Raw genomic sequence first — 67,952 nt, forward strand, 5'->3', positions numbered from 1 at the left:
CGAGCATCCGATCCGATGCTAGACGTACGGCGCTTTGAATGGCGAGTGAATGTACACACACGATTAGTATCGTCAATAGTCATGGCAATTAACGTTTAACGGCACCTGTAAAAATTAAACAGTTTGATTAGGGCCATCAAAAGAATCGCGGCCTTTACGACTGGTAAGGGGGGCCTATATTTTACAAACGCCGACATGTTGACGTGTCCTATCATTTTCGGGGCAGCTTTTGTGTGCCGTTTTCTTTTTGGCGCATGTATGCCCGCCACCGTCCGGACTGAGTTGGGGGTATTTTAAATTTTTGCACTTCTTCATTTCTTGTCCACGCACGGCCGGTGCGCTGAAAATGGGAATGCTTATTATCGACATTGATAGCTGATCGAACCCGGACACGGTAGATTTAATCGCAGCGGAATGTTAGGGCGAGGCACACCCCGTGTCCGTTTTTGTCGGATTTTCAATCGCTTAAACCAAGATAGTCTAGTTGAGATTAATGAACAATATACTTTTTATGTTCCTAGATTTGAGATACTAAAATTCATTGCCTGCTATTGAAGAAAAGTAAACAATATTAGCAGCCAATATGGATCTTCATAACTTTCTCTTCAATTGTTGGAAATGTGCAATAGTGAGATGTGCTGATTTACAGACAGCAATGCTAGTTAATAGAATTAAATTAATTACGAAGAAATGAAAAGAATCTAGACAAAAGATACAGCAAGTCAAAATTATATTCAGCTGTTACGAAGCCTCTCTTGAAAGATGCATTTTTCGTCAAACCTCAAATCAGATCAAACTAAGATTAATGTTATACTAAACTAAATCTTTACTTATGATTATCTGGCAGAGCAATAAAGAAAAAATAACCAACGTAACGGTAAAACGGTACAAAATTCAATTTCAAGGATTTAAGAATCCAGCATACGGAGGTAATCTCAGGGCATAACCTATTTTTTTTGTTGGCTCCTCCCGGTGGAATATTATGCTACCCTGCATCATCGTTCGCCTGCGCGTCGCGTCCACCGGTAAAAAGGGAGTTTTATTTTCATTTTTCAGCCAAAAATACGCTTTATTGCCACCCCCGATGGCAACCGAGAGTTCAAAGCGGGCGGGTCGGCTAGGGCCCGGGTGGCTAAAGGTGCTGCCGAAGGGTAGACGAAGTTTGGGTACCGTCCCCATCAAGGACATCCAACACTAATCGGGCCCTAAGAGGGTACTTGCGAGGACGGCACGGTATGTGCCCTAAATGTGCCCGGCGATGGCGTTGGCGATGCGCCGTGGGTGATGTATGGAGTAATAAGGCTGTGATTCATGGTGTCGTAATTTCCAGCGCTAAGGGAGCGAAGGAATTTGATTACGATAGCTCCCTCTAGAACGGGCTGAGGAATGTGAGTTTTTCTTTCCATAAAAAATCACAGTACGGTATATTAAAGTAAGAGCTCAAACAATCAGTTTTTAAAGACTCTCAACCGACTCTTATTGACTATTTTATTCTTTTTTTTCAAGTGTTTGGAACAAACTTTAAACATATAAAAAACTAAAAGTAAATAAATCAAATCATCACTTTTCATTTTACATTTACATACATTATTAAACAGTTGAATTGCTGAACATTATTAAACATTGCGGAACAGTATTTGTTTCATATAAAAACTGTTTTCTTTATGGGTTTTAATGACTTTGGAATTATTCCTTTCGATTAGCGATCCGTGCTGTAGTCAAACCGTGGCAAGTGTCATAAAATGAAAGTTGTCTCATTTGTAACATTTCTATCATATCAGTTTTCAAAGTCTTGCGAAGTTGAGCATAATAACTGGAATGAAAGTGAAATGCGAATTACGCTTTTTGAGCTAATCCAAACCTTGCTTATTTGTCGAAAAATATCCTTTGGACGATAACGTATAAAATAATACGATGGACTTAAGCGAATATGAAAACAACTTCAAAATTACATTGCAATCATCGATTCAACCAGTAAAAATTATATTTAAAAATAACCCTTTGTTTAATTAGCTTAGTCTCACCGACAGGTTTTAATTGTTTTTCAGTTTCCTTCGTATGCAGTATGCTTTAAATGTGCTGCATTCAAAAAGCTGCCAAGCAAACAAAACATTGCTTTCAAAATTTTAATGAGCAGTGTAATTCCCCTTATACACCTTCAGCCATCCACTTATTTTTTTATTCTGTTCAATAATCAATCATACTATAAAAAGGGTGGTGAAATAACAAAAAGCGAACCTAAGTTGATCTCTTAAACAACTATAACTTTGCTTGAAACCTTTACATACCTTTAGCAGTGTTCATTTAAAAAAGCTGGCATTGCATAATATTCACAAAAAAGTACTCATTTACAGCAATGAGTACTTCTCGTTATAATACATGGAAAAAGACAGAGAAATCGATTACCTTTTCAGTTCTTTATTAAGTCCCACGAGGCTCCAATGGCGTTGGGAACCATGCCTCCAGCTCGCTGTCAGTTCCCGTAGCCCTGCAACGCCGCTGCTCGGTTTCAGTGATGGTTCATTAGCGAAAATGGGAGTCGCCCGAAACCCGGTTGCCGTAAAACAGTCCACCGAACGTCACCGTGCGTCCTGGGGCTGTGTGTGCGCCTGCGTGTGTATTTGACCTGTGGCTGTGTGTCGGGGTGGTGTGTTTGCATGGCGAGCCGCAGTGTGCTATATTTCCTATTCCCCTCGATGCGGATAAATACCCGGTTATTGCGGGTGGTATTAATCAAACATCATTATCATTGCAGAGACATTGGGCAGGTTCGTACGCTCGTACCGTTCTGTTCTTTCCTTCGACATAGCAAGGATGATGTTTCGTGGGGGAAACGTCAGTTCGGCTCGGTTTTCCTCTAAGGTCGCTATCGCCCACTCACCCATTGTTTTCGTCAAAATGGGCTTGGATTGTTTTTTGGTTTGAGCTTCTTTTTTCGTGACCGAAGGCTGGGACTATGGGCTGTCTAGCTCGTCTGGTTGTGTTTGTGACTGTTTATCTGTGAGGTTGTATGAAAACGTATTGTTGAAAAGAACTCTCTTTCGAAATACCCCCCCTATCGATTGCGTTGACGGTTTTTAATTGAAGTGTTCATTAAAGCGATATCTAATGCAAGTTTTCTGATTGTTGTTGATCCGTTTCACTATTTTCCAGGCGCGTTTGCGCGTTTGTCAGTTTTTACCGTCTCGCGGAACCATCAAAAACGGATGTCGCTACTCCACCCACTATGTTTTTCGAAACCATCCGATTCGTCAGAGAGCCTCGCTCCGGTAGCGGAAAGAGCAGCATGCGCCATTACACTCCGCTGTGAGAAAGAGAACTGCCTTGAAGAAGTTCCTTGAAAAACGCTTAGCTCCGCCCTCCGCCAGGTAGGCAAGAGAGAAGGCTCGATCGGGGCAAAACGAGACAGAAAACGATGTGCTATGAGCGTGTGTGTGTGTGTGAAAGGGAGCGGAAGGCACAAACACTAGTAACGGGTTGTAAGGGGTAGACTACCCTCTCGGCACTACCCGTCGGAGGGTTGCAAGTGCGTACTTCTTCTCCGGTACGTTCAGTTGAAGAGTTCGTCGGTGCCAAGTGACATCGTCGGTACCCTTCCGTCGGACCAAGAGTTTCACCCTCCTTACGACCCTCCGCGAACACTGACAGGCCCCGCAGGATACGACGACGAAGACGTCAGCCAGGATACAACCGAAAAGAGTCCAGTCAGTCGAGCTGCGAGCGCTGACGGTGGAGGTTGTCGTTTGTTTTTGCAGTGTTTGTCCGTTACGTAAAAAAAGCGACAAAAACAACAACGTGATTGTTTTCCGAACCTACTATTTGCGCACACACAACACGAGTGTGTCATGGCCGCGTCGAGTGGTTCCCCGATTTAGCGACGGTGTGTTCCAAGCGGAGAATATTGGTTCGTTTATTTTGCGGTGCAGCTGCAAGCCATTGATAACATTCGGATTTGGAAATTATAAACAGTGAACAGTGAAGTTTGGTGAAGTTTGTGGCAAAAAAGAAAAACAATGGCGCCCAAGTATCGGTTAACGGTGTTACTGTAATCGAAACTCAGGTTTTCAGTGGCGGTTGAGGGAGCAGTTAGTGCGTGAAGAGTATAGAAGAATAAATAAATTGTGAAAAACGAATTGTACTAGGAAAAATATAAACATCGATTACACCAATCAGTTAAAGCAAAAGTGATCGTCGTAGAAGTGTTGTGGAAGAAGTTTCAGCTAAAAAAACAGAGAACCTCCTTTCGAAGGAGCGTCGGTAAAGTCGGACCGGTAAAGCGGTCGGGAACTCGAAGGTGTAAACAAGCAAATACGACAAAATGGTGTCCTACTATAACCACTTCGCGATGTACCCGAAGAACCACAGCGGCAACCTGCCGTACTCGGCCACTTCCGGCTGGTACCCGGGCAACTACCAGCACCAGCCGCCGCACCCGCAGTTCATCGGCGACGGCGAGTCGTCCCCGCAGCCCACCATGTACTACCCGCACCCGCACGTGTTCCACCCGCAGTCCAGCCCGGACTGGAGCGCCCACGAGAACTTTTCCACTCCGCCGCAGACGACGCTCCTGCCGCACGGTCCGAGTCCCGGTATCGGTTCCGGGGGTGGAGGCGGTGGCGGTGGAGGAGCTGGCGGGGCCGGTGAGGGTGGCGGAGGCGGTGGAGGCGGCGGAGGATTGGGAGGGCTGGGTGGGCTCCACCTGGGCCCGGGCGGGCCGAACCACCACCATCATCACCATCATCACCATCACAGCAACAACAGTGCCGGCAACAATAACAACAGCGCGCACGATCATCTGACCGATGGCCTGCACAGCATACCGTCGCCGCCGATCACCGTTTCCGGCAGCGACATGTCCAGCCCGGGCGCCCCGACGGGTTCGGCCTCGCCGCAGATCACGCCCCGCCCGACGCCCGTCAAGAGTCCGTACGAGTGGATGAAGAAGCAGTCGTACCAGAGTCAGCCCAATCCAGGTTAGTAGCGGAAGCTCGTGTCCTTCTTCTTGAGTATCTATAGTTTCTTGCATGATCGGTTGCGCGTGCAGTTTTCTTCTATGCGTGTGCTGTTGTACATTTTCTTCGTTTAATTCAATGCTAGTTATTTCAAGTAATAATTTCTGTTTATTATGGAATCATTTACGATTGGGTTCATTATTTTGCTTTACACTTTGATGAGAATCAGTTCTGCATGTGTTTCTGCAAATAAGTAAAAAAGAACTTGGTATCAAATTCCATTTTATTTCTCGGAAATTGATGATGGTTCCCTGCAATTACTTACTCGCTTTGATGTTCGTTATTTCAACAGAATGTCATGCTTTATTTTGGAATGGTAGAACATCAGACAGATCGACTGATCGTCGGCTTCTGAGCCCTCATTACCTTTCTGTTGCATGTAAAACATGCATGTACCGGTTGTTTAAATCTACAACTGAAACATGTCTTTCAAAAAAACCCCTCTATTTGCTAAATGACTGACCAAACTTTCAGCCCACATCTGATTCGTTCGATCTCAAGCGCTCTTGTACGATTCGGCACGCAGCTTTACTACCCAAAACATTCCATAAACCATACCACACGGTCGCCATGGTAGCCACATGGCACCTCGGAGGAACGAAAAGGAGGAACCATTAAAAATCTAGAACGAATAAGGGACGTCGTAGTTGAAGAATGGCGCGGGCCGCCCGGGACGACGCATAGAATGGATTGATTTATGTCGCGGTGCATGATCTTCGGCGTGGAAAAAGGTGCTGGATGGTTATGAAATGTTGCATACTACTTCCCGCAAGCACAACGTTCTCCAGTTGAAGATATTTATGTAGATTGTGGTGTGGTGTGGTTTGGTTTTGATGTGCCTTTTGCTACGCTAGGCTTCTCCCCACTTTCGACGGAGCCGTGACTTTTTTATGCTTCCAAACTTTTTTGGGCGAACATAAACCAACGGTTAACGATCGGGGATGGAAGGATATTCTGCGGCCGGGTGGCGAGGATAAACGGCGTGTGTTTGTGAGGCTCGGGTGTTTTCCCTGCTCTCGCTCTGTTGTGGTTCTCTGTTTTATCGATGAAGTGATTTATTCGTGACGACGTTGCTGCACATTAGAATCCTCATTCCAAAGGCCCTCTAGGAAGCCCGAGCTCGAGTGTTTCTGTGTTTGTATGTGTCGATGCCACCATAACAAAATGGGCGAAGGATATCGGGAAGAAGGAAACAAACGCTGCAGGGATGAATTTTATTTCCTTTATTCCGTTCTCCTGTGTTTCTCAAGAAAATGGGACGGTTTTACTTCTCCCTTTCATCACCCCCCGTTTCCATGGCGATCGTCACCATCGCTAGGGATCCTGTTTTATCCTCTTCTTCCACATGGCACTCCGGTTTCATCCAGCGTTGTGTCGCTAGGATACCCTCTGTTCGAACCAACGTCACTTAGGGCCGTTCCACAAAGAGAACCGGCCGCCGTGATGCGCGGCTTGCAATTTCCATTAGCACCACGAAAATGGGTCCATTTCGGGTCCACCGGTTGGGGCAAAGGTTTCCATTACGCACAGCCATACACACACTTCGGCGATCACGTTCGACAGTAGCCATGTTGCCTCTTCCGATTAGCGTCCAATTTCGGTTACCACTTACCCAAAAAGAGCCGCCGACGAACAGAATCAGACGTTCCGTGCACGTTCTGCTGTGTTGTTCTGGTTTAGTTCCCTCAGCCTGTTTGCTGTCTAGTGTTATTCTATTATATTACCTTCCGCTGGTTGGAGCATGTTTCTTCAAGATTATCTCTAGTATTTGTTTAAAAATTAATTTTTGTTCTATTTGTTTAGTCAAACCCTTTACCCTTCTCAATGGTACCCCCTTGCGCTTGTAGTTATATCTTTTGTGACCGTTTGTTTTCCCCACTCATTGAATATTACCATATTATCCACGTTGATGGGTGACACGTACTGCAAGCTTTAATCACACGCTGTCCATTATTCTTTTCCTTTTCCATCACACCCGAACAAACAAAAAAAAAATACCTTCACGTCCACTCGCTCGACACAAACCTGTCGATTGATGATTTGTGGAACGAATAAATGAAAAAAAAAACCAAACCAAACCAGGAGGCCTTATCAACATCTGCTCGGCACCATCGCTGCAAGACTTCGCCCCTGTGGAATCCGGTGGTATGGATGAACAACTTACCTTTATTCGTTATAAAAATGTGTACTGCTTGCGATACTTTTGTATTTTGTTTTTGATAAAGTCTGACAATCGACTCTTTCGGTTCTGTTGTCCCTTGGTTGTTGGAATACAACACTTTTACTTTGTTAGACTTTTTCTGACCATCTTAAAAGTTTTATGTTTTGCATGCTTCAAGATACTCCTTTAGGTCAGTTTAAAAATGAATAATACTCACACCTCTTCCTTTTCGTGACAAAGAAGAGTTGATTTCATAGATTTTTAGTTCATTTTATAGAAACGCCTACGATAGGTAAACTTTCCTGTCTTCTTTGTGGCTCTTTGTTACCTTCCGCTTTCTTCTTTTCGCCACTCCTGTATTCCATACAAAGAAAACCCACCGCCCCTCTTTCGTTTCGCGCTCCATTTTGTAACCGGCTGCCACCGGGTTCCGCTATGATTGCATTCGGTTTCGGTTCGGGCCCAAAATGGAAGCCAACCAACCCATTCGACGCGCGCAGGGGAACACAAAAGGAACCCGTGCTGGGGCTACGGGGTATCCCCAACACAGTGGAATCAATTTAAGTCTGGTTGATGTATTGCACTGCTGATTCCGCACCACATTTTCCCCCCCTTTGGGTAACGTTGTTCGAATGCTAGCCCGAGCCTAAAAAGCAGTGAGTTTTAATATTCATTTCGAACCCATTCTCGCAGCACACGCTGCGAACCGTGGTCCATGAGACTGCATGACTTTGTAACGCTGTTCGCTAGGATTAGTCTACCGTTGGACAACCGGTGGAGGACAGGGAGGGAGGGCTAGGAATGGGGAAGGCAAGGGAATCACAAAACCCGTCCATTTGCCACCAACTCTCTAGCCACCAAAGTCGAAGCGCGTAACGCTATTAATTTATTCGCTTTATGTATATTTTTATAGCGTTTAATATTTATGGCACGCCAAGTTGAGCTCAAGTTGAGCCGGGAGGGAGAAGTTGCCTCTAAAAAAGCACAATGCTTGTGGCGGTGTGTGTGTGCCAAGGGGAAGGGTGAAATCGGCTCAAAGACGATATAGAGGGAAAACAACAGACGAACAACTCGAGCGAAGCCGAAAAGGGAAGCACAACCAAATCAAATCCAAGGAGGACATTAAAAAGCGCACAACATTCGTCGTGGTTGCTAGCAACAACGGTTGTGGTCGCTGCTTGTGTGTGTGTCGTCTTCGACTTGTGTTTTCCTACACTGTGTGGGTGTGCGTGAGCCCGGAAGTTTGAAAACCCCGTGGGGCGCAACAATCGACAGTAGGAAGATTTATCAGGGCGCACCTTTTCCTACTCCAGCAAAACATGGAAGACGGCCCAGAATGATCCAACCTTCGGAAAGATTAATTTGTACGCGCCACCTTGATGAATCCCAACAGAATCTCTTTTGATTGCTTCTTGGACAGGTCGAGCACAAGGTGTCCGAAGAGCAGCTTACTTCGTTTCATACAGCATTATCCTTCTGTTTGTTTGATCGAATTTGTTTCACTTGATTCTATGTTCGGTTTGCTTCTTCAATTTAATCCTTTTTGTTTTGAGGTTAGTTTTTGTAACATATAATTTGTGTTCATCTTAAAAATTACTTTTCCATGAAATAACATTAGAAAAACGATGTTCAAAGAAATTTTCCTAACCAAAATCGTTTGAGCGTGTATAAAGCTGAAAGCCTTTCCGTATACTGTACAAAAGATTTCCCTGGCACCGTTTGATTTGACCCCTACCTCCATCACAGTCAGTTTGTTTTTCTGCAATATAAACCGAGCACTTTCCCATGCTTTTCCGCGTGCTCCGTGATACCTTAAATAAAACTCTCTAACCGATAAGCAATGCTCACCAAAAATCATTCAAACGCAAACAAAAGGCTAATGATGTTTTTTTCTCGACCCCGTTTTACATTTTTGCAGGAAAATGTAAGTATCGGTCAGACCGCCGGACCCCGCGGTTCCCAAACAAGCACACAAACACACCGCTTTGCGTTCTTGCTTTACCCCTAGCCTTGTTCCCAACTCCAGCGTTTTGATACCGAGTTTTCCACAGGTAACGCTCAGAAAATGTTCTTCTTTTTTAATTTATTTCCTTTCGGTTTTCCCTCGCTAAAGTTTACGCCACATTTTCGATTTGTTTGTGTTTTCACGAGTTTACAGTGAGTTGATTTGAATGTGTTCGATTTCTGTAACAGTTAAATTAAACGACGGCAGTCGGGACCGTTCGAATGATTACTTTACGACCTTTTCAAGCAGTTTGTGCTATTTATTCTTTTGAACAAATATATTTGCTCATAATGAATTATAGGAATTTTCTTTGAAAACTTCCAATCCGTACGAATTATTTCCTAATCACAAGCACAACTATTTTATTTTTTAATTCCAAGTTTTAAGTTTCATTCTGTTATCAACTTACTAGGCTTATATTTATCCAACACAATGTATGCACCAATAGTGGAACTGGACAAACAAAATCTAAAGAATATTTATTAAATACCGTTGCGTTTCTCAGCAGTCGCTCCAAATGAGGTTGCTTTTCAAAACTCACCCCATTCAAGTTACGCAACAATCGATGGAAACAAACCGAATCCGTGCCTCGCTTCCTTGGATTCGATTCTTTTCTTTCCACTCTTGCTTCCAATGCTCGAGTGTTTCTAATCATGGAACTGTTCCACCTCCTTGCCTTTCCACGAGCGACTCCTGCTGCGCAATAATCGATCAAACACAACCGCATAACACGGGCGCCATTTTGTACGGGCTCGGCGGCCATGCCACCGGTATGGAGTGCTGGAATTCAGCGATTAATCGTTGGAAATAAGAAAGGAGAGAAGAAAAAAAGCTGGACGATTAGAAAACCGCAATCGAGAAGCGATATTGTTTTCCCCTCCAACGATTTCCTTCTCGCTCGTAGTTGTTGTTTGTGGTTGTTTTATCATTTTTCTTCCCGCATCGAGCAGACATTTGTCCCCCGGGTGGAGCAGAGTCTGTGCGGGGTACTATTTTTTTTGGGGGGGTTGTGTGTATTTTTTGCTCTCCTTCCTCTATCAACATTTCATTTCAACAACCTTATCGAACCGTTTCGCGGATGGTGGCCGTCATCGATCGCTCCGCGTTTGTCGTCATTAGCTTTTTTTCGAAACGCCTTCAAACCGAACACCGTTGATAGAGATCGGCCAAACGCGGACGGACGGCGACGGTGGTGGCGGCCACGTTATCACGATTTGACAGTGTGGTTTGATTAATCGATTTTCCCAATCCCCAACGTTTCAACATTTCGGTGCCTAGCGTGCTTCCACCCTGCAGGCCGACGTGGCCTTTAGCCTGACAGGATCTCGCTTGTCTGCGGCCGAAAACCGGCCATCAATCATAGCGGGTTTGATCCGGTCGAAAAAGTCAATGACGACGATGGAAATTAAATCCACAAAGGAAAGTGCTGAGCTGACCGGTACTTGCTATCGATCCGAACGGTCCGTTTCGTTGAAATAAACTTGTTCTTTCCTTCGTTCGTTTCTTGCAAACAAACCGAACGCGAATGTTCAAACAAATGTCCGCCGAATTCCGTTAACACTCAACGGCAAAAATAAAAAAGAAGAGACCCGAAACTGTTGCTATTTTCTTTAAAGCATTTGCATTCGGGATGAAATAACACCATCCAAGCAACACGATCCTTCGCCGTGATGTGCTTTGTTTTTTAAGTTTTCCCTGTTTTTTGCCCGACGAGCCCAAAATAAACACCATCTTCACGCTCCGGCCAGGCCAAACGTTTGGCCAACACTGGCGATCATGAGAATGGGGAATTGAAGGAAAAGCGAACTCTCCGAAACTTTCCGGGCATCCAGGATGAAGGATGAATTTTACAACTTAATTGGACCGATGCCGTTCCGTCGATGCCCCGGTCGCTTCCGGTGCGGAATGCGAAAGGACGATGTTTTGCTTGCCGCGTCCATCTTTCGTTGCCTTTTCGGGTATTTCCCAGCCAGCGTTGTTGGCAAACAAGTGAGGAAGGAACGGCCTCGGGGTTGCGGGTAATGTGATGGTACTGCTAATGGCAGGCTGGAACGCAAAACAAGCTCGCCCGAAACCGAGTGGCCAAATATGTAAATTGGCTTTGGCGGGGAAACCGAGCGAAACGTGCGCGTTCCCTCGGTGTAGGAATCTTGAACCATGCTTCCAATTTTCCTCGAAACAGCGTGTCGCTTGCGAGTAGGTTTCGGTGAAAAATTGCAACATTCATCTATCATCCGCTGGGTGCACCGGCGCTGAAAAACATCATCATCAGAATGTTTCCACGCCGCAGACGCAACGGTTCGGAAAAACTGGTCCCGTGGGTGAAATTGAGAAAATTAACTAAACCCTACGAACGCGCAAGGACGTGCGTTACGCTAACGAATTGAGGAGGGGGTTGTCGGTGGCGTTACGGAAGGTGTCGAAGTGAAAATGGAACGGAATTAAATCGTAACGAACATCGTTGTTCGGAAGAGATTCACGACCGAGACGAGACTACACAAGAAGTCGAGATACATAAAATTGTTAAAATATGAAAATTGTAATTGCCATTTGTGAAACTGTCCTCAGTTCATCCTCACTCTACAATTAGACAACTGTCATCACAACGTTTGGTGAGAGTTTCCCTCTCGAATTCAAGAAAGCAAAAACACACAAAAAAACAGACACGTCCTACAGCATGCCAACCGATGGATGATCTCCCTCGCGCCCATATAACAGTGATAATAGATTTGTCGACAGCAGCCAACGCTGGACGGATGAAAACGACGTTTTCACTCGGAACTGGATCCGAAAGCTGGTCCAGATTTTCCCCCGGAGCTCACCCGCAGACTGGCCCCGTAGTATTTTATTCGTTTACAGCACACCCTACGACCATCGGGTCGTAAACATTAGGACAGCATAAATAGTTGGTCCTTAAACGTCTGTAAAGGGACACAGACACACACACACGGTGTGGTGGCAAAGCCTGAAAATGGAACCGTTCCGATCGGCCAAAACCGGCAGACGACGTTGGCTCAAATGTGTCTGCCCACTTTTCTATGTGTGTGTGTGAATGTGTGAGCCTTTATCCACTCCCTTTAACTATCTTCGATAAACACTGTCTTCCCATAAACGGAGCGATATTTTAGTCGACTCCTTTGATGCCAAAGTGCTCCACGGTTGCTATGGTGCCCGAACGGAACCCATCTTGCGATTGGCGCTTTCGAGGCAACGGATATTGTACGTCTAGAGCCCAAAACGTCACCGTTCGTTCGGCCGTACTCTGGCGTCCGCTTTACGATTGTTTCGTGAGTTAGATTCCTTCGTTCTAGCGCTCTAGCGTTAAGGGTTATGGTTGGAGTTTTTCGGTTTTTACGGCAATAGTTTCTCCCGGTTCACCATAGTGTACCGGTGGCTTGGACTACTTAAGCCGACGCTGAAGGTAGTTGAGTTGAGTGTGTATATATTTATTTATATACACGTGCGCCACGGCTTCCCCCAAACGGTCATATTCTGGCAGTTTATTTTACCACTATTTTATTGTTTGTTTTTATTATTCATAAAATTGGGGACCTCACTGATGCTGATGGTGGAAACCACTTGCCATCGAGGGAAAAAGGGCCCAAAAAAAGGAAAAAAAGTCTCAGAGCGAATAAATTTAACCACGATTAGGAGTCGTATCGGCTCACGTTTATCGGTTGTGGCAGACGTTCGCAATCAATAGGTCGCATTTTCTTCACTAAATGATATTTATGCTGGCTGTTTATCGTTTTTACTATCTTCTGTAGGGTTTTGGCAACAATTTGAGACTGCTTTACTTTGCCAGTTATTTTTTCTAAATCACCAGTTTTATTCAAAAACAAAGTATCTTGATTAAGGATGAAAATATATGTGACATCATTTGGTTTATAAATCTCTTATTGAACACTATTGAATTAGAACGTTTCACATGTTGATATTTGCAATTTTGTCCCCCGTTGTGTTTTTTTTTTCTAATTACTAAACACAAACACAAACATGCATTTTTGTCAATTTTTGGCCAAAAAGTTGATAAAGTTGGCAAACGACGGCATTATAGTTATAATTTTGTGGTTTAAACTTTTTTTTTACTCTATTTTGCATCACCGGAGGAATATAATACGACTCATTCAATTACTTTTAGCTTCTTTTTGTCCTTGCTCCTCACAAATTAACCTGTCTTTCAAAAAAAAACCTTCACTTGTTTAACACTCTCGTATGGCTTTTGTTTGAATTCTATTTTGAAAAAAGACCTCCAAGGTTGACTACTGAAACATGTCTTCCGTAACAAAACGTTTATTTGTTATCTTTTTAACCGTTCACTTTATTCCTTTTGCGGTTCTTCTGCAACCAAAAGAAATCCGATTCTATTTGATTTTTTCCTACAGAAACAAACTGTTAAAACCTTCCTCAACGCAGCACGTGTTCATTGTGAATGGATTTACCTTACCTACGGCGTGATTTGCGGTGTCGGTTATTTATTTCAAGTAACGCTTCATTGGGGTCCCGATAACGGCCACACAAGTGTCCTACCGTAACGTGTTACGCAACAACAAACCGTATGGAAACGTAAATAAATAGAAACATTCCGGCCAGGGTCATCCCCGCGGGTCGTCCTTTCCATCCACAGACCACAGCCGAGGATTCGGTGTGTCCGTTTTTCGTCCTTCAGCATTATCCCAGACGAACCCTTGGACCTCCTCGGTGGATGGTGTTGTTGATGTGGCCTTCCGGTGCGATTCGATGGGCAACACGTAACCCACGTCGCCACGCTACTGGCCCATTTCGCTTCGACCGAAAACCCAACGCTACCATTTGGCAAACCATTATCATCCCGACCCCCCGGGGACAGGGGGTAAAGAGGAATTTGTCGGAAGCCGAAGGAAAGCCGCAACAACGGCAATCACGGTTCCGTTGCGCTGGTGAAGGGAAATCCTACCACGCCGATGATAAACGCACCCCCAGGGAGTGCGTAACGAATGAAGTGTGAGACACCGTCTCCCTTTCCCTCCATCCCGCCGGGATCTGTTGCTTTTTCTTCTACTTGTGTGGGTTTGTACTTTTTGCCTCCCACCCTCCCAAAACGAGGGTGATGATTTGCGAGAATCATGGCCAAATTGTCACCGTCATGGGGTTGGGCTTTTGAAAAGACAAACACGAAAAAAACAACGGGGAGGATGTTGACGTGTAAATGGGACACTTATGTCCTTGCCAGGCCCTCAAGATGTCTCAATTTGTTTGAAAAGAAAGCCGAACCTTTCCTTTTCTTCAATCTCTCTTCCACATGTGTACCATGAACGTATCTGTCCGCCCAGAACGACCGTAATCGATTTGTCAATTGCTGGTCGGAAGGAAGCGGCCAAACCAAGTGTCGCGCGAGAAAAACACCCACCTCGCAGGCGTGAGTCAAGGAAGTGCAGGCTGTGCTTGCTCTCCCGTGCAGACACCGGTTATATATGGCCGAAATAAAAATTGATATCCATTATTATATTGATATTTATCATAAAAGTATTAATACTTTTATTGCCATTAGATTACGGAGTAATTATTTACGATGCGCTGAGATTCTCCGGGCCACGAGGGAATCCATAGCGAGGAGGGGGGTTTTGGGAGTCTCTCGCGCACACAAACACGATCGCAAACACCCATACGAGGGCCCTTGGAAGTCGGCCACTTACGTACCGCGCGTCTGGACGTAAGAAATCTTCCCCAAAAGAGCACCCTAATCCCCCTAGCGGCGTGGGGTTGTGATAAAGCGAGTGAAAAACGGGTAGGGGTAGGGGAGGGGGGGGGGGGGGGATAAGAAAGACGACACCTCGTGTGTCCACCGATAGTTGTTTCGGTCCTCTGCTGCTTCGGTTGCTTGATAAGAAACTCGTTGAGCGGATTCTGAGGTTCCGCGTTGGCACAAACCGTGGGTCACGAAACGTCAGACATTGTGACGTTTCAGCAACAATAAAAAAAACATCTTGCTACATAGGGAAGGGGGGGAGAAGGTAGGGGTCGGCTCGAGACAGATAGGAAGGAAGGTATGCGAAGATTTGGGAAGTCAGTTTCCTTTGATGTTTTGCTTTCTGAATCCAACAGGATCCAAACATCAAACGGTTCCCAAGGCGACGAGGGTGAACCTGACTTCCGCTGGGAGAAAAGGGTTGGCGGTGGCGAGGGGGTGGTCCGGGACCCCAAACACCGGGTGGATTAGGGAGGGGTTTCTTTTGTCGGTTCGGTTGCATTTACCTAGAGCCCTGGGTCGGCGGGTCGGGTAGGGTAATCGGCGGTAATCCATTTGTCAATCGATATTATCAATCATCCTCCAATATGGGGCTTTCCCGAGCGGCTCGTTTCACTGGCGGCACGCTTTGATTTCCATACTACGTTTAACGGTGCGTTTTTTTCTTCTCCCTCTCTCTCTCTCTCACTCCTTGTTGTTTGTTTTATTTGAATTCGTATCCCCGAAGCCGAACTGGGTCTAGCTTTGCGTCAGTGCCGCCAATTGGTCCGGCGCGTAAGGGGCAGGAATTTCCCGCAACCTCGTACGCAACTGTTTTTGCCAACAAATCTCCTTTTGAAGTCGGGCCCGAGATCTTCTGGGCTTTCAGGTGGGACGAATCGGATTAAATGGGTCAATATTTGCGGGAGTCTTTGGGAACTGTACTTCTTTCTGATTTTTTGAAACCGTGCGACCTCCAGGTGAACGGAGTGAGTGTCCAAAACATCGGATACAACGAGCTTAAATGAGAAAGTCAAGCCATGCCTGAATGGAGTTGACGATTGCAGGCCTCACATTGATGCACGGCCGGTACATCTTCTCAGGTGTAATTGTTGTCTTGGTTTTTGAACCTCCAGTTTTCTGGTTTTACAACACCAGATTGCAGCAATCGGCCGCGTTACGAAGGCCGCCACCAATTGGACCAATTGGCCCGGTCCAATGGTTGGTTTCGGTTTTCCCTCGGTCCATTGAACCGCGAGACCCGATTTCTCCACCTTCACGAACCGACCGTCCTCTTTGCCAACTTTCCACGCCACTCCAACGGGACGGAACCAATAAAGAACCAATTAGGCGCGGGTCGAGAGGAAAAAGGCGTCAGAAAGTTGCGTGTCGCTTTGTTTTTCTTTCTTTTATTTTTTTTTGTTTGGTTTTTCACTCGATGGAGGAAACCGTAATTGCACACTTACGGCATGGATTCATCTCCGCCGGCAACTGTTTGCCGAGGCAGCACAAGCAACGGACCCGAGCTTTGAAGGATTATGGTGGTGGATTATGATGGTGGACAAGGCAACGTTTCACCCGTAGCTGGTAGCTCCGTCATTTTCCGTTCGGGTTTGGAGCGAATGGGAATATTTTAATATCAATGGACGCTCGGCCCGTTCCCGGCCCTTTCTTGCCATGGCCGCGCGACCACGGGGCTCCGGCGAAAGGGTTTCCCGCTTTGAGCCCACCGACGAAAGGGTAATACTCCGTTATCGCGGATTAGGCACGCGGTGCGCTTTGAAGTGCGCTTTGAAGCTGCCATGTGCTTCGGGGCTTGGCGCTCGCGGACGGCTAAAACTGAATTCTAGGCAAGTGATTCTCAAGCGGAGTGCCCTTGAGTGTCACCAAAATAAATTGGGCGGTTAGTATTGGTTTCAGAAATAATTCAGAAATATCAATACCATTACTATTTTTAAACGAAATGATGATACATTTTTCAAACAACGGGTGGTTCAAATTTTACCTCTCCATTTGATTTGATTTAACACGTTAACTGCGACGTCACCTGTTTTGCGGGTGACAGCAGCAAAAATATCGTAGTAGGCTAAAATTATGTCAAAACGGTATTCTTGGGGAAGTCTACTTTTTGCTTGTTTTTCAAATAATGATGTTTTCATAAATGTTGTAACCAAATTTAAACTACAATCCTGTTGAATCGACATCCTTCAGATAATGCTTCACAGCTGTTAACATTTTCGATAAAATGGCTCTTTGTTTTTTAAACGTTTTAAATTAAACTGAAAGATTCCTTTTTTGTAATCGTGTTAATGTTTACTTCTACCAAAGCCAAGATTCTCTGGTTTATGCCACCGGGGAGAACAGAGGTGTTTGAATCATTCTACTGGAATTTATATTCCGATCAACCAACAGCGTACTGAATCATGTCACACACCACATTTGCAATATCCGGCCTGAATTCCGAAGGTTTGCGCCGTGTAAAACTGCATACCCATCCCAACCTAGACCTAAAACTGACGGATGCGTTCTTTGCAGCCGTTCACTACCTTCTTCTACCTTCTGTCTGCTTCTCGTAGCCTCGCTGTCGTTGGCTTTCCCCAAAGTTTCACCCAATTGCGACAAAAACCGGCTAAAGATAGGACTAGGCGACGAACAGGGTAATTAAAATCGAGCATAGGCCACCATCGGTTATCTTTAGTGCCCCCGCGCCGGGCACTAAAACCCAAACGGCGATAATGAAGATACGGATACCGGACTTATCTGTCTGTTCCTTGGGTTCTGCGAGGGTCCCCTCGTCTTCCTACACTTCCACGCTTCTTCATTCTGGCCGAGAGGTTTCGGTTTCGTTTCGTGTCACCTGTTATCGTTGCGAGCATGTCAATCCAATGCAGTGCGCAATCCGACAACAATGGGTGCGTAGGTGACGTGCCCAATTTCCCAATTGATATGAATCAATCGCCGGTTTCGGTTGGTGCATTCAACACGGATAATTGAAACTGACGGAATTCATACTGTCGTTAGACGTCTGCGCTAAAAGCCCAACGATCACGTGGGTAAAACCAAAGCGTGACGACGATCTTAACGCTCACTCGAGCCATCATCTGGTGACGAGGGAAAATGTTTATCCACCACACTTCGCGCCAGTTGGTGGACACTTCTGCGAAAACTCCGACACGTTGTTTACCGGGCCCCGACAACACCGGGCCTTCCCGGGGGCTGCGAGAGTGCGATCTGAAGCATGATTCCCTTCCTGATAACACGATGCACGATCACGCGTCAACTCCGCGCCTCGAGAGATCCCTAATCTCGGTGCCCCGCACGATCGCTCCGATCTCGTCCCCGATCCGCGCCCAGGGGGCTGTGGGGGCTGAGAAAACAGAAGAAACTCGCTACAGCGGTACCGGGACAAACAAGAGCGCCGGGTTTCGTGTGCTTATCATCCGGGCGGAACCTCACCTGAACCCAAACCACGGTGTGGTGGAGGGGCAAAGGTAACGGGCGCTGGTCAGAGGAAACGAGGCAGTCAACGGGGCACGTAGGAAGGAAACTGAACGACCGAAAAAGCGACGGCCCACGGTGTTGTGACAGGCGGTGATGTTCCGTTTTGGTCGGCAAATATTGACTCACGTAACCCGTTCCCGCCGTCGGGGGCGAGGGCGATGGGAGGGCAGTGGGTTCGTGGCGGGCACTGGCGGGGTTCGCTTACTAGGCTGAAGCCATAACACGCTTGTTAACACCGAAATGAGTTGTCATTAACAATTACCTATTGACACATTGCGCCAGCGCACCAGTTTGCTGAAGATATCGAATGTAAGGAGCGAGTACCCGCAGGGATGGGGGGGAAAGACATTGAAAAGGGAACTTAAGGGGGGTCTTAGGAAAAAAAAGTCATGTAGAGAAACCGTATGCAAGAACGTCTTAACTCCACGCACGCTGCTCTATCGTTTCCCTTTGGAGGCGACACGCTCTGTACTAAAACCTGTACTAAATCGCAAACGCAATCCTCTTTTTTTGCAGGGAAAACTCGAACGAAAGACAAGTACCGGGTGGTGTACACCGACCAGCAGCGGCTCGAGCTCGAGAAGGAGTTCCACTACACGCGCTACATCACGATCCGCCGGAAGTCGGAGCTGGCGCAGAACCTGCAGCTCTCCGAGCGCCAGGTGAAGATCTGGTTCCAGAACCGCCGCGCCAAGGACCGCAAGCAGAAGAAGAAGGCCGAAACGGGCACGGGTGGCGGTCCGCAGTCGCTGGTCGGGCACCCGCAAGGCCACAACGTGCACGGGGCGCAGTCGATGTCGAGCCTGCTGGGTGACACCAAACCGAAGCTGGAACCGTCGCTGCACCTGTCCCATCTGCATCAGATGAGCGCGATGAGCATGGGCATGGGCTCGATGGGCCTCCACCACCATCCCGCCCACCATCCGGCGCTCCATCCGCACCTGGGCGTGCCGACGTCACAGCATCAGCTGAACCAGGCCGCGGCCGCCGCCGCCGCCGCCTCCCAGGTGCCCCCGACCTCGCTCAGCATAATGTGATGCGCCGGTTCGGCCGACGATCGCCCGACGATCGCCGCTTTGGTTTAATTTATTCTGTTCATAGTGTGCAGCGGGAAGATGGAGGAGGGAGAGAAAAATTACGATAAAAAAAACAAACAAACAAACAAAATCTTCAGCCATCAACACTGCAAGCAACACTGGAACGCCACAAAGTGAAACACAACAACATCAAATTAAACAAACGCCTTACATATGCAAATCGTCGCTAGGATTAGGTTACATTCGGCAACGGTTCGGATTGGCAAAAACATGGTGGAAACTTTGTAAAAAAAAACCACACAACCACACACACACACACACACACAGCACACCTACAAATATAGATACTTTAACTTAAAAAGAAAAGCAGCCCCAACCTAGAAAGCTGGAGAACTGTTATCTCCGGTGCCACCATTGCGCTTAGTAGGTCGCCACGACGATGCAAGCACGAACCGCCGAAGCCTTTGTTCCTCGATCGATCGATAGGAAGAAAAGGAAAACGGTAACGGAAGGGTTTCCGTGTCCAGGTCGGGTCCGCTAGCGAGCGGCAGAGATTAAATACACCAGCAGGAGGAACGGAGAACCTTCGTTTTATTCCCACGCGGAGGACAAACCATACCGATAGAGCTAGCAAGTTGTACACAGTTCGTAAGCGCAGCTGTCTAGATCAAGATGGAGTGGAAATTAAAATGTAGCATAATTGCGGCATCACTCGCGGAAATAGGACGCCGAGGGGACGAAGATAGTAAACTCTAATTCATGTGCAATGTATAAACAAATTGATATACTTTTAATCTAACTAGCGTAAGATACAAAGATACGGAGAAAGAGGAGAGTTGCGAAAAGATGAAACGAACAACACGAACACAGAACCTCTGGCAGTTAGTTGCAGCCTTTTTTCGGACGTTTGTGACGCGTGTCGAGGTAAAGACGTGCAGAAGTTTAGTATAGTTAGGTGGGTGTTATTTCTAGTGGTTAGGTGCGTGGTATTGTGAAACCGTGTTTGTGTGCTTATTAGGAAGCACCTTTCCCTTCCCTTGAGATGCGTATGCTGTATTAGTAGTAACGTTGTTTGCGTCTGGTGTGGAGATGTTTCTGGCCTCTAGGAAGGAAAAAAAACGAGAAAGAGAGAAAGAGAGAGCGCGGATCTCCGGCCAGCCAGACATGCCCTTTTGCCTTTAGACTACTTCCAATCCTTAGGTTTGTGTTTATTTTTGCCCTGAGATTCATCTCTAAGAGATCGCGTACGTTTGTGAGAAGATAGGAGATACATATGGGTGAAGGGATTGGGTGGGTTGGGTCGGAGGGAGCAATTGGAGACTCGACCCCCTAATCTCTGAATAGTAAAGTATTAAACTGCGGTAAATCTAATTATGTTATTGTACACACGCGTAAGCAAACAAACAAACAAACAAATCATCACTGCGGGTGTAAGCGGAGACCTCAACGATGTAACTCAATAAAGTATAGTTTCCATAGTAACAAGACCATACCGATTCGATTGCTTTGCGGCTGAACTTTGGAAGATTCGGCGGGGATTTGGGGGGAATTGTTCCGAACGGTGGGGAAACCATGTACGAAAACCGGAGAAAGGCAGAATCCCACCCTTGGCCTTTAGTCGTTTAGTCAACCATCGTTTTAGTCAACCTTGGAAAAATCCTTCGTCAGCTGCTGAAAGTCCGCACAGTGCAGCCATCTGTCAGATCGAACCCACCCATACGCACATTACAGTATGATATTTCCATGCTAGATTCATCCTAAAAAACTCTTCCCTTCATTGGGAAAGGCGGTCCTGGCGGCCAAGTTTCTTTAATCTCTCGTCCTTCTCGGCTCGATCTGCTTGATCCGGGTCGGTTGGCGTTGCTGGCGTCGTTGTACGTAGGTACGTTTGTGTTTGCGATGGTCCACCATTCGGCACCCGCCCGGCCGGAAGGTGCTAATAGTTTCACACGTCAGTGAGAATTAATTGACGCGCATTCCGGCTAGTTCCCACGGTCAATTGCAGCGATCGGTGCTTCGGTTGGCGTTTTAGCTTTTACTGGTGTTATTATAGTGTTTTCGGGCCGCCTGGAAACGGCGGCGTGTCGGGAAAAACAATACCGATCGACATTGGAATTGGGAAGGCTGTCGGCACGTTCCGAAATAAAAACAACCGAATGGAAAACGCTTGGCTGTTTTTTCGTCAACGAGCCGTATGACACAATTACTTGAATTGAGCGAAATACAATACAACATCCATACCAATGTGCACAGCATAGGATTTCCAGAGCTTGGATTCACATGGCAAGATTATTGCATTTCTATATACAAGGTGACAATTCAAACTCGTCTTCTATTTTCATTAGAAGAATTAAAACATTTATGCACATTACTAATGTTTTACGCTTTTTATAACACTTTGTTGTAACCGATTTATTTACCCTTTGAACAATATTGTATCTTATTTTTTTATATTTATGCCTTGAAGAACACTCGATAAACCTGACAATAAGCGGCAATCAACCGATCATTTACAGATGCATGAAGGTTAATAAATTGTATAGGATTAATCTAGTCCAAATTTTTCTAAGCCTCAAATTGCACAATTTCATTTTGGTCGAACGAGGCGAAAATAGTAAACCTACTCAAATCTGACACTCTAAATATGATTTCATTACTTTCTAACATAACAATGGATTATTGTTTGGTTTTGTGCAATCTTCGTTTACAATGCTTAGTAGAATACACATTTGATACTAACAAAATTTTTCCCGAACATTATCCATACTCTATTAGTTGGATCACTGACGAATTAATATGATACAATGGAAGTAGAGGTAATAAACACTGTTGATCAATCAATCCTATGTGTTGTGTCAATCATAAGATCATAAAATGTATTCGAAGAGATTGTAATGAGAGTAGAAAACTTCTTATAAATAGGCGTGATGAAAGGAAAGTACTTGTTCACTGATTTAGTTGCATTGCTTGGTTGATCCCATTGAGCACAAAGCTTATTTGCTCTTTACATGTGCAAGATATTTGAATATTTTTTCGGTACAACGAAATCTATTTTATAAAAACAGTTAGTTTGAATCTTTATGCATCGTAACACTCGTAGCGACCTTAATGTTATCTTTTTCACATGTTTCCGGCACGGAAAGTTAATAAATAATTTGATCACGAAAATAAAGAATCAATTATAATGTAACGATTTCAATTCTGTTTCTAAGCTAGATTTTTAATCTTCGCCCACTTTTTCTTGCCTGTTCTATTTCATTCTTGCAAGTTTACAGGCGACACTCTACAACGTTCCATAATTATGTTATGCGATTTACATTTTAGAGCAAGCCTTAACTATGCTCCAGCGGATGAAAAGGATTATCCCAATCGTGTTGTGGAGGCAATACAGGATGCTAGAATTTATCTTCCCGCGTATCCAGTACCAGTGTCAAGGTTTAACCCATTTCCTCCCACCCTTTCTAGCCGGATAACCCCCGATTCCATCCGTTCGCAAACCTACCCGGGTAATCTACCCGATCTATCAGGCATTTCGATCCGGTTAGCTATAAAACTTAATCTGAATCTACTTCCTTCTCGGCCAATAAATCAGTCATCGTTAGTCAGGACGGCGTCGAAAGTGGACGGTCGAACAGCCCCGGCTAAAGGAATGGTCCGGGGACGAACTGTGAGTCCGGATTAGCGTTTCATCGAATGTTTTCCCAACATTTGGCTCACGGTGCAGCCGCAAATTGCCAAATAAGGCCAAGCACTGGACTTTGTAGAAGTCCCGAACTCGTTCCATCCCATGCCAGGCAGATTTTATAAACAAACTTCCAACGGTGGTCCAGACGGTGTTCTCATTTGGTGCAAAGCCAGTCGAAAACTGGCTTCTCGCCACCCGGATCAGGTTGAGTACCGTTCGTTTTCGCCTCTTTCGGCCTCTTGTCGCACGTTTCAGTGTATGTGTGTGTGTATTTCTGTGGCAAAACTTTTCCGAAAAGTAGTCCAACGGTACACCCGCCGGCACCATTCGCCGGTGACCAGACAAGCGACAAGGCTCATTCCGTAACGCCACCACGTCAGCGAATCCTCCCGAGGGCTGTCCGCTTTTATTGGTCCACTGGGATCGTAACGACGAGTGCCGGGTAGACGGAACATTCCGCGAGGGAAAAGAGGATAGGCGCAGACGACGAACGTCGGGATGAACTGTGAACTTGTCGAATGGCAGAAAATCGAATAAATAACAACCATGTGGCGAGGGACGTCGGACACGCACCCCCGGATACGGTGGGCTCAAAACTTGCCCTTTTTGCTTCAAGGCGACGAATTCTGACGAAGCGAGCATTAAGTTCATGCTACGCAAATTTCCCTACTAGCTCCGATGTAACCTAATACTTTAGGAAAAAAGACCTTACTCTCCACAAACCCAAGTCGTTGCTTTAATTTTAACGTCAAATCGACGGAAGAAACATGTTTCGTGGTTAACTGTTGATGGTAACAAATGGATCACACTGATTCTTCGTAATTAATTCGAGGGTGCTGTTGCTCACTTTTCACGCCTTTATGCCATAGGGATGGATAGGATAATTATCAGTTCTTTCCGCCGAAATAGTAAATAATATTCTCGGAGGAAACCGTAATGATGAGCCATTTCTTGCACATGCCAAGACAAATTTCAAACTAAATGAAAGAGGTTAATCATTCGTAAACTAGAACGTTTCAAATCAGAAGTGAAATAGGGAGTTACTCCAGTCATGGAGCTAGTTTTGAAGATTTGCAACAGTTTTATTAAACAATTCGTGATGCGTTGTTTGCTTTTCGATGACCCGGGGTTTTTTTTGACATTTGACGTCTTTTTTCATTTTTTTGCTAAATTTAACTTGTATACTGATCGTAATTAAGTAATCGTAATTATCGTAATCGTTTTAATTTAATTTTAAAACCATATCGAATGAAAATATAACGAATGATTCATATAAAAATCAAGATTAATAAAAAAATTGGCATATAAAAACTATGTAAAATGCCTCCAAATTAGACTTATTTGCTTTACATAGTCATGAACAAACAATTAGAATTATTTTGGTTCAAACAGATACCTCTGCATCATATTATCAACATACAAAATGTACATCCTATAAAATTTACTACAATTTTTGAGGTACTTCAAATGAACTGGTTTCAAACTACGAATACTTTTTGATTGAAGAAAAAACAATCACAACAGAAAACAAGCTTTTTTTAAATCGTCGGTGGGTATATGTTTCATTGGAAATGATCTTCGTTTGTGGATTTTACATGCATTTCACGTATCGTAAATTGTATAGATGCAATGGGTTTCATTCGTTAAAATGTTTAATGTTGCGCTGCGAATTATTAAAATAAGTTCACCAGTTTCGAATTCTGCTTATTACGATTCCAACCAATGCGATGTGAACTACCGCTGCACAAAGCATTTTGAAAAATCTAAACAAAGAATCGGAAACACAACAAAACTCTCATCTAACCTGCAGCGTAACGCTAAATCCATTTGCTAAGAGATTGTTTCGATGGCTTAAGGTGACAGAAAATCCCGGTTATCTTTACCATTTGTTGACATCGTAAATGCTACAGATTCGTCCTGTGCCGATGGCCATTCGGTGGCAATAAATTGAAACCACCGGGCACACGCTGCTTGTCCCCACTTTTTTTGAGTTGCGCTCGATCCGGAACATGTTTCGATTAAAATTTAACCAACTCACCGCAGCCAACCACCGCTTATCAAACAACCGTGCTATCGGTACGAATTTAGAGAAGAAGAACTGCTGCCTGCGTGATAAGAAATCGATTGCAACGAGTGACGGGTGATGTGTGGGAAGTGATACAGCCCCGAACCCGAATCGGAACGGTCCGGTTGGCTACCATAATCGACCAATGTTGATCGAATCGCCGCCCATCAAAAATGGGCAATTAAAAAAAAAAGAAAAAACACTACAATATGAGTGATGCTTATCATGTCTTCCGAATGGCCAATCTCTACGGCACGCTGTCCACGGGAACGTACTTACAAAGTCCACGAGCCTCCAACAGGCCGCGGGACTTCGGTTGGATTCGATTGCTTTGATGCATGTGATCCCCTCGATTAAAGGCCGCCATTGCGCCGGTTTCGCCATGTTTGTGCAGTTTCAGCGCTCCAGCCGTTTGGTACTTACTGTTTGCTGTAGCGCCCCACCCCACTGCCCGGTACTAACCTAATCTAGTAACGTTGTCTAGTGTTGTCAACGGCCGGAACCATTTTGTTTTCTGACGTTGCGCCCTTCGAAAGACGTACGCGTGAACCTACATTCGACACCACACTTTATGACCCGCGGCGTTCGTCGGCAAACTATCAAACGGAATCAAGTGTCAACTGCACCGTCTTCTTCGTAGAGTTGTCCTTCCACTGTTCCCCTTCGCTCCTCCTCTTCCTTCTCCTAAAGTGATGGAAGAGGTCGTTCTCTAGAACGATAGCCGTGTCGGCCGACGAATGCAAGCAATAATAAAACGAGGCAGAGAGAGATGGTAAAATGGGAATAATATGCCAATAGTAAACAGCGCTTGATTTATGCTGCCATTGCTGCGACTGCATCGCCTGCAAGCATTGGAGCATGCCCGGAGCAGCATGGATCGCCCCGGGGTCGGTTCCCGCTGGGTTGCCCTTAATTGCGACGTACGGGGAGGTGAACATGAAGCACGTAGTGTCTGTCCATTGGAATTCCCCCCGTGGCGAGCGGGAGCAGCGATCGCGAGCCGTGGCAGTTCCGCCGTAACCTTGTGCCGATTCGGGCTGGTCGTGGATTAAGGACGCGTGGTCCGGATCGCGTCGCGGATGTGCAGCCCGCTGCGGATCAGTGTGAGAGTGGCGTATTTTTTGTTCCTTTTTTCTGGTGTCTGATTTGGTGGTGTAGGGTCATAAAAGTGAGGTTTACGAATGCGATTTATTTCGATGCTGCGCGCTCGGTGCCATCGGCTCATCATCGTAATTGGGATTTATCGGCCAGTATCGTTACGTAGTTATGGTTTCAATGGAATGAAATATAAAGCTTTCGCGGTTTTTGTTTTTATCAAAAAAATGAAATGCCTGAACAAGGATTGTGTGCGATTTTACGATTCATGAAGTGGCGAAGGCCAGAACGTTTCTGACAAAACAACTCGAAGGAGTTTTATATATCTCAAAATGATTTCGTATTAAAAACAAAACTACACATTCGATTTAAGGATCAAGAAGATCCAGAAGACACAATTCAAAATAATTAGTATATTGACGCTGTTTAAGTTCAGAGTTCCTCTCTGGTATGAACGAACTCTGGTGTGAAGTTATAAGGTAGACATTGATTATTTCTGTATCCATGCATAATGAAGTGTAATAAAGACGTCCCTTCGCAAATTTTCTGCCATCATTATTAGTCAGCCAACCAACCACAGTAAAACAATAAAATTCCTGGTTGGAGGATGTGGTTCTTGTTGTTAAATGAAATTTATCCCTTAAAACACACAATGAGTGAGAGATCGTCTATGTCAGTTTTATCGAGAGTGCCGAGCTTTGTAAAAACTAATCGATTTCTTGATAGATTCAAAATTTAGTTTCTTTACATAATGTATTACACAAGAAAATTATAAGCAGGTTGAGACCAGAGTTTAAAATAATTCGGCAGTGATTTACTTCAAGCGTGCCATGAGACGAAACCTTCGTTAAAATGTGTGAAACAGTGAAAGCTGTGAGGAAATTTTTCTACAAAACCGAAAAATTCACGTAGAAAATCAGTGATGTTATAGTCATTTATTGATATTTTAAAAGCTCACATTTGTCTACCCAACGAATTCGATTACCGTTTGTTACCAGCAACACGCCAACAACAACAACACCAGTATTTCTTGCTAACTACAAAGAAAACTGTTTTTGATGCAGCAGCATCAAAGACGTTGCAAAAAGATTAATAATAAAGATAAAGATAAATGGGTAAGAAATTTTTCAGAGAGTTTAAACAAAAAACAATAGAATTTATTATGTTGCATCCAATTATGTTCATAACTTTTGAACGGTTAGTCGTAAATCAATGTGGTTTTCAAGTCAATCGATTACGAAAGGTTTACTTATTTAAAGAAGTGCAACAAACATACAAAATACTTAGTTAAATAACATATTTGTGTGTTTTATTTGTTTTATGTGGAATGATTTGTACCATTTTCCACAACCCTATACAGAGTGTTTTTAATGTTGTTTCCAAAAAAGAAGTCCCAAATTCGTTTCCTTCATGTTTCTTTCAATTTAATGTTTTTCATTTGAATTTATGTCTATTCTCTTTTCCTGACAAGCTCACCAGGAAGTTTTGAAGCACCAAAAGCTAGGAACCGAGTTCCGTCCTCAGAACCAGCTGCACCCTTAGTTCCCTTCGCTAGGACGCGTTCGTCGATTCGTGCATGCATTCCCATTTCTGTTCAATGTATTTTCAAGATGTTACGATCGATCCTCTCGAGTGCGAATGCCCGTTTCCAAATGGTTGACGGTCGCCATGGCAACGCCCTCTACTTGAAGCACGATAGATATAGAACGACAAAGCAGAGATGGGAAACAGGAATGGCCGCATTCAAGAACACAACGAGATGCGACTGGAGGGAATCAATTAAGGACAATCCCTTCAGCTGCCGCATTCCATCTTCCTTCGTAATCTCACTACCCTGCATCCGTTCATTTGCTTTAGTTCTTCTCGCTTTCCGGCGTGTTCTTGTTCTTGCGTCCGATTCGATCCTTCTTGGACCATCGTTCACCCATCAGAACCCTACCCATCGGGCCGTCGCTGGAAAGTTTCCCGCCGTCGCGCTGCCTTCGTTGTGAGAAAATCCTTCGGAGTAAGAAAACTTGATCGAAATCCCATGGCCGTGGCTTCAGGGCTAGGTAGTGCTATAAATTAGAACGTCGCTTCCACGGAGCGATGAAACGCGTCGGGACAACGAGAACGATGCGTGGCGCGAGCGGGAGGGGTTGGAAAACGATGCCCGAAGATGAATATGACACTTGATTGGAACCGGCTAACAGACAACGATTTCTTTCAAACTGGAATCAATGTTAGGTAGATGGACGGCGAAAGGAAGTATGCAAGCTTCTCAACCATACAAAGGAGTTATCTCACCTTTTCTTCGTTCACGTCCATCGTTTTGTGTCTGTTTAGGTTTCCAAGCAATCGTTTTCTGCGCTATTTAAAAACGAGCCTTTATAACATTTCCTGGTGATCGTGAAAAAGGATGATCATTATTGACAGCGCTAAGTTGCAGCCTATTTTTGCTTTTATGGGTACTTACGGACCAGTTTGAGAGGGAACATAAATCAAAAGTAACGAACACACTGCTACATGGTTCAACAATATCTCGTACAACATTGTCCTATCTGAGTCCTCCAATTCATTTTCCAATTTTCATATCATTCTAGATTCGGTTTTGGCTGTTGGGCCATTGTCCCAATGCCTCTTGGCATAAAACTGGTTTCTAGAATACGGTAGTCTGGCTTTCTCTGATTTCAATGTGAAAGAGTGTTGGTCGTTTTGGAAATGAGGATGCTCCTCCTTTCGGCCCGATTCGTCCCGAGCACCCAGTATCCAACTGGAAAAGCGTTCGCGATCCCCTTTAATTGGTTGCTCTTTTTTAGCCCTCTGCTCTCGGGATCGTGAAGCCCAGGTTTTGGACGACGAGCCACCATCGCCACCATTAATTAAAAGCAATCCGATTAAAAAGATAAGACCTTATCCAATGTGTGTGATGGCTGGTAAAGGGAACAACCACGGCCCATTCGCCCGAACGATGGCCATTCCAAGCGCTTCCAAACGTTGGGAATGTGAAATGGAAAAGCGGATGGAAAAAAGAACTGGGGTTCAAATATCTTATGTCTGATCTTATTTAATGTTGCTTCATCTTTTTAGGTTTTCTGTTTTTTTAGTCCATCTTACAGTTTCTGTTTCACTCAAAGCTGATCCACCACCATCGTGTCGCTCTTCCTACCGCTTTCAGTTCTCGATAAAAAAAAACCTTTAGTTTTATGATACCCGTGAGGTCATAAATGCTCTCCATAGGAAGAACGCAGCAGAACGATGCGTTTTTCTTTTATTTGAGTTTTTTTATTCTCTTCTCAACAGTTTTTGACGAACGCTTCTCAGGCACTCCAGTTCCTTTCAACCGCGGGGATTAATTTTGGTAACTTTGCCCGCTATTGTGCATCGCATTCAGCATATTTCATTTCATTTCGGAACTTTTTAATATGGGGCTTTTTATTTGCCAAAACCGATCTCGGCTGCGGAAAAAACTGGGAAGTTATTACACAGGAAAGCAACAAAGCAAAACGCTCCAAATGGTTATCAACTCGAAATGCTACAGCCCACTCATCATCATGGAATCGGAATCACTAGTGGATTGGAGATGTTTTTGAGCGATGCAAAATGACGACAAAAACAAACCAAAAAGTCGCTGCAAAATTGAAACCCAATTTGCATAAACTCCTCGAATGAAACGGATGCTATAAACTTGATACTATTTCGGACGAATTATGGAGCGATCCGCTCGTTACAATCAATAACTGCAGCCAATTTTATATAGAACGCAATTCACTAAACTCATACTCTGGACGTTCTGCGATGAACAGTATTGTAATAAAAGAACAAATTAAAAAAGGAAAAAAAATGAATGGAATATAATTATGATATTCTTCCAATACTGGGAAGAATATCATGTTTGAATTACAGATTAATTTTAATGAAACAATATTTAAAATGATAAGTCGTGCATGTGTAATTTCGAAATGGGTTGTTCTATTATGCTCGCAGGATTCTAGAACAGTAACAGATCGTAACATCCTTCACTGATCAGATATGTCTTATATACCGTTGTTCTACGTCCTTTAAAAAATATATATTCATTCATTCGCCTAAATCAAGAAGAACTTCAACTTAATCAAGGATTTTACATCTTCGTAGATCCATCCTTAAAATATATCATAGAACTGCGATAAATACATCAGAAAAGATGTTTCCTTCGTATTCGGAGGCGGATCTTGCTTAATTCTAACAAGTAAGTTTACAAAAAAATTGGAAAGGGCATTTAATCTAATTGATGAGAAAGAAATGAAAGATTTATATGTAAGAGAGCTAACTAATTGTTCATAGTTAAATGCTATTTAAAGTAAAAGAACTACTTAAAGCAACCGGAATTCGTTGAAAGAGCAAGGTAAACGCCACTGAAAGAGCAAGGTAAACGAAATAAGTTTTAATTTTGCAAAAAAGTCAAGAAAATTTTCACAAACAGAAATTTCTCCTTACTATCAGCAAAAGTTGAGTTGTTTTAATGTGCTTAAAATTTAGTTTATGTGAAAAACATGCCCTAATTGATTTAGCGAAAGACTCTCTCTTCAGCTGGAGTGAATGATTATTTTCGCGAAAACATCCCGTTAAGAGGCGCACCAATAAATCGTCTAAATGGTCAAAAAACACTCCCCAACTGGCTCATCTTCTAGATCGGTGTTATTGCCAAAAATTAATTAGATAGGACCGGTAGGCATTGAAGGAAGATGGCGGCCTCCAACCGCCGGGAGACCGAGGGCAGTCTCCGAGCTACCATTTTATCTGCGCCAAATGAAGACATAAAATTTTGAACCAACCAAACCAAAACGCGCCGCCGGGGCGACGATGATGGCGATGGCTTTATCGTGTAATCAACTGTGGACCATTAGTGGACTTGGACGCTGGTATGCGTTCCGTACGTGTGCTTGGCTGGTCGAATGATGATGAGACTTCATCCAGTTCGTTGGTCGGTCCAGTCTCGTACCGTGCAGTTTTATAATGGCACCACGCAGGCCGGCCAATGGGCGAGCCCCGCCGGAATGGATCACATAATGTGGTCATTTTGGGAAACCGGGATCAGCGTAGAAGACCCCTCATAAAATGCGTTCCTTCCGTACGTGAATCCAGTGCGGATGGACTGACGAAGGAATTCGAACCATGCGTCAAGATAACTCCCCTCGAAAAACCCATTTGTGGACCTGTATTAGCGATACAAGCCATTAATTAGGATGGATAGCAAATGTTGGATTACTGTGGTGGTGGTGAGTCAAGCTGATCAAATTTAATATAGCTCGTTGCCGTAGAGCTTCTAGGAAAGAAATACGGACGATGGAAGGACGATGAGCTTTTCGTCAACATGCAAATTGTAATCAACAAAATCCATTTGTTTGCGAACAACTTAAGAACTTATAAAAATAATTTTCAGTGAAAGAAAACCAGGTGACAATGATCGTAAAACCTTCTAAAAGCTCAGAAGAACAATGTTTGTCCCTAGTTCCATTAATTTAATATCAGTAGTCGATGCATAAAATAGTACGAACAAGTTTATCGAACATATTTCAACAAAACTGACTCATAAAGTAAAGTGCTTTCAAATATGTTTATAGCTTCCTTGCGTAGTATCATTCATCATACAGCAAGTTTTTCCATGGCAGATTGCTAGAACTCTTGCTGGAACTACATCATAGCAGCAAAAATTTAAATTTCTGTCAACCGTGTCGACATGTGTAGATGTATGCAATCCGGTTCAATTCTTATCAATCAAACTGGATGAAAATTTTATAAAGTTTGTGCTAGTGTAGTACACATTACTTAAATCAAACAAGTATAGCAGATTTAATCCCGACGCTGACCGCTTTTCCATCAACCGTAGAGTTCGACCAAAGTCATGACACTGCTAAAGAAAAATTAAACGTAATTTACGTTACAAATCAAATCTCTAGAATGAGTTTTTCCATTCTTTTAGTGTTGTGCCTTATGAATCTTTTGGCGAGATTCATTCGTATGAATCTTTCACTTAAGATTCATTCATATGGATTCATGAATCTATGAGGATTCGACTCTTCAAACGTTTATGAATCTTTCGAAACCTTAACGAATCTTCATGAATCTTTCATGGATCTTTTATAAAACTCCATGATTCTTCATTGGCTAGATCATGCGGTCAACAAAAAGGGAGTCCGTCTGCCTTGCTCTTTACTCTTCACCAGTTGATTACTCTTTGGGCTTCATGTGTCTCTCATTAAAATATTCATGAATCTCTAACACACAAAGAATCATTCAGATTCATGAATCTGAATCTGAATTACACAACTCTATATTCGACCATACCTAAGCGTTATCCAGCGTTATCCGGGAAGCGTTACTATGGAGGTTATCGAAGATACGACGCTCTTTTCAAATAAATGTTTGTCATTTATTTCCTGTGTGAGAACATCCTCTTTCAACAATATGGAATCAAAATTCAGAAATTGCATATTGTGCTACTTACTTAGGTACGTCTTTGTCCTCCGTAGGATTTATGTTATGTACTCCCAATCTTATGTTGATCATAAGCACATTAAGAAGTATTTGATTATGGCAAATATAAGATAGTTTAAAAAAAACCGTCACAGGTAGGTTTCCGAATGTATAAACTTTTATTTCACATTGTAGTACCCTCCACTTAGAATCGAAAAGAAAAACCACAAACCTACATTCCTAAATACTTCTCCATGACAGCGTGGGGTTGACGCATAATTTCTTGGTGTTCTTCCAAGTTGAATATATCAGAAAATTCGATCATTTCGTCACGACCGGTAAGAACATCCCGAGCAACATTCGTCGAAGGAAGGAATGGCAAATGTCCGACCTTCGATACAGCTTTGAGTTCCATCGCAAGCTTAAGCGGAGCGGCCAGTCCTTCGTGTTTACGGAGCATCTGCATGTTGAGATTTTGACGGTGCTGATTGTACTGAAATTGAACATATTTAATAAGTTTACGCAAATTACATTTAACTATTGATTGCAATGCTTACATTCAGTTCTGATTGCTTCAAAGGATGGACTGCCTGAAGCTGGGCAACGCAGGTTTCATCGCGCGGCTCCAAGTGACCCGAGAACTCATTGAACGTCGACGGCATTTTCGGCGTAACCTTGATGGCAGGATCCTGTAATGGATGGATACAAACTGTAGTATTTATGGGCAAGGTAGGATTCCGGTCCTTTTAATAAACTTTTACCATTTTCTAATGATGTTTTAAGATTTCACTTGAGAACAAAAACCTCCGAAGAAACGCCGGAATGCACAGAATGATGTTGCTGTTTTGATTGTTTGAGGTTTGACGTTTATTCGAACGTCAAAAGATCCGTCCTTCAGCTAGGTGCAGAGTTACTAGGTTCGATCCATTTCATTTGAAACGAATTACCTAGTTCTTAAATATTTCGATATTCTCATATTTTTTTAATAAAAAAATATACATTAAGTTTATTTACTGGAAACAAGCACAGCTAAATAATTTTAGAATTTCAAAATTATTTTGAATTCCTATTCACCAGCGCAGCCAAATTGGTTCAGCAAACGAGAAAGATGAAAAATTCACGGTTGAGACTGTGTGCGTGTGAACTCGAAGATGCAGATAATCATAACAAAATGTAACGGAGATAGTAAACAAGCGATTGTGCATTTATCAGCAGTGTTCCTCTGACCGCTAACAGAAATAAACGTGTTTTGTTCTGCAACAATCCAGTTTGCGATTGACAATAATTTATTATCTGCGACTACAACGCATTCGGTCACCTCTGCAATCTCGAACAAAAGCGCAAAACAAAAATGTAAGTTCATAATTTTTAAAACAATAACATTCAGCATTGAAGATCGTATGTATGCATTTATGAAATTGTATGTTTAACAAACGAATTCAATTTGAAATATATTAAATTTCGTGAATACGTGATCATTTAATTTTGCAGGCGACCTAAACTAACCCTTGAACAGCTGAACGGTCTTGCAACAGCAGAATTTCACAAAACTTTCGAAAATGTGATAGAATCCTGGCCAGAGGGAGCCATTTTTTGCTCTGCACTACTGCCGTTCAAAAGCTTCGATGGAATGATCACCGCTTTCCAAAATTATATTGACCGACTGCCTGCTGATACTAAACTTAAAATTCTTCGCCTTTATCCGGATCTGGCCGGAAAGTTGCTCGACAGCCATGAGCTTACCGGAGATTCTTCGATCGAACATGCCGCTGCTGGATTGGACAAGTTATCGACAGAGGATAGGGCAAAGTTAACTGAAATGAACGAAAGGTATGTGCACTACTAAAGCAATAACATAGCACTACTGCAATAAATTTATGTATTTTTTTTTCTTTTTCCTAGTTATAAAACGAAATTTGGATTTCCGTTCGTCATTTGCGTTCGCGAAGCATCAAAGTTTGATATTATTCTGCGCAGTGTAACTGAAAGAATACATAACACACCTGACCAGGAGCTTGAAACTGCAATTGGGGAAGTAAAAAAAATCTGTCGTCTACGTATATTGCAATTGATCGATAATTTGTAAAATGTTTTATTTGACTTTTATAAATATTTAATAAAATGATGTTCAGCTAAATAAAACAGGACCACTTTGGAAAGCAGAGTTGGTTTGTTAAAGCAGAATTAGTTTTCTTTGTTACAAGTTATATCTGAGTTGATAATGAATTGAGAAAAGCATTTTCATTCTTGTCCTTTGGTGAAGAAGTGTATTAGATAAAAAAAACTTTGTATTTGTATTAAAAAAATTAAAAGTATTAGGTGTCATAGCCCTGCCCATCCTGTGTTGTTTTAACGACGATTGAAGATTGATTGAAATTCATCATCCTATTCAGGATAATCTTAGGATACAAAAAAAAACAATAGCGTATAAGTTCGACATTTAGTTCCCTGGACCGCCATTATTCCAGGGGTACCGTTTCGATCAACAACCGAGGCCTACTAGATGCTTGGTAGTGTTCGGGCTACGCGATTATTCTACGTAGCCGTATATTTTAAGCAGAAAATAAGGGACATAAGTCCTTCTTCCTGTATTGCCTTGTTCGTGGTGAATTGCTGCTCTTCTAAACAGTCGCCATCCAACCCCACAACCAAACCTAATTCGCAAAACATCAGCGCATTGAACATAAGGGTAACATTAAAACCGCACGTGAACGATAAAATTTTTTTGCTTTATTATTTTAATGGGCTTGATCTAAACTTGAAAATCCAGCTACATTTCTAAAATAATTACTAAGCAGAGAAATTACGACCATAAGCAATTTAAGCCTGATCCAGTTTTCTCTTCCGTTGCTAACGGTTACGAAACTTCGTTCGCCATACAAAATACAAAATTAAACAAAGTATAGTCATTCTTGTCCCAAGCTTGGTTAGGTGAAGTCGTATTTTTTGCTAAAAACGTTAACGTTAAAAATGGAAAGTATTTAGTGTTATAGTACTTGCTATTTGAACAATTTAATCCATTCTAACGGTAATATTGATTGAATGCTACAGGTCTTGTCGCACCGCCATTCGAGTCGTCGTACCAGCCGTCGTTTTGATGATGGTAGTAGACGTTCACGAAGCTCGGAACGATACCATCGCCATCGTCGTAGCCGTCGCAGTCGCTCTGACTCTTCTGATCGATACCTGTATAGGTCGGAATCTATTTCTCCGGATCGCAGATACTCCAGCCGTAGAGATTCATCGACATACGGTGGCCGAATTCGTGTCGATGGTGCGAAGCCTAGTCACTGCTTGGGAGTGTTCGGGCTAAGTGTGTACACCACGGAACCGCATCTAGTAAGCATCTTCAGTCAATATGGAATAGTCGAAAAGGCGTACGTGGTTTACGATGCAAAGACCAGAATATCGCGAGGATTTGGGTTTGTATACTTCCAAACGGTGGAAGAGGCTTCCTTGGCTCGTTCGTATTGTAACGGAATGGAATATCACGGTCGGCGCATACGGGTAGACTTTTCTATCACGGATCGGCCTCATCCCCCTACTCCAGGAGTATATAAAGGGCGAGTCGCTGAAAGGTGAGATTCATAAGTAATCCCTTTTTTTATTAAACAATATTCATAATTAATTGCATTTTTCGCTCCGAACCAGTCGCTCTCCATCTCCTCGTGAATACTCGCATCGTAGTCGCCAGCGCTATCATTGAAGCGTAAGTCGAACATAAATTATGTTGAAAGTTTAAAGAAGTTAAAAGAAAATCTAAGAATCTAGAATTTTAGAACTTTTATGAAGATTTGAAAGTTATGCTACATCATTAAGTAGAAAAAGAAGAAGAACCTAAAAACTCTTTTTTTGTTGCTAGGAAAACATGGATGGTAACGAAAATAATGGTGAGGAAGAAGGAACCATTTACTCACACGGCCCTGCCTGATTTGCCTGCCCCTTTCGACTACAGAGAAGACCTAACGCTGCTCTTCGATCCAAGCCAATTCAAGCCTACTCACATACTTGTTACAAACAAAGAATCATATTACAACTAGTTATAGCGTTAATTAAATCGAATTAAATTAGAAATTAAATGGATATCTACCAAAGGGTTTTAACCTGTCGCTATCTGGTACAAAAAACTATTTAATAAGCCAATTAATATCACAATTTTTTTAAGAAAGGCGTTCTTTGTAATTTAAATATTAACTAACAATGTTTTCTTGAAATTCAACAAAGTTAATATGTATAGAAACATTTTAGAGGAGAGGAGTTTTAACCTCTTTTCCATTTATCACAACCCAATGAAGGTTTTGTATCTTATGAAATCCAATGCTTTCAAATAATTTTACTGATTTGGAATTCTCCTGCAAAACGTATGCTTTAGAATCGGAACCGTTTCTGGCCAACCGCTTTGCCAACTCCATCACCACCAATCGCCCGTACCCTTTCCGGCAGTGTGAGTCCACCGTTTGAAGGTCTGAATGAGCACCAGTTTGATCGCTGCGGAAAGATCATTCAACAAAAGATATCATTTTCCTTCTTTCGGACACGCATTAAATTACTTATGTACCTTAAACACCATGATACGAGTACTCCTTCGGCGTCGAACAGTCCAACGCTTTCGTTCAAAAGAAGCAATCGATTCAGCAACCCATAACCGGCTTCGTAGCTGATGTGACTCCTGAGTGGCCACTGGTTATAAACGTAATCTAAATGCTTCGTCGGCGTCAACCGGGCGAAAGAAAACCCTTCAGGTAGTGGTAATGAAGTAGCCGCAAGCGCTTGCTCTTTTGCCATGAAATAATAATTCGCCATGTTACTACTTCTCACCAGTAGATTATTGTCGTTAATAACTTTCGTCACGGCCATATGGTGCGTTCCGAGATAATCCATGCTAATCTCGGATAGTTTTTCCCATTCGAGCAGCTTGAGCAATCGAATCAAATATGAACCATAGCCGTCAATCTCTGATGAGTAAAAATAGATTTCAAATCCATCCTAGAATATATTAAAAAATGTTGAACAATGGCACATTATTTTTGGGGAATCACCTTCAACAATCACCTTCAACACAAAAGTTCCGTCGTTGCGCCAATTCCCATTTAGTGAAAAGATATTCACGTTCAATGTTTGTTCCTGGCTTTTCCACTGGATGTAGTTTTGTAAAAGGTAAAAGGCAAATTCATGCTTTGGCCAGTTGCGCCGGTAAATGTCCCTCAGTTCGCTCCATTCATCGAACAAAATGTCCATTCGCTGGTCTCCCTTCTTAGCCATGATCCTGAATGATCCTGAAAGTAATAAGTGTTGTATCGGTATTAAACTCACGGCTAAATGGAGAAAAAACTAATCAATCAAGTTTGTATTTAGTATCGACATTAAGTAATAACCATTTAGAAAGGCAACAACATAATAAAAATTTTTGAACATTGTGATATTTCAACGTTTATCTTTTAAAGAATCTGTTATGAAACATCTATTAATTTAATATATTTGATTATAATATCAAGCTTTATAGTTCGATGAATTGTTCAAAACTAACTACGTTATGGAATCAACTGATTTGCATTAGGATTTATAGTTATTGATTGCCGAAATGAAAATATTTTTTATCCACAGCAGGAGAGAGATTTCAGTAATACAGCTTTGATCAATCCTGCCAGATTGTCGGCACCGTCGGAAAATTCCTTATCCAGTAAGCTTCACCTTCATGGGTAAAACCCAACCTCTCAAACATTTTCCTTGACGGAACGTTGGTCGCATTAACTAGCGCAAAACAGTCCTGTCCGAGAGCCGCTATCTGCTTTGCCACCGCAACCGTAACAATTGTTCCGAAGCCACGCCGCAGGTATTTCGGATCTACTTGCAGGGCACCGAGTGGTCCGGCCTGTAGTCGAAAGCACCAGGCCACCAGCGTTCCGGTCGAACGTTCCACAAGCCCTACGTTTGGGTTCCAGGCGGCCAGCCGCTCCAGAAAGAACCGGGATCCCTGATGCCGGTTCGGCCAAAGATCGTCCGCCTTGGCAGCATCATCTGGAGTTAGAGCGCGCAGTTCGAAACCGTCCGGTGTTTGCAGTTCCAGTGCATTGCAGCGTTCCTTTGGCATGAAGTAGATACAGGTTTCACTGTCATACTCCGTCTGCAATCCTTTTGCTTCGAGCACCTTTATCAGTGGTGCGCGATGTCGCTTTAAAATGGAGCTCACTTTCAATCCCCCACTCCAGTCCAGCAGATGGAATGCCTTTTCCAGTATTCCGTTCGTCGTATCGAAGCTGTAGGCGAATAGTTGATAACGGTCCTACAATGCAATACCAAGAGAGAGTTAGTGAATCCTTAAGCAGCCACTGCTGCAGTTCTTAGCTTACCACCACGAGATATGTTCCATCCTTTCGCCAGGTTCCGTTCAGACAGCATATAGCGAGATTCTTTATTCCACTGTCCTTCGCGTACCACCGTATGTAGTTGTCGATCGTCGTGTACGCAACGTGATGCTCTGGCCAGTCTACGAGATAGAGATCACGTAGCTCTACCCATTCAACCGGAGGAATGATACACAGTCGGTCCGCAGTGTCCATCGTTCGAGCTACAAGTGAGTCACGGATAAGCAGAGAAAAACGTCTGAGGCTCTTTGGTTCTACTAGCGGACCACTATGGGGAATTTATGAGCATCATGGTGGTTAAAAAAATGCATGTTCATTACGTACGATGTGCGTCTTGCTGCAAATGGCACATTGTGACATTGAACTTGACTTACGAACACTTTTTAAGCTACGTTTTGCCAACGCTTTAATAGTTGATCGTTAAAAGTGGACCCGAAAAAGGTCAGTGTACGCATTAGCTTTTAGTTGCATTGAATCGTCAGTTTCACTGTGATATTTGAAAGTACTACGAGGGTTGCCTTTTAAGTTTCGGGATTTGGAAAAACTGGTGATGCAATCTGTTAATTAACAATTTTATCGTAAAGTTTGACGTTTTTGAGGTTATCCGTTCTCAGAACGTTTTGACATACGAACGCTATTTGTGTTGTTAAAAAAATGTTTAAAGTTTCAATCGACACGAGGCTTTTTTGAGAGATCTTCGCTTCTTCAGGTGTTGAAAAACGTTGAAATCTCAGTTTATTTTTTAAATACGGGTGTTAAAAGAAGTCATTTGGTACTAGATCAAGGACTATATGGCGGATGACTCATCAAATCGATGTTTTGAATACTCAAAAATGCAGTTGTTTGAGCCGATGTGTGAGAGCTCGCATTGTCGTGATGACGGGTGATCCGTCGACAGCGGTTGAATTTCCTGATTTCTTGGAAGACAACTGGCAAACAAATGGTTGTGTACCACTCAGAATAGACTGTTCTACGTTGTTATAGAGGTTTGGTTGCGATATATCCAGTTTTTCCGAAAAAACATGCGACCATTTGCTTGGAAGTGCTTCGTGCGTGAACAACTTTGGTTGGATTCGGCTCATCTTGAAACACCCATACAGTCGATTGCAAATTAGTTTCGGGCTCATTCGCGTAAATACACGACTCATCACCTGTCACGATATTAAAGACGAGTTTTGAAGCACCGCAATCGTATTTTTCGAGCATTTTTTCCGACCAACCGACACGAGTATTTTTTTGAGAGATTGACAAATTTTGTGGAATCCAACACCAGCAATTTTTGTTGACAGTTAAATGTTCATGCAATATTAAGTATATGCTGGTCCCAGTAATACCTAAGGTTGTCTCTATCTCACAAAAAGTCACATGACGATCTTGCAATATCCGTTCACGCACAGCATCAATTGTTTTCGGAACGACAACTGATTTTGGCCGACCTTCACGAAATTCATCTTGGAGTGACCTCCGACCACGATTTTATTTTCCAAACCGTCGATAAATATTGATAATTGATGGAGCTTCATCACCAAAAGTTGAATTAAGTTCATTCATGCACTACTGCTGTGTTAATTCACGTCGAAAGTTGCAAAAAATAATCGCACGAAAATGTCCACGACCCAATTCCACAATTTGGCGGACATTGACACTTTAAACATTTTTTTAACAACACAAATAGCGCTCGTATGTCAAAACGTTCTGAGTACGTATAACCTCAAAAACGTCAAACTTTACGATAAAATTGTTAGTTGGTAGATTGCATCACCAGTTTTTTCAAATCCCGAAACTTAAAAGGCAACCTACGTAGTACAGGGTAAGGTACGTTGTTAGGGGCATTCATATGGTTTAATACACGGCCAAGTTTACATTTGGACGAAAAAACTAGTCGTTCTGTTCCCCTCACCTCGTCTACCAATCGTCATATCGTGTCTGATATCCGTGACTTGCTAGTGGAGAAACTTGAAGCACGATCATCATTATACGAGTAGCTGTAGTCGATTCTAGCAAAACTAAACGCTCTATTGCTACTATTAACATGCGTACAGACAGAACACACGCAATTTTCCACCATTTTTCGCTTCGCTCGTGGCGCAATCTAGCTGCTGAGAAACGGTGTATCGATTGACCAGTCATAAAGTAGTGGTTCAGCGAACTAAACGTGTGATCATCTCTAGTAAATTTATATTTGTTCCGAAAGCAAAGATTTGCAGCCCAGTGAAAATGGTTTTGCGAGTTTTACAGCCCAAGCAGGTTTTCGTCCTTCTTATGCACAGTACCGCCGTAGTAATGGAAGTGTTTTCCATGTACTACGATTGTGCTGAAAGCGACAAACGGTTGTCGGTGGTAAAGGAAAGCCACAGTTTGCTGGCAGCTAGTGAAAAATATCCCCTGCCACTAAAAGGACGTGTGATATTTTTAACCTACTGGAATTTGGTGAGTTTAAAAATTAAAAGTTTTACTGTTTAATATTACAAAATGTCCCACCGTGTATACATGTTTGCCGCTACATTAGCAATGAAACTATGTAAACGGCTCAAGCAAACGGTCATAATTTAAATGTCACATGAATCAAACAAGATGATTCACTTACGGGTCAGGTACGATGGAGTTCGTGAACAATCTCCTTGGGTAATGCATTGCGTGACAAACAATTGTTTACCATACACTCAATCAATTCAAAATTATTAAACCAAGAACACAGTTGAAGGCTAGTTACAAACAATTATTTAATGAACCAAAACCTACACAGAAGAGTGTGTATGTGTCGCAAATTACAGAATCATTTTACTGATTCTAACAATATAAACAGCTCGTACAGCTGTTTATAGATAAACAGCTCGTACGTGGGGCAAGAGATAACTAGCGAAAGTAAGTCGACTGATTACAGCGACTCTGTCCGCAGCTATCTGAAGAAGAAGTATCAGTACAAAAAATATGATAAAACGCACGCAAGCTTGGAAAAGAAATGTAGAAAATATACCCTGTATATTTTAAAGGTATGTCAGAGGTATCTTACATACAGACTGTATAATTATTGAACCAGTGCTACCCTACAAGAAAGAGCTTGATGGCAAAGAAACGCAACTCCATTGCAAAACTTGCCACACTACTACATGGCTTTATACACTTAACAATGCTCGAAACAGACATTACATTTTCTTGATATTTATATCTGTTGCGCCACATCTATTTACTGAAGGTTGAAAAAGTATCCTGTTGTTTGTTATTTATAAACACGAAAAGTAAATAAATGAATTAATTCAGGGTATGATGATGCCTAATGTTCTAGCATGTTGTGAACGAGAGTGCAGTTTATGTCTATTAACACTACAGGTAGTTAATTTGTAATTCATTCTCAATTTACGATAAGAGTAATTAACACGACTAATGTAATTGAAAAGAAAGTGGTTAATAAGCACGAGAAAAAAAATCAATAAACCTGCCTTTTGGCTAAACGATGCCAACAGTGAAAAGGGTAATGCAGTCATTGTGCGTAATTGTAGCACAACGGGGACACTTAGAAAGAAACAAAGTATGATAAATTGAGCATCAGGAACCGGATCGTGTAGCTGAGCGTTGCGTAGATACGCACTTGATACAAATCTTTCATCTCGGAAGCATCCACCACTTGTTCCGCGAGACGCGACGGTTTATTTAATTTCTCTGCCCCAAAGAGTGCGTGTTGCACAAGAGAGAACAAACGAACGACACTGGGTCGTGCTCCCCAGAGCGAGCGGGGGATCCACGTTGCGCTTGTGCTCCAATTCGACGGTCCCGACGTCAACGCTCGCGGCGCGATGTGTCCGGGTGTAAAATTCCGTTCGGTTTCTTCCATTCATTCGTGCTACGTCGGTCGTGCCATTCGCTGGTGTTCCAATTCCGGCTGAAGGTTCCAGTTCGGAGAAGAAAGAAGGGTCCACGCGCAAGGACACGCGACTGTCCGTCTTTTGGAGTGATTACGAGAAGAAAAGAAAAGGTGCACCATCACTTAGCACGGAGTGTTATATCTTTCCTTTCCCTGTGTTCGCCGCCTACTTGAAGAGTCAGATACACGTGAATGTTCCGTCGGAGGGACTCTCTCGCTGTTTCGAAAAAGTGTGTGTTTCTTTTCTAGCAGCATTAATTACATATCGGAACAGACCACATGCTTAGATGCCGGGATAGAATCTTTTCGCAAAACCGAACCGAACCGCTGATAGAAGATAGGCGAAAGGATTTAAACGTCTAAGCGTGGGTTTCCTTACCCCTGGGGGATCGGCAAGGTATTCCACTTCTCTTCCTTCCCCTACACCGTCTTTCCATCATTCGTCCCCTTGTAAGGAACCAACTGGCGGCTTGTGTTGTGCGAGTGTGTATGTGTTTCGTGGCGTACGAAAGCGGTTGACACGAAACAATCCCGTGTCGGGAACCGTTTCCGCGCAGACGTCCCCGTGTTCTTAAGCCCGTGCGTGCGAAACTGCTGCAGCGAAAGACATTGCAGTGGACTCGCTTTGTTTACAAAGTAACGAGCTTTTCATACCAACAGTGTCCATCCTGGTGCTTCGCGACTCGCAAGTAGTGTGACGAGTGTTTCAATTCGGGCACAAGAATAAGAAATATACCCACACACCGCATACAAACCACTTTGCAGTGTTTTTCCTAATGAGTTGCTTTTCTTGGTTTTCTTTGTGTAGGGATTTCCTTTAGGTATTGAAGTGTTCCCCCAGCAAGTGTGTGCAAGTGTGAACGTGGTGTTAATTGTGTGTATCTGAAAGTGGAGAAAAAAAGGCAAACCCCTTTTTTGCATACGTTTCCGCTGCGGTATCGCATTTTTCCAAAATGTCCAGCGTGCAGCTATATAAACTCCCGGCGTTCGTCATCACCTGGCATCTGATTGCGTTCAGTCAGTATTGCTATGCGCTCTACTACGATCGCTTTTTCGTCCACATCCCGGCCGATCTGCTCATTCCGAAGATGATGCGTCCCACCGAGTTCGGTGGACGGTCCAAGTTCCTTACCTACTGGTGTTTGGTTAGTATTCGAAATTGGGTATTTGCTTCACAACGTTCAGCCCTAGCTAGATGCTCACTGAACGAACAATAATATGTTTAATCTAAATTTAAAATTTAAAGCCTGTTTAATCGATAACCGGTGCAAAGTTTTCTACGGGTTTCTGGAACCATTGTTCACATGCTTCGCGTCGGATTGAAGAAATTGTTTATGAAATTCTATAGGTGCATCATAAGAAACCAACACACGAAAAGTTTCCTGCGTAAGAAATATTTAACTGCAGCACCGACAAATCATGCGGATCATATTTCAAGCCGAAACCCGTATTCCACGGATGGGTTGTTTTGCAAAAAATCTATTTATACTGCATCAATACTTTTGTACAAATGCAGGAAGGAGCTCAAGGTTCCAGCTAATATTTAGAAAAATCAAAATCAAGTTAAAACAGGAATGAACAAGAACTTTTTGTAACACTTGCACTCGATAATGGTTGTGTAACGTATTGCATGATGTGGAAAAAGAAAAAAAATACCTCCCGATTTGCTCCTTACCCCCCTTGGGAGGATTGCAGGTTCGCAGGTTTCGCTGCACGATCGCCCATGGGGCCCATCATCACATTGGCCGCGAAAATCCGTTATTGCAAACGGATCAATAAAGGCGAAAGATTTATGGACGGCTTCCGTACAGAAGCAAGGAGGGGAGACCACGCTGGACCGGGTGGGTGGTGCGCCGTGCGCTACCGGAATCGCATTTTGAGAGGCGGATGGAATAGACACAACACCGGCACCAGCAGCAACAACCGTAAACATGCGCCCGCTGGGGACGGTTTTTGGAAAACGGAAAATGGGGAAACCGATGGGCCACCGAGCGCCAAGCGGTGGGTGCTGTATGCGATTTCCAGAGCAACTGTTTCCGTTGCAGTTTTTTTTTCGCCTATTTTTATTCCTACGTTTTGTTTTATTTATCTCGGCCTTTTTTTACTGTTGCGTAAAAGTTTTTTTTATTAAGTTTTTTTTTTTTATCGCCCTCCATCGCTATCAACAAACTGATGGTGAAACGCGCGTCCGATGATAAAATGTACGCAATTTGTTAAAAATAAAATGTAACATAAACAAATGGGCACACACACATACGCACATGCACACGCATCCACATACGTACGCGATGTGCCTCTATGGAAAACTGAGCAGTCTGTTTTTTTCCCGCCTCCAGGCAGCCGATAATGAGCTGTTTTGCGAGCCGGTTTTCCCGTGATGGAGCCGCCTGGTGGCCGGTGCAATATGGGGGTAAATATGTTCGAGGAAATAGAAAGTCGCTAAAAGTGGGAAAACGATGCACGATGTCACTGAATGGAGACCACCGACTTTCATTCACCTGGCGTCGGATTTGTCCTTACGGCTTTCCTACATGAATGTTTTATGTTGCAGACACATCCACATCCTCCCGGGGAGGAAAAACTTTATGGGCTTTGCCACCTTCTTCCGGCAGGACATAAAAGCGTTCAGCGTACACACGGTGCACAACCTAAAGTGTCTCGTTGGACCGGAAAGTAGTAGGAAACATAGGTAGTGGGACGTTAACAGATGGTGCACGGTCAACGTGGCGTCATCGTTAGGTCAACCCGTTTCTCCTACGCCAAGCGCACTAAACACGCAATTCCATGAAAGGAACGAAAGACATTATCCTTGTTTCGGAAGGGATGTTTCTAGATATTTCTAGAACAAAAACAAGGGTTGGTTTTCTCTGGAAAGAAACGAAAACCACTTCTCATCAACCACCTCTGTTGTAATACAAAGTCCTCAAAAACTGTTATCATTTCGAACGTCTCTGTGCGGGTTTGTTAGTTACACAAGAAGGAACATAACAAAACTGTATGGGATTTGTGGTATTTTACATGAAAGATGATATTTTAACATGTTTCGAAAAATAATACTCCACTATCACACAGAGAGAAAACACGTTTTTGAGTTTTATAATATCCTGCGCGAAACCGAATCACCGGAGTCTTGTTAATCTTATGTTTATGATTTTATATTTCAACTCATGCATGACATCGTGTGTTTTTGCGTGATTTCTATGTTTTGCGTCAGGGCTGCATGTTCAAGTTGATGATGAATATTTATATAAAGGCACTTCTTCACGTCATGTCAGCACGCTTCGGTGGCTATTGAACAAAAAACTACCATACAAAAGCCATACCTTAATTTGGTTTCTTTAGTTCGGGTGACTATGTCCGCACCGAAGTGTATATATTTGTTAACTCAATATTATCTTTAGAACCATTTTTTTTCAACTGTGAAAACAGGTTCACCCTGAAACCAATCCACCAAAACAGCCCTTCAAAAGTAAGCCCACCCTTCACACCCCTTGGTTGGGCGAGCTTTCGGTGGTCAAATTATATCACGCAACACCCTTGGAGAGAAATTACGATAGCTGCAGTAGTAGTACCGCTGCCGTACAACGGCGGGAGGTCGTTGGTAAAGGTCACCGGACACCAAATGCAATTGGACAAACGTGCTGCGGCAGTTCCAAAAATCGATACACTCACCACAGTCGGGCCGCCAGTCGGGTGGTCGATTCCGTGACTGCGGAGGGAGGCAAGAGTGGGTGACGAGTGCGGTGCACCGAGAAGTGGAACACAACGGCATGTAATCACTTCCAAACGCCTTGTGTCCGTCCGATGACGTTCACATTGTTGCGTAAGAAGAGCGCATCGTTTCACCCAAAGGTGCAAACTTTGACGGCTTCTGGAGTTTCTGGGAACACACCCGACGTTGACGCCGACGGTCCATCGGACGACTCGTCTTGGACTTTCCCTTTTCACTCGGGTATTTTACTTATCGTGCAAAAGTTTCATTACCCATTTCGCCTGGCCATGGGATCCGCTCTATCTATCATCGGTACCGGCTTGTGAAGTGGGAGTTATTTGATCAACAAGCCACGCCATGTGTCTGTGGATAAATAAACAGGCATGCAACAACTTCATACTGGAGTCGGACATACATACCTTGGATTGGCCGGTTAGTGCACTCCAAACGAAGGTAAACGTAGAGCGAGAATTACGTCATGCTATGTATTTGATAAAACTACTTTTGCTATCGATTGTGTTTCTCTATTTTTCGGGCAACCTTATCAACCATGTTTAATAAGGAGTAGTGGAGGAGTGAAAGGTTCAATTTTCTAGTTAATAATAAATCTGATAGCTCAATAAGGTACTTGATATAAATAAACCAAAATAAGAATTTCGGGTGATAGCTGTATCAAGTACAATCGTGGAATGTAACTAAAAAACATTAAGTATATATATTATATCGGCATTGATAAACTTTTGCTTATCTGCACATAAATGTAACTAAAAATATAAAAATGAAAACTGTAATGTTTTTAGATAAACTTATCAAGATTTAAAACAAACCAAAAATATTTCTTGGTAAAAAGAATAAAAATAAAACTTTGCAGAACCGGTCGTTCTAGCACTAAAATAAATGGTTCCCCCATGTTATCCGGTTCCTCCATCATTTGGGAGTATGATCAAGAAGAAAGGAAGCGAGAACCCGTTTTTCCAGATTATTTTATCAACTATGAATTGTTCGAAATGGAAAACTCATTTAAAGATTACTTTGAAAGTATTTCAATCGCGAAAAGCATCCCAGAACATAGCTATTTGAGTCTGAATGTTGAATAATATCAAACAGCTGGTCCAAATTGCCAATAACAATAATCTACTTAAGATCACATCTGTTTCGATCGTTCGTGCCCTTCCGAGCGTTCGACAAGCAAAACATGGCGCGTGCAGCGTCATAGAAAAATAAACTTTCTTGTCCAAAAAGGTTGGAACTGTTGTAGCTACGTCGATTAAAATCCTCCCTTCACTGGCATCGTATCACTTGCCTTTGACACTGAAAACGGCATGAAGTGAACGAATCTGTACGCCCAGAAAGCAACATACGGGTAAATCGCAAGATAAGTGTATTTTCATACTGCGGCGTTGTGGGTGATACACTTTATGGCCGAAGCAGTTGAGTTTACCGGAAGGTGGAAGCGGGGTAGGAAAACAAACGTCCTCAACGATCTACGAGGATCACATTCCACCCACAGTTGATAGTAACCACATGCTAAGCATGGGGTGAAACCATCGAATGGTGTGGTCTCTTGCCTTCTCAAAGTGATGCACAGCAAAGTGTACCCTCGTTGTTTTATGTACTCCAATAAACCGGAGTTGGCAGTAGGGAAAATTTCTACGCGAAAGGGGCACCCCAAATTATGATCGTTTGCAACATCCTTCAGCGATCTGGATGAATGATGTCTTATCTATGAACTTAATGGAAAGAGATAATTCTTAATACAACTCTGGAATGGTGTCAAATGCATCATTTAGTGATGGGATGTGAAAAATCTATCTTTAATCAAGATGGAAAATAAACTAAACATTCCATATTTTGTTCTCTTAATGCAAGTTATATTTGAAATGTAATCCGTTTTCTCATAAAGAATTAAAAGAATTATATTCGTATGGAAAACTCACAACAGAGAATGAGTATACATTGTTATTGAAATAATCTCCGGGAAACTTACTTACAGCGTATGTTTTAGCCCTTTTCAAGGGTTCAACGGCCGCAATGCACAACACCTAGATTCGATGGTCCTTCCACAACTTACGAATGGAACAGCTGATATTGAATGCAGCAGCACCACTATCAAATGAGCACGAGATGTCAATGTCCCCCGAGTCGCGATCGATTTCTACAACGACCTCCCCGGAACCAGAGAGCGATCGAGGCTGTACGATGCTTCGCTAGACGCTGAATCTGTTGGAAAGTACTTTTCCGACACATTCCATTGCACGCACTCGCCGCTTCTACGAACGAATTGAGATTTTGTTTATTTGCTCCCCACAACGCGAACTAACAATCCGCGAATGCGTCGGCGCCGACTTTGTTCCGCCGCTGCGGAACCTCTTTCTATTGTGGAGCCTTCAACGAATGCCAACTGACAACTGTCAAAAGTGTGGGGCAAAATGTCAACAAACCATTCGTGAACGTACTCGTTACATCAATCCTTCCGCGAGCACCGGAGTTGGTGCAAAGTTCAATGAAGTTAATCAACCACAGCACCGTCTATCTGCTCAGCCCGACGAGATAATACTCGTTCTTATTTAAGACACTTGAAAATAGCGCACCATCATCATCCTCGCCTGGCACTTAACGATAATTCTTTGTGCAAAGAGTGTGCCATTCTCCGGTTGAAGTGGTGTTGTTTGGCAGCAGTTACATTGAAAAGTCCACTGACCATCGTTGATCCCAGAGCCGGTGATAATAATGGCTAAATCGAAGACGAGCGGTGGCTACCAGCGTGGCGTTTACGGTGCCCTTCTTAAGCTGATGCACTTCATTGCCGCGGTGCAGTTCTCGTACGGACTGTACTATGATTTTGTTTATGTGCACTTTCCGCCGGAGTTGAAACGGGCAGGGGGAGAGTTTGGTGGAAAGCTAAAATTTCTTACCATTTGGGATGCGGTACGTTGGCGTGGCGTGGGATAAATATACTAATTTCGAGCGTAGCAATAGTTACACGTTTTGATATATGGTTAAATTTGTTTTTTCGTTGCAGATTCTCCAAGCTGTCTACTTTACTGTTTGCCTGCTGAATGACTTCATAGGAACCAACGAGGTTGCCCCGAAACGGATGCCACTGATCCGGAAGGTAAAAGATTACATGCTGGCCGCATTTGCATTCCCTGTTGCGCTGAACGTTGGTGTTACATTCTGGACGCTGATGGCAATCGATCGGGAGCTCGTTTTCCCGAAGGCTCTGGATGCCGTTTTCCCTGGGTAAACATGAAGCCACCGTTTTCTTCTATTTCAATTATTTATGTTTTTTGTATTTCTTAATCCACAGATGGTTGAACCACGTCATGCACACCAATATCGTCATCTTTATGGTGTTGGAAATTTGTACCAGCTTCCGGCAGTACCCGTCCCGCAAGGCCGGCCTTACCGGGTTGGGCATCTTCATGGCGTCCTACCTAGCGTGGCTGCATGTCGTCCGTCACTTTGGCGGTATCTGGGTGTACCCGGTGCTGGATGTACTGAACCTTCCGCAGCGCATCGTTTTCTTCGCGGTCAGCCTTATATTCTGCGTTGGTCTGTACCTGCTGGGCGAGTTCTTCAACAATCTTATCTGGACGAAGGAGCTGAAGCAGCTCCGAACGGCCGCCGGCTCCGGAGCCAGTAAGAAGATCAAATAGATCATCACTGCTCGTGCATCTGTTTTTTTTTTTTAAAGTATTAGAGCCATTTGTGCTGCATGCTGAAACATTATCAGAGCCCTCGAACGATCAACCATGGGACGATCGGTAGAAGTGCGTTCCTTTTGTTCACTAATTAATACCTGTCTCGTTCGTACGGCATGAATGTTGGTTTGCTATTTTATAATTCCCAACTGACCTTTTCGTTTTAATTAAAAGATACAAATTCCATGTGTGATTTCGTTTTGCTTGGTTTCATCCAACATTTGTGCCGTTTTCCAAAGCCACAATACTAACGTTTTTTGCTCGCGATTGCTGCAACAGTGCCCAACTCAACGCCTCATCAAGGGTGGTTTGCATGCGTTTTTTGTGAGTGTGATATCCACAACTACACCAAAGGTTTTTCGCTTCATCGAGCTGCGGTTCAGCTTTAAATCAAATGTTTATTTCTCTCTTCTCCTCGAAAACCACTCCACAACCACCTCCGCACATTCCGGCCATTTCCAAAGCGTCCCAGCCGACACCGGTGGACGATAAATCGACCGAGCATCTTAAGATGAACATTGTTTGACCACAAACAGGACCACAAATCGCCATGTGGGGCAGGGTAACCGAAAAAGGAGGAAAAACAGCTGATCAGATGTGCCCCAAATTATTGGGGGCCCACAATTATTTTGCATTTAGAATTAGTATCATCTAATCGTAAGAGTACACTCATTGGACGCCTGGTGATGATTCGGACTGCATTGTCGTGGAGCAAACTCGCATCGCGCCTTTTGAAACAGTTGTTTAGGAGGGTGCAGGAAGAAGAAAAAAGGTGGCTTATATTTAAAGTAGTCTAAAATAGAAGAACCGAAGGCCCCGGTCAACCATCAACCATTAATCTACTTAAATCAAATCTACCATTGTACCATCCATTCTAGATATTTCCTTTAGTCTTTGAGTGTTGTTTGAATGAATTTTGCATCACGCATGTCTCTAGAATCGGTCGCTCTGAGCGTTCGTTAGCGTCAAATTATTAAACTGGTTCCATTAAACCATGGACCATTTATTAAAAATATTTCAACGTATTTAGATGTGAATGAATTTGTCAAGTTTGAACGTGTCCGATCGTAGAACCACTCGTATCGTACCAGCACCACCAAAACCAATTACTGACCAACAAGTACCAAAACATAAGTAAACGTGCAACAGAATCCCAACGTCATGATCGAATTCGGACTGCATTGCTGGCAGAAGCTTTGAAGAATATTAGGGGAGGGGAAATAGTCTACGGATGAAACGTTACTATGAGCCAGAGGAACAAAAATTATTTATCTTCTTAAATCGAATGTCACGAAAGTATGATAGAAATTACATCAAAACCGTTATGCAAGTAGCTAGAAATTCGGGTCCGACATTAGCAAACGTTTGTTTTGTAGGCCAATTGTCTAGTCCGTGTCGATTTGTTCAATGTTGCGTATATCACTTTAGATGTGGCGTGTGTACTACTAGGTGTTATTATATTCCTGCATACACAAGCACGGTCGATCGTAGATAGTGAAATTCAATTTCAATTTAGATGGGGAAATATTTTCCACACAAAAAGTAGAGGAGAAAATCTTAACACTGGCGATATTAGATTTTTGTTGTGACGGGAATAAATACGGCGATAAGGTGTCATTATACAGAATTCATCCAGTTTGCTTATAATAAACAACCTACGGAAAACGGTGGAACGTACGAACGTGCTGATTCTTGATATTTCACTCTCCGGAATTTGTTACAGTACAAAACATTTAAAAACTCGCATCGAGGTAAGTAGTTGCACGTGATCGTTTATTTTCTTGGCTTTTGAAAGCTTACCGACTACAGGATTTCTCTGGTTCAAGTGGCAGATTTTTCAAGGACGCTGGCAACACAAGAACGATCGTTAAAATGAACAAAATGAAGACAATTCTTAGCTTAATCGTTAAATCTAGAAAATCGAACGTTTGGCATTTGTTTCATAATGAAACAGAAAACTACTTGGTATGGAAACTACCTCCTCCAATGTTGGGGTAAAATTCCCTTGCTACTCGCTTAACGGTGTATATAGTGTGTATAGGAAAATATTTAAACCATTTTCGTTGATCAATTGCTTTTATGTTTTTTTTTCTATCTGGAAGCACTTTTTTTCTTTTCGTTATTTATAAATTTGTACCTCATCCAATACAATACCGTGGACAACTCCGTGGCTTGTTCGTTCGTTGTGATTCTGCCTTCAGTCTTTCGATGAGTTGAGTAATAAGCAAAAGATTCTCGTTTCATGTTCGGGTGGGTCTAAACTGAAATATCGTATAGTATGTAAATGCTGACCAAGTTTGTGTTACAACTGCTGCTGATGTTTGAGATTCGATTGGTGGTTGAGTATCTTTTTTTTAATGTGACGCGGTTTTTCACCATTGTTCAATGATTCAAGTTAAAAAAATGCAAAATGAGAAAAAATCTCCGTAATGGATGAAATAGTGCTAACTGCATACATTTCCTCATAAATACGAGAAAAAGAACTTAGCACTTCATTGTTTCAAGGCACTTTAAATTCTCCCTCCTTCCTTTAAATGCTACACAAGTTTAGATAATAAAAAGTCCCACTTCAAACACCTGTAAAGGTTTGCGAAGGACGTAGTTATCTAACGATCTTAAATGTATGTCTGATACCGGCTCTGTTACATCTCCGTATTACAGAAGGCATTTTCGTTCTAATTGTGGTTCTTACCACTTCTCACATGTAATGAGAGGGAAACCATTTACAGAAGACTCTCGATTATTCGCGGACGTTGCACTTGCTTTAAATGTGACACACTAGTGGCATGCATGGCTGGTTGTGTAAAGAATATGTTCGGAAAAAGACATGTTTAATCATATGAGGCTTAGTTTAGGGGGGTTAGAAAATCGGCCGATGAGCGCTGGGGTTCACCACCTTGACGGCGTGGGTTCGTCCGGACCCTGCCCTGTACGAGACTATCCACGTACACAAAGGGAAAAAGGCTAGTAAGCCCTAAATGAGGCACGTATGACCGAAGACGATCGTTACTTGGAAATGATCTGTTATTGGAAATGGATCCACAATTTCTCTAAAATCCTTAGAATCAGATGATTACTACTTTGAAAAAAAAATCAAGTTCATTTGAACAATTGTGTACTTTGATCTGTTGCTTGAACATTTTGCGGGTTATCCGCCAAACTGGATCCATGGATACCATGGCATCCTCTTTACCACGGATAATCGTGAGTCTACTGTACTTTCATAGATTATTGGTCAGTCATTAGGAGCACTATTTATGGCTTTAAATGTACCAAATATTTGGTTGTACCTAATGACTGCCTGACGTACTGACATTAGAACCTAAAACATGGCGTGTCGGCGCTCTAGAACCCAAGGCTCGAACCGCCTCGAACTTATGCTTCATATTTGCTCGCTTTCCTTCATTTCGAGGGTAGAAGAAGCATTTTCAGTTTCTCCGCGTCGCTCATGCCCGAATCATTGGCGTCGCGTTGCTTTCGACCGACACCTCCACCGACAACGATCACCGCCGGGGCCAGCTTTGGCAGCAGCTGATGGTTCTCGGTATAGATGTCCTCGTTTTCCTCGTTCTTAAGCGCTTTCTCGTTGAACTCGAACGAGGACATCGTCTGGGTAGCGATTTCGTGTGCATTCGTCTGTATGCCCACATCACAGCTACGCTTCGAGTTGCGCGAGTTCGTTTTCGCCAGCGACACGCCCGAGTATGAGCTGTTAATGTTCAACGGTGTCAGCAGCTCAGAGCAGTAGGAAGTAAACGAGGAGTCATGATTAAAATCGTACATTTCCATGTCGGCCGAACCTTGGTTGGTGGCGCAAGCCTTCGAAGCGGACGACTTATGGTTATTCGTTCCGCCGCCTCCAGTCCGTTCAATAAGTTCCAATTCTTTTTCTCTTTCACGGGCCTTTTCCTTCTTTTCTCGATCCTTACGGTGCACACTGCTGCGGTGGTGATGATGATGCTGCGACTTCCGCAACGTTCCTGGCCGTGATGATCCACCCGACTTTCGATTGCGTCCGCCCTTCGTAATGCTACCTTTGCTGACGCGACCACCTTCTTTGCTGCTGCGCATACCATCCCCGCCGGAGGCAGCATCGGCTACCCGGGCCGAGACCGAATCATCCCTTCCAGACGTGATCGGTCGCAGCGTTCCGTTTCTAGCGCGCAGTGGTTCATTCTCAGTCCGTCTGTCGTCATCGTCGTCATCGTCATCATCATCATCATCATCATCATCGCTGCTTCGATACTCTTCGATGCGGCATCCACTAGTCGTGCCCGTTACGGCACTGTTACCCATCGGGTTGTCACTACGTACGCCAGCACCAGACGATCCAATTCCGTCGATTTGTTTGAGAATGATATCGAACTTCGAGTCCTGCAGCTTAAACGAACCCACCGAAACATTGTCGTCCTCGGACGTGGTCAATCCCTGGCCCTGCAGGAATGGCAACAACAGCTTACCGTTCGAAATCAGATCATTTATCTGATCGGCATCCAATGCTCCGATGCCGGTACGACGCTGCATATTTCCGCCGAACGAACCGGCGGCCGTCGAGGCTGAATGACGCCCACTTCCACCCACCGAACCGGTTTTCTGCAGCGCGGCCGTAATGATCTGTGACTCCACCGAAGTGCTGCTTTCCTTGCGACTGTACCGGCGTCCAGCCGAGGCAAAATCATGCCGCCGGCGACTCTGACGCGTTTTGTGCGCATGATGGTGGTGTTTACCGGCACCGACCACCACCGGACCGCGGCTGCTGCGACTGGCAACCTTCGTTTTAACCTCCGCAATCTTCACGGACACCTGTGAGTCGATCGAGTTGCGGCGCGATTCCACGGAAACGTGCCGCACGCTAAAGCTTATCTCGGAATCAACGGAGTTTTTCCGCGGATCGTGACTCGAGCTGGTAGCCGCTCCGGTGAGCGCACACCGGCGGTTAACGAACCGTGGCAAATTGTTCGCCCACGTCGAGCTGAAGTCGTGGCTCCCGATGGCCGAGTTGATGTCAAACTTTAGCCCCACCGGATCGGTGTGCGAATTGTGAAAGGAAATCGACAGGCGGCCCTGGTTCTGGAACTCTTTGCGCTTCGCGAACGCTTGCGCGATCACCTTATGCTTCTGCAGCTTCACCGGTTCGTCGACGTCCGTACCGAAGCGCCTCCGAAAATACCGAGCCCAAGATTCGAGCGTCGAATTGGTCCACACCCACGACGACATGACGATGCCGGAAGCAAACAGACAGATCAAGTGCAGCTGGAGGATGGCTACGCTTGGGCGCTGCTCGATGCGGCAACTACCTGTCATGATGTCGTCGGTATACGTGGACGAAATTTGACATACGATATAGTTCCGCAGGGCTGTCGCCCAGGCCGCACTGTGCCGGAACTCGTGCACATGGCAGAACACCGTCGCCACAATAAACACGAACGTGAACGCCGTACATATGCCCATGCGAACGATGGTCTGATGAATCTTTCGACTGGCACGGGCCGAAATGATTTCCTTACTCGATATCCGCAGCCGGATCAGGGTGAGCAGTCCGCGCCCCAAGAAGTAACCGCCAATCAGCAGGACACAGATAACAGGGGCCAGCAGAAACCCGCCCCGGATCGGGTGATTCAGGTAGCCAACGAAACAGATGCCCACCGTACCGTTGCCATCGATTTCGCTCAGCGCCATTATGGTGATCGTGAGCACCAGTGGCAGCGACCAGGCAATCAGGTGAAAGTAGGATCCCTTCTTATCAATCCGGTCCTGTATTTTGCCGATCGCCTTGAAGCTCATGTGCCAAACGTAGGTAAATATAACGAACCACACCATGGCCGCGATGAGAAAGTAGTACACCAGGATGAACACAACGATGCAGGAAAGGTTTTCGCCTGCGCTCGGTTCCGAAGTACGCAGCGTTCCGTCCTTGCGACACACAATATCCTCTCGTCCACCGGGCGTAAACTGTGCCAACCATCTATAGGATGCAAGGAAATTATTTACTTTACCAGATTCAACAGAAAACGATCCGGCGGAAAGACAATGATGGCCACTTACCCCAGGCAAGAAATGGCGAAGCAAAAATTTATATAAAAAATAACCAGCGCCGGATACTTGTTGGCATTATGCCAGTCGATCGCGAACGTGGCCAACGTGAAGAAGTTGAACGTCAAGCATACGCCGGCCCCCCAAGCGATTAGTTTATGGATTTGTCGGTGCTCGTGGTCCGTATACAGTGGGTCTTTGCACTGTAGGCCACATCCATCGATATCTAAAGTAGAAAATATTATTATTCATTATATTGTGTGCAAAAAACAATTGCCAGAATGTTGTGGTATAAACGTCGAGTCAATAGACGAAGGAAATTGAAATTAAATAAAGTTAGATCAGTGCATTTGATACCGTTTATTACGGCAAGATTCACGACGTTAGTTTCGAAACACGAAAACTACATTTTACCTTAAAGATATTCCCTACTTACCCTTATAATAGTTTGCAGGTAGATCGGCCGCAACCAATGGCTTCAAACACTGTCCGGTGGCATTAAATTTCATCTCTTCTCGGACATCGTTGTTGCATTTGGACGGGTACAACGTTTCGTTGCACTTGAGAAACTCCGGAAAGTAGCTCGTATTGTACAGGATGCGGCACGGTTCGAGCGTTATTTTACACATCTCCAATGAGGGCAGGTACACCATCTCCTGGCCGTTGATTTTCTCGCACTTTGGCATAAATACGGCGCACAGGAACGGCTGAATGACGGCCCAACACTTGGGCACATGGCGCAGGGCATTGTACTGGTACAGCTTGTGGTGCGTTTCCTCCTGGCTGTACGAATCGGTCAGATCGAGACTGAACGAGGAGTATGGCAGGTTCGCTCCAAGGCACGACTTGTGCTTGATCGGTTCACACTTGGCCGGACGGACGCAATAGATGTACCGCATCTCACGCCCATCGAACCACGTTTTGTCGTCTTTTCCCTTCTTCCCGTGCATGCGGTAATTCCGTGTACCATTGATATGTTCCAGCATCGGACGGGGAGCTTCGGGAGTGATAAGGTTTGTCGTTGGAATGAACTCCTTCCCTTCGATGATGGTAAGCGATAGCACCGCTAGGAAAAACATTGTTTTGAGCACAGCCATCTTCACCTAGAAATGAGAGCAGAAAAGTCATCGGTTGAAACAAAATGTATAAACGAATGTAAAATCGTTGCAACAATACCTTTTTTAATAATGAACGTGTAGAACACACTTTTGGCACAGCTAAGTTGATGCTGAGGAATCACTGCAACACTGGAATTCGATTTCACCGCTGGCCATGCCCAGCCTCGAACGGTTTATCAACACCCCATCATCGGCTCTGCATACTAATGGATTGATTACGGATTGATTTGGCTTTCGTACGAATTGATTTTCCGTATGAGGAACATAGATGAGTTGAAACTAACGACCACGAGTACTTTTCCGTTTGGTTGCTATAGGGGATGGGTACGGTTGCTAAATTTATTACAGGGCGGTGTCGCAGACGATGCTTGAGACATCCAATGCCACCCACGATGCCGAGCAGTTCAAAGGAAAACAACAACTGTTGCCGATGTTCTTACGTCGCCCATCGATCGCTGGTATCTGGCACGGCAGCTGTTCCCGGTTTCACTATTTAACACCCGAAATCTTTCAGCTTATTACTCACAAACTTTCTAAACAAAGCACAACAGATATTTGCAGCCGTAAATTCTGCTTCTTCTCCCGCATAGTAGCGTTTCATTGAAGCGCGGCGTTGCTTTTGACATGCTACGATCAACTCACACACGCACAAACGATGCGGGACCACCGATCGAGAACAGTGCAGAACACAAAACACAACCACCTATCGAGAAGCACCCATGTGACATTTCGCCTTGAGGTTTGACGTTCAAAATCGCTGGTTTTCGGTTTTTAACTTGAACGATGCAAGCTGTTTTTTGGCGTTGGTTGCTTTCAGTTTTCCAGATCCGATTTTAATTCAAAACCTTAAGACACCAAGGCGGCTATTAGGAAACTCGATTGCAAATGGATTAAAATACTGCCTTGTACAGTAAAAAGAAACCACCCTATCATTTGTCTGTAAAATATTTTATTTGTACACTGTTATGGTTTTTATCAATGCACTGCACGCAAGTAAATGTATTTCATCAACCGTTTCGCCGGGTTTGTCACCTACTGTACGGAATTGCACCTCATTTTCCTGCCTCTAGTATGAGGGCATCGGGACAGTCTGAAATGTGCTGTCCCATTTTCGATTGTGGGATGACATGCATTGCATTGAATGGACACGAAACAAGCTGTGTTGAGCTGTGCTGTTTCTTGCACTTCACCAAGTGGTACGGCATACGGTGTCGTATTATGATGTGCGACGGGTTATACGGGCAAGTCAGCATTTCGTCCGGCATGTTCACGTTACGCTAGAAGAAACTATGCATATTTAACACTGAAATGGATTATCCAGCCTCGCGCCTACCTTATGTTCACTATGTTTCCTACAAGAGTCAATTTATTAGAGAGTCAACTGCCTGGATCCTTTCTAGTGTAGCACAAGTGCGTAAATACCTGTTGTTTACAATCGCTTTTGAACGATCGGTCCAAACAAAGGCCCGCCGTACATCCCGCCTTGATCTCGCCTTTTGGGTCACAAACAGCTGTCATTCAACTGTCAAGGTTTGGAACATTAACAATTAGATGCCGACCGTTACAAAAACCAATTGATACATTCGTCGTTGTCGTCTTCATCATTTCTTTGTATCATTATAAAATGGATAATCTATATAATCAGCTTTCAAGTGGTTCATCGAACGTTTGGGTAATGTATTTCCCATCGAGAGATCATTGATTTTCAACTGTATGAGCTAAGATAATGTTTCGTGTTTTTCACTTCCTAGAACATAGTTCAACAATGGCGTCAACTTTGGGAGCAGTCAAAGCGCAGTGGATCCCTATCTATTCTACAGCTGTGCATCGATATGTCGGGATTCAGCTACACTTTGAATGAAGAAGATTTAGTGTTGTTGGATGGAAACATAAATGCGCTACTAGAGGACAACATTTTCCGAGCGGTAAGGCACATGAACCAAAATCAGCAGTTACATCAACAGCATTGAAATATTTGTCTCCTTTTATACTTCTCTTCTATATGTAGCATTTCGATTGTAAAAAATTCATACGAGATGGGATATTCATTTCGAACTTTCAAGATTTCTTACAAAATCTCATCGTTCGCCCGTGGCAGGAGATACTCGCCGGGAATGAATGGCTGAACAAGACGGTAAGACTGCTTGTGGCATTTTGTAGTAGCGACCGGGACGAATGCATCATGGCTGGGGCGTACTTTGCCTCCATCATGTTACTAAACCTTTGCAAAGTACAGCACGATATCAAACAAACCCTAGAGAGACCATCCCTGTTCCGTAATGCTGAGGAGCAAGTACAGTTGAAGAAAATATGCAAAACTGGTGATAATATTTGCTTGGTTCTACTCGAGAGTGTGAAACCCGGATTCGCATTTGTCGAGATATTGATACCGCTAACGGATCACATTTGCAAGATGCTGACGTCTTATCCTTCTCTGTTGATAAAAGAGTATAAACAACTTGAGTTATTAGACGAGATACTATCGCTAAAAAGCCAGAAAACCACGCATACAGTTTTGAAATATCTTAAAAGCCACTTTATCGACACCACAACCTCCACAATCACCCGAGATGTTGGCAGATACATTCTGAGCAGAGAGAGTGTTTTAATTTGCATCATGGGCTCATTGAAATCGACCGAATCCGTCGTGCTGCAACTGTTATACCACGCATGCAGGTATTTTGTAAAAGCAGGATGATCTACCATGAAGTGGAAAATTTAATTAATTTAATGTATTTGTAGAGTTACCGAAAGCACACTAAGCGATCAGGCTAGCAAAAGAATCGCGTTGAGTATGTTTAGTACCAATGAGACTGCGATGAATGCAGCTATAGACCTGTTCGAAGCACGCTTTGTCGAAAACGTACAGGCGAGGAATGTAGAAGACAATATAATTATGTCAGTAGTCGAAGCTTACGGCCAATATGAATACCCTCTAACGGCTCTGCAGTCTTTAATCGAAAAAATATGGCAGAAGCGATTCTTTCAGCAGTTTGACGATCTCTTTCTGCTTCTAAAGGAAGTCCTCCCGCTGGAGGACGGCAACCGCTTTGGTGCCAAGACCATCGCGTATATGATAACATTCTGTCATCAGTTGCTGATGGCAGACATTAAGGCAGGAATAACCCCACCACAGAATGAGCCAGCCCCGGTCAACTGGAGTACTATACGAATGAGGCTGGACAGTTTTGTGTCCTTCTACCCAGAGTGTTTGACCGTAGTGTTTGAGGACCAGAACGTGTTCAAAATATTACTGACTTGTCTCAATCCTGAGGATAAGGAATTGTACAGCGTAGCCGGTGTAAATTGCGAGCAATATTATATTAAAGTTCTGTACAACACCCTTTCACCAGTTGCATCGAAAGCCACAGACTATACTACGCTGCTTGGAACGTTAACCGCCATTTACCGATTCGATACGATCGTTCATGTTTCGGAGGACATTTGGGGTGAACTTACAAAACGCTTTTATACGGTATTCTTTCACACACGTAGCCGATTGAGACGATACAATGTGGTAAGTTGAATTTTTAGCATATTTAAGACTGTTAGAACTAGATACGAACAATAATTACTTATCTACCATTTGCCAGGGTATCGATAAAAAGTTAATGGAAGATTACACCGCGTCCATAACTCAGTTGTGCGTCTTGTTGGAAATTAACAACAGCTCCTACGATGTGTTCACACTAGCCGAATATCTAGCGAAAGATTTGCGGCTGCTGAAGAAAATGAATCTCAGTGAGAACGCAAACGCAATATTTTATCGACTGTATAAAAATACACTCTTCGCGCAGGTTGCGAGTTTGCTGCAAAATCATAACTACCAGTTTTGCGAAAACGGTTCCGATCGGTTTGGCAAACAGGTACAAGCGTTCATTATTGATCTTTGTGCCCAGCTGGATGCTAATGGAGACGACGTTGCATTCGATGTCAGCAAACATATCGTGAGTACAGTTTGCGATATGCTTTTGTTAACTGAACCGTTCGGGCAAAACCCCGTATTGAAAAAGATACTACCAACGGAGTTTACGGTGGAGCAGGAGTTGCTGGAGAAATTGGCAAAATATGCAGAACAAACCATTTTTAGTGCAACCTCAGGTAAGTTAAACATTTTTCTTAAGTCTATAAATTACTTATTGGTTTGTGTAATTGTGATGTAGTGGTTGGTGATTGAAGACAAACAAGTTTTACGCTGATTCTAGCAAATCTAATAAATATAAAAGACATGTAGATTTTTAAAGTACCGGAGATACAAATTACTGGTACCTAATGCAAAATATTTGCTTCACGGATTATGGATTCATAGTGAAGAACAATGAATACATGATCTTTGAGCTGCATGATCCAACTGGGTAAATCCATTAATTCGTATTTTCACACGATTACGACCATTGTATCGTGGTTTTGGAAATAATTTTGAACGAAATCGTCACCGAATGCAAGAAGTTGGAAAAAGATCAAACCGTAATATAGTGTCTTTACTATGGAACCGTTTCAATTAAATAATGGTCGCATAGATATCTCTTTCAATCATTAAAAAGAAGAGTTTAACATAAGATTGATGATTGAATAGCAAGAATGAATAATTCAGCAAAGTAGTTTCTGTATATTTTGAAAGTGAATAACGTATTCAAATTAATCTTACCTTTTTCAGATGTGGACACATCTTTACTATCAGAGAAGAAACTATTGCTTACTTCTTTCAATAAACTGTACAGTAAGCATTCGTCATTGCCTCGCCTTACCGACACCCGGCACATTGTAAAGCATTATGGAGTGAACACCCTATTCTCAATAGAATTGGAAGCTTTGCTGAACATAGTATATTCTAAAAGTCCAGAGGCATTCCATGAAATCGTCACCAGTGTTTTCTTCGAGTATATTCTGAAAAAGGGATGCTATTTTAAAGCAAAGGTGGGTAATTTAAACGAATCATAATACTTTTATATCACCAAAACCGTACTGTTTTTAGGTATTTTTAAACCACATACAAACATTTCATGGTGGACACTTGGGAGGCATAGTAGAAATGGATGAATATTGTTTTAATGTAGCCCGAAGCATCGGGGATAGAGTATTCGAACAATATTTCAGTGCTGAGGCGCACGAAAACAAAATGATCTCCAAAATATTCACGTTGCTTAAACCCTGGGTGGAAAAACTGTCCAAAGAAACTCGAACGAAATTGTAAGTTTTCCTGCTCCGTGTCAACTGTGTCTTTAACTGCTAGTTAATAATTCTGTTTCATTTAATTTCAGGAGACAGCTGTTTCGTAACCATCCATGTTACATTTCTGAAGCCGGTTCAAAAAGTGGAGTCGTAACAATGACAAAGAAATTTTTGCAATCTCTCAAAGCATAGTTCTTTGTACCTATTTTTTGCATTTGATTTATGTTATGTACTTTTTCTCTTTTTCTAATTATTATAAATTTGGGAAATTAACTGCTTAGAAGTCGGTTTTAGAATTTTCTGTTTTATAAAAAAGAACTGTTTATATAAACATACCCATTTATATTCTCAACTATACAATGTGCCATGGTTCGTTATTAACCAAGTTCCAAGAATTATTTGAATAAAACTAGACAAAACGGTAAATATTCATCAATGTTTTCTTTTTATTCGAAAATGAACACTTGGTGCACTGGTCAGTAAAGTATCAAAATCAAAAAAAGAAAAACAGGTGAGAAACGATAATTACGATTCCTATAATTTTATCGAGCCTTTTTGAACTACAAACCGAAATTGTATGCTCCACTATTGGAGGGTTTTCCTAAAGCCGTCAGTAAAACAATTTAAATGATTGATGAATTATATGTAACGCATCGGTAATACTTTTATCTGTTGGTTCTTCATTCTCTGTCTGTGTGATTTTCGTTAACATTAGCAAACAATACCTTACTCTAAAAGTTTTGTTCTTTATTGTTTGTCTGTGACAAACCAAGGCAATAAATATATAAAGAATATATTCTAGGTGCATCCCTATGATTCCATCATAGGAATATTGGTGTGTTTGTCATACGCGTGTCATTATGTTGGGGGAGATACAGGCTCCGATCGGACTATCACACCTCCTCCATCTGCAGGACGTCGTCGTTTTCTGAGTCGCTAGCATTTGCTCGAGACCGACTACCGCCAGTTAGCAGCGATTTTCGATCGTCCGTCTGTCGATGAGGAACGTTCAGGGATCCTTTGGTGGCACTGGGTGTATTGGCTAGGTTGACAACGGGGTTCAGCGAGTACAAATAGATCGAATATGACACCACGAAGATCGCAAGTATCGTGTTGAGATAGATTGGAATCGCAAATAGTAGATAGCAGAGGATGGCGGTAAATATCAGCTCGAGCGCACTAGCGAACGTTTTCAGTATCGAGTTCATGTACTTCAGGAAGAAGCTGGTTATAATGCCGATGGCCGCGTTATTGACCATTATGATGATGACCTCAAATCTGGCTATTTCGCGTAAATTGGCACTCGTAAACGCACCGATCGGATCGCCTTGGAGCACTAGTATCAACAGGTTGCAAACGATCGAGTCCAAGTACATGAAAACATTCTGCACGTAGATATTGATATCGGAACCTTTCTTTTTCAGCAGATACTCATTATATACACCAGCTAGGCAGGAGCACACCGTTTGAACCAAGATGAGCAAAGCACTGTAGCTTAGATCAAAGCCGGATATGTTTTTACCACGGAACGTGCCATCCGCTGCGGATACCTGCGTTGTGTCGGTCTGATCCGATGTTCCTCCGGTTGTGTTGGATGAAAAAAGGGAGAAATTCCATTGTTTCAGCATACATCCCACGGTGAGAAGCAGAAGAGAGAACCATTGCTTTCGGCTAAGAGATTTTTTAAATATAATCTGCAAATGTAATAGAAGGTTTTCTTGTGAGCCGAGAACCAAGTCATTTGCGTTCATAAATAACACCCATACCTGGAACAGTACGCCCGTAATTACGACGCGTAGCTGAAGCAGCAAGTAGTACGTGGTAGGGTCAAACGTGGACAGATTGATAAATCCCAAGTTATTGTAAAGGCAGTACAGGAAGGCCGGAACGAAGTACAACAACAGTACGCTACTTCCTTCCACCACCCGCGAGATAAGAGATGTGAAGCTATGCCTGAAGGACGAGAAGAAAACGTTGCAATAAAACAGGCTCCACATGCCAAACCTAGCCGTTATCGACATTTTCTTTTGGGATTTGTTCTTACTCGCGACAGTAGAGGCCCGCCGATATCACCAACTTCAGAGCTTCGGTTAATAGCACCACCAGTACCGTATTGTAGCTGTATGAGTTATCGGACCGCTGGGAAGCAGTCACCAGAATGCCTAAGGGAAGATACGAATCAGTTTAGGGGTTTGTATAGTGGGTATTACATTATCGATGCACGCTTTCCATACCCTGGCTAACGAAGAGGGACATGTACGTAAGGAATATCACGATACTCTTCCTGCTGGGAAACAGTTCATCCCAATTTATGCGTGCAGTTTTCATGGTGAAGTCACCTTTAAAATTTCGCGTACGAATGACTGACTTTTTAATACTTTTAAAAAATTGCAGTAGTGTGCCGCACACTGTACACTTTACTTTACTTTACAGAATTGGTGGAACAGGCTTCTGTTTCGAATACGAAACGATGCAATCCATTATGCGTTTTCAGTAACCGGAGCGGCTCCCCAAAATTACAACAGCCCCTCTGTTTTGTGGACACGGTGCACACAATTCGATTGCTTGACTGCTGCTGCTGTTTTGTTGTGACGGCATGAAAACAAATCGAATTCGGTTCCAAATTGGAACTTTTGGAACACAAGTCGTGGATCAAATAAGACAGAGGTCTTGGTTGACGCATATCAAACATTGCAAATAAAGTTTTCTTATTGCTGGAAAGCATACTACACATTTAGGTTAAATATTCCCAAAGGTTAAACTTTCTAAATCATAAAATTTTCATTTTCTTAAAACTTTCTAACGTGACATTTGTTTTTGACAGCGCTAGTCTCCGTTATGATTTTGCTGTTTATTCAATTTTCTCGCTCGCACTCATAAGCCAAGCAGTAGTCTCGATATGCTCTATCCTCCTCCAACGCACTAGCCCTTGCAGTCGCCGGCAGTGAGTTGGTAGTTTTCAATTGGTTCGGAACAAATTGCTGGCGGTATATTGTGTGTTGCGATTGCAAAAAGGTAAACATAGTTCCCAAGCGAACCAGTTGTACGCTTTCGCAAAAAGACACAGAACTATCGGATATTTAGACCAACGCTCTGAACGAAGAATAGGTGATCGTGTGAGACGTGCACGGAACAGGGCAGTTGAATCGGATCACGCAAAATGGTCAAAATAGAAGACTTTAAGCTGTCCTGCGAGCTGACGGGCCACAAGCTGGACGTGCGTGCGGTAGCCGAGGGGAAAGGCTTTATAGTGTCCGGTTCCCGCGACAAAACCGCCAAGGTTTGGAGTGCTACTGGGTACGCATTGGGAAATCCAAACCAAACACAAAAGCTGCGATGGGTAGCTGGTTTGATTCATGATTAATTTTTTCAGCAATGGTTATGAAGATACGGCAACGTTAAAGAACCACACCAACTATGTCGGCGCGGTGCTGGTGGTGGAGGCGAACGGATGGGTGTGCACCGGAAGCAACGATGCGACGATCTGCGTGTTCCAGTATCCTGGCCCCCCGGAGCCAATCGGGGTGCTGAAAGGACACACCTCAACGGTATGTGCGCTGGCAGCGGGACACAACGCGACGACACTGATCTCCGGCAGCTGGGACAAGACGGCCAAAATTTGGACCAATGCACCCGGTTCGATGACGAACCTGACGCTTGTCGGCCATGAGGCAGCCGTGTGGGCTGTGGCATGCCTTGCGAACGGCAAGTACATCACCGGCTCGGCCGACAAGAACATCTTTGTGTGGAACGAAAAGGGCGAAAAGCTGGTGGTGCTCAAGGGACACAAGGATTGTGTGCGGGGGCTTTGTGCGTTGCCGAAGGGAGGATTCCTTAGCTGCTCGAACGATGCCACCATTCGCTACTGGAATGATACGTACGAGTGCGTTAAGGAGTTCCATGGTCACAGCAATTACATCTACTCCATTGCCCGGTCGGACGCGTGGGGCGATGAAATATTCGTCAGCGGTGGGGAAGACAGTACCATTCGCATGTGGCACCTAAAGGAAGGCGCCCTCGGTGAGGCTCTACAAATGCCGGCCCAATCCGTTTGGGCGCTGGCGGGATTACGCAACGGGGACATCGTGAGCGGCACTAGCGATGCCACCGTGCGAGTATTTACGGCCAGCGCAGAACGTGCGGCTTCCGATGAGCTCCAGGCAGCGTACCGTGTAGCGGTCGAAGTGCGTCAATCTGAATCGGCCAAGCAACTCGGTGGCATGAATGTGAACGATTTGCCCGGTCCCGAATCGCTGCTCTCCGAGGGCCGCGACGGGCAGACGCGCATCGTGCGACACCCGAACGGAAAGATTCTCTGCTACCAGTGGACGAACGGCAAGTGGGAGTGCGTTGGTGACGTGATGGGCGCGAGCGATGGAGACACCGGCAAGCAGCTGTACGAAGGGCGGGAGTACGATTACGTGTTTTCCGTCAACCTCTCCGACGATGCGCCCAATCTGAAGCTTCCCTACAACCGCGGTGAGGACCCATGGTTTGTGGCGCAGCGGTTCATCCACAAGCATAATCTCCCGCAAGTCTACCTCGAGCAGGTGGCCAATTTCATTGTGAAAAACTCCGACAATGCACCGGTGGCGAGTGCGATAGGAAATAGCTATTACGATCCGTTCACCGGTGGGTCTCGTTATGTGCCCGGTTCGTCGGCGGAAGCGTCCCAGTTTCGGCCCGACGCGGTCAACACGGACCCTTTCACGGGTGGCTCGAGCTATACCACGCAAACACCGAACGTCTCGCTCTCAACGAACGCAGCCAAGCCAGCTAATGGGGCCGGAAACTTGGACCCTTTTACCGGTGGCTCTAGCTACACAACCGGATCGAGTGAGGTGAAAAAAAGTAATACTCACTTCCCCCATCACCACTACGTTATGCTGGAAAATGCAGATCTCTCGAAGGTGCTAGTAAAGCTAAAGTAAGTACACGTATTGCTATGAACTTTAGTTAGCACATTAACCTATTGTTTTAAAACAACCAACTATTCTAACAGTAGTATTTAATAGTTGGTTCTTAAATTAAAATTCTCGCTTTTTTCACTAAAAATACAATTCATTCAAACTATTGTGCTTACTTTGATTGATTGAAAAAATGAAATAATTTAACCTGGTGAATATTGGTTTTAAAATTCTGTAAACATCAATAAAAGAATATTGTATTCGTAGGGAATTGAACAGCAATATCGAGGACCCCTCCGGAAGTATCCGCATGTCGGATGACACACTTGACGACATCGTACGGTATGCAGCGGAAGTAGTGTCCTCCCCCGAG

The 67,952-nt window shown here is 43.6% G+C and overlaps 11 protein-coding genes across 12 annotated transcripts in view; 6 read left to right on the forward strand and 5 right to left on the reverse strand.

Moving 5' to 3' along the window:
• Nucleotides 1-4,318: 4,318 nt before the first annotated feature.
• Nucleotides 4,319-19,423, forward strand: LOC131283054 (homeotic protein caudal). Its single transcript, XM_058312614.1, has 5 exons — nt 4,319-4,613; nt 4,656-4,973; nt 7,095-7,157; nt 9,092-9,097; nt 18,903-19,423. Exons 1-5 carry the CDS (start codon nt 4,319-4,321, stop codon nt 19,421-19,423), a joined length of 1,203 nt encoding a protein of 400 aa, XP_058168597.1.
• Nucleotides 19,424-32,872: 13,449 nt separating this feature from the next.
• On the reverse strand, nt 32,873-33,390 carry LOC131281550 (proteasome maturation protein). The gene is made up of 2 exons (XM_058310892.1): nt 33,264-33,390; nt 32,873-33,199 (listed from the first exon to the last, which is right to left on the reverse strand). The coding sequence occupies exons 1-2, from the start codon at nt 33,366-33,368 to the stop codon at nt 32,939-32,941; spliced, it is 366 nt and encodes a 121-aa protein (XP_058166875.1). The 5' UTR covers nt 33,369-33,390; the 3' UTR covers nt 32,873-32,938.
• A 716-nt stretch (nt 33,391-34,106) lies between these two features.
• Nucleotides 34,107-34,792, forward strand: LOC131293283 (2-oxo-4-hydroxy-4-carboxy-5-ureidoimidazoline decarboxylase-like). Its single transcript, XM_058321364.1, has 3 exons — nt 34,107-34,126; nt 34,198-34,536; nt 34,609-34,792. The coding sequence occupies exons 1-3, from the start codon at nt 34,107-34,109 to the stop codon at nt 34,790-34,792; spliced, it is 543 nt and encodes a 180-aa protein (XP_058177347.1).
• Nucleotides 34,793-35,748: 956 nt separating this feature from the next.
• Nucleotides 35,749-36,412, forward strand: LOC131293285 (transformer-2 protein homolog alpha-like). The gene is made up of 2 exons (XM_058321365.1): nt 35,749-36,284; nt 36,358-36,412. The coding sequence occupies exons 1-2, from the start codon at nt 35,749-35,751 to the stop codon at nt 36,410-36,412; spliced, it is 591 nt and encodes a 196-aa protein (XP_058177348.1).
• Nucleotides 36,413-36,950: 538 nt separating this feature from the next.
• On the reverse strand, nt 36,951-37,968 carry LOC131293286 (uncharacterized). Its single transcript, XM_058321366.1, has 3 exons — nt 37,759-37,968; nt 37,265-37,692; nt 36,951-37,194 (listed from the first exon to the last, which is right to left on the reverse strand). The coding sequence occupies exons 1-3, from the start codon at nt 37,966-37,968 to the stop codon at nt 36,951-36,953; spliced, it is 882 nt and encodes a 293-aa protein (XP_058177349.1).
• A 373-nt stretch (nt 37,969-38,341) lies between these two features.
• LOC131281223 (uncharacterized) lies at nt 38,342-39,268 on the reverse strand. Its single transcript, XM_058310489.1, has 2 exons — nt 39,057-39,268; nt 38,342-38,989 (listed from the first exon to the last, which is right to left on the reverse strand). Exons 1-2 carry the CDS (start codon nt 39,264-39,266, stop codon nt 38,342-38,344), a joined length of 858 nt encoding a protein of 285 aa, XP_058166472.1. The 5' UTR covers nt 39,267-39,268.
• Nucleotides 39,269-49,115: 9,847 nt separating this feature from the next.
• On the forward strand, nt 49,116-50,875 carry LOC131289324 (androgen-induced gene 1 protein-like). 2 transcript variants are annotated; one of them, XM_058318559.1, is made up of 4 exons: nt 49,116-49,573; nt 49,668-49,888; nt 49,956-50,287; nt 50,814-50,875. In XM_058318559.1, the coding sequence occupies exons 1-4, from the start codon at nt 49,376-49,378 to the stop codon at nt 50,873-50,875; spliced, it is 813 nt and encodes a 270-aa protein (XP_058174542.1). In that variant the 5' UTR covers nt 49,116-49,375. The 2 variants fall into 2 exon arrangements, with proteins under 2 accessions (XP_058174542.1, XP_058174550.1); XM_058318567.1 differs by lacking the exon at nt 50,814-50,875 and having other exon boundaries at nt 49,956-50,318.
• A 2,876-nt stretch (nt 50,876-53,751) lies between these two features.
• On the reverse strand, nt 53,752-58,228 carry LOC131283718 (protein smoothened). Its single transcript, XM_058312790.1, has 4 exons — nt 58,189-58,228; nt 56,819-57,448; nt 56,395-56,608; nt 53,752-56,314 (listed from the first exon to the last, which is right to left on the reverse strand). Exons 1-4 carry the CDS (start codon nt 58,226-58,228, stop codon nt 53,752-53,754), a joined length of 3,447 nt encoding a protein of 1,148 aa, XP_058168773.1.
• An 896-nt stretch (nt 58,229-59,124) lies between these two features.
• LOC131293287 (uncharacterized) lies at nt 59,125-62,864 on the forward strand. Its single transcript, XM_058321367.1, has 8 exons — nt 59,125-59,172; nt 59,252-59,425; nt 59,509-60,176; nt 60,243-61,017; nt 61,094-61,601; nt 62,158-62,417; nt 62,476-62,690; nt 62,762-62,864. The coding sequence occupies exons 1-8, from the start codon at nt 59,125-59,127 to the stop codon at nt 62,862-62,864; spliced, it is 2,751 nt and encodes a 916-aa protein (XP_058177350.1).
• Nucleotides 62,865-63,297: 433 nt separating this feature from the next.
• On the reverse strand, nt 63,298-65,221 carry LOC131292637 (UDP-galactose transporter senju). The gene is made up of 4 exons (XM_058320843.1): nt 64,907-65,221; nt 64,717-64,834; nt 64,439-64,625; nt 63,298-64,366 (listed from the first exon to the last, which is right to left on the reverse strand). The coding sequence occupies exons 1-4, from the start codon at nt 64,998-65,000 to the stop codon at nt 63,566-63,568; spliced, it is 1,200 nt and encodes a 399-aa protein (XP_058176826.1). The 5' UTR covers nt 65,001-65,221; the 3' UTR covers nt 63,298-63,565.
• A 496-nt stretch (nt 65,222-65,717) lies between these two features.
• LOC131282514 (phospholipase A-2-activating protein) overlaps nt 65,718-67,952 on the forward strand; it is a 3,024-nt gene continuing 789 nt past the window's right edge. Inside the window, exons 1-3 of the mRNA XM_058312000.1 lie at nt 65,718-65,969; nt 66,046-67,599; nt 67,847-67,952. The exon at nt 67,847-67,952 is cut by the window's right edge and continues 789 nt beyond it. Coding sequence (XP_058167983.1) covers nt 65,833-65,969; nt 66,046-67,599; nt 67,847-67,952 — 1,797 coding nt within the window. The 5' untranslated portion in view covers nt 65,718-65,832. The remainder of the gene's footprint in view (nt 65,970-66,045; nt 67,600-67,846) is intronic.

This window comes from Anopheles ziemanni, chromosome 2, assembly GCF_943734765.1.
Source record: "Anopheles ziemanni chromosome 2, idAnoZiCoDA_A2_x.2, whole genome shotgun sequence".
NCBI lineage: Eukaryota > Metazoa > Arthropoda > Insecta > Diptera > Culicidae > Anopheles > Anopheles ziemanni.

Bases quoted from the DNA above. Each gene is read 5' to 3' on its own strand.
- LOC131281550 (XM_058310892.1), bottom strand. From the start codon at position 33,368: ATGCCGTCGACGTTCAATGAGTTCTCGGGTCACTTGGAGCCGCGCGAT. The intron at 33,200-33,263 runs GTAAGCATTGCA...GTTCAATTTCAG, and splicing joins TGAAGCAATCAGAACTGAAT to TACAATCAGCACCGTCAAAA.
- LOC131293283 (XM_058321364.1), top strand. From the start codon at position 34,107: ATGTATGCATTTATGAAATT. The intron at 34,127-34,197 runs GTATGTTTAACA...TTAATTTTGCAG, and splicing joins ATGTATGCATTTATGAAATT to GCGACCTAAACTAACCCTTG. The intron at 34,537-34,608 runs GTATGTGCACTA...TCTTTTTCCTAG, and splicing joins TTAACTGAAATGAACGAAAG to TTATAAAACGAAATTTGGAT.
- LOC131293286 (XM_058321366.1), bottom strand. From the start codon at position 37,968: ATGGCTAAGAAGGGAGACCAGCGAATGGACATTTTGTTCGATGAATGG. The intron at 37,693-37,758 runs GTGATTGTTGAA...AATATATTCTAG, and splicing joins ACGGAACTTTTGTGTTGAAG to GATGGATTTGAAATCTATTT. The intron at 37,195-37,264 runs GTACATAAGTAA...ATCTTTCCGCAG, and splicing joins CTCGTATCATGGTGTTTAAG to CGATCAAACTGGTGCTCATT.
- LOC131293285 (XM_058321365.1), top strand. From the start codon at position 35,749: ATGCTACAGGTCTTGTCGCACCGCCATTCGAGTCGTCGTACCAGCCGT. The intron at 36,285-36,357 runs GTGAGATTCATA...GCTCCGAACCAG, and splicing joins AAAGGGCGAGTCGCTGAAAG to TCGCTCTCCATCTCCTCGTG.
- LOC131283054 (XM_058312614.1), top strand. From the start codon at position 4,319: ATGGTGTCCTACTATAACCACTTCGCGATGTACCCGAAGAACCACAGC. The intron at 4,614-4,655 runs GTGGCGGTGGAG...AGGGTGGCGGAG, and splicing joins CGGTTCCGGGGGTGGAGGCG to GCGGTGGAGGCGGCGGAGGA. The intron at 4,974-7,094 runs GTTAGTAGCGGA...AAACCAAACCAG, and splicing joins CCAGAGTCAGCCCAATCCAG to GAGGCCTTATCAACATCTGC.
- LOC131293287 (XM_058321367.1), top strand. From the start codon at position 59,125: ATGGATAATCTATATAATCAGCTTTCAAGTGGTTCATCGAACGTTTGG. The intron at 62,418-62,475 runs GTGGGTAATTTA...TACTGTTTTTAG, and splicing joins GATGCTATTTTAAAGCAAAG to GTATTTTTAAACCACATACA. The intron at 62,691-62,761 runs GTAAGTTTTCCT...ATTTAATTTCAG, and splicing joins AAAGAAACTCGAACGAAATT to GAGACAGCTGTTTCGTAACC.
- LOC131281223 (XM_058310489.1), bottom strand. From the start codon at position 39,266: ATGGACACTGCGGACCGACTGTGTATCATTCCTCCGGTTGAATGGGTA. The intron at 38,990-39,056 runs GTAAGCTAAGAA...ATTGCATTGTAG, and splicing joins ATGGAACATATCTCGTGGTG to GACCGTTATCAACTATTCGC.
- LOC131292637 (XM_058320843.1), bottom strand. From the start codon at position 65,000: ATGAAAACTGCACGCATAAATTGGGATGAACTGTTTCCCAGCAGGAAG. The intron at 64,835-64,906 runs GTATGGAAAGCG...ATCTTCCCTTAG, and splicing joins GTCCCTCTTCGTTAGCCAGG to GCATTCTGGTGACTGCTTCC. The intron at 64,367-64,438 runs GTATGGGTGTTA...TTACATTTGCAG, and splicing joins TTACGGGCGTACTGTTCCAG to ATTATATTTAAAAAATCTCT.
- LOC131283718 (XM_058312790.1), bottom strand. From the start codon at position 58,228: ATGTCACATGGGTGCTTCTCGATAGGTGGTTGTGTTTTGT. The intron at 57,449-58,188 runs GTTCTGCACTGT...TGTTTTTCCTAG, and splicing joins GATAGGTGGTTGTGTTTTGT to CGGTGCTATCGCTTACCATC. The intron at 56,315-56,394 runs GTAAGTGGCCAT...TGCATCCTATAG, and splicing joins TTCGCCATTTCTTGCCTGGG to ATGGTTGGCACAGTTTACGC.
- LOC131289324 (XM_058318559.1), top strand. From the start codon at position 49,376: ATGGCTAAATCGAAGACGAGCGGTGGCTACCAGCGTGGCGTTTACGGT. The intron at 49,574-49,667 runs GTACGTTGGCGT...TTTTCGTTGCAG, and splicing joins TTCTTACCATTTGGGATGCG to ATTCTCCAAGCTGTCTACTT. The intron at 50,288-50,813 runs GTAAGAAGATCA...CCATTTCCAAAG, and splicing joins GGCCGCCGGCTCCGGAGCCA to CGTCCCAGCCGACACCGGTG.